General features: G+C 38.8%; 2 protein-coding genes and 1 non-coding gene across 6 annotated transcripts; 2 read left to right on the top strand and 1 right to left on the bottom strand.

The window, feature by feature from the left end:
• Positions 1-30090: 30090 nt before the first annotated feature.
• LOC122087133 lies at positions 30091-30197 on the top strand. The gene has a single exon (XR_006142668.1). It is a non-coding gene; the product is annotated as a small nucleolar RNA R71 (small nucleolar RNA).
• Positions 30198-34071: 3874 nt separating this feature from the next.
• LOC122086217 (eukaryotic translation initiation factor 3 subunit C-like) lies at positions 34072-53253 on the top strand. 2 transcript variants are annotated; one of them, XM_042654960.1, is made up of 4 exons: positions 34072-34136; positions 34777-34843; positions 34937-36739; positions 52029-53253. In XM_042654960.1, the coding sequence occupies exons 2-4, from the start codon at positions 34820-34822 to the stop codon at positions 53022-53024; spliced, it is 2823 nt and encodes a 940-aa protein (XP_042510894.1). In that variant the 5' UTR covers positions 34072-34136; positions 34777-34819; the 3' UTR covers positions 53025-53253. The 2 variants fall into 2 exon arrangements, with proteins under 2 accessions (XP_042510894.1, XP_042510889.1); XM_042654955.1 differs by lacking the exon at positions 34072-34136 and adding an exon at positions 34141-34276.
• Positions 53254-54383: 1130 nt separating this feature from the next.
• On the bottom strand, positions 54384-56593 carry LOC122074016. 3 transcript variants are annotated; one of them, XM_042638790.1, is made up of 2 exons: positions 55574-56593; positions 54384-55510 (listed from the first exon to the last, which is right to left on the bottom strand). In XM_042638790.1, the coding sequence occupies exons 1-2, from the start codon at positions 55887-55889 to the stop codon at positions 54834-54836; spliced, it is 993 nt and encodes a 330-aa protein (XP_042494724.1). In that variant the 5' UTR covers positions 55890-56593; the 3' UTR covers positions 54384-54833. The 3 variants fall into 3 exon arrangements, with proteins under 3 accessions (XP_042494724.1, XP_042494734.1, XP_042494743.1); XM_042638800.1 differs by having other exon boundaries at positions 54384-55514; positions 55578-56593; XM_042638809.1 differs by having other exon boundaries at positions 54384-55535; positions 55599-56593.
• Positions 56594-72089: the final 15496 nt, after the last annotated feature.

The following is a 72089-nucleotide window of genomic DNA, read 5'->3' as shown; positions in this document are numbered from 1 at the left end:
TAAATGTGTAGATTTCAAACAAACGGGACCAAAAATTTATTCATATAAATTAATGAATTATTACATGAATACTTGCATCTAATGTTCAAAACAATTACGATATCCAACATTAATATATATATATATATATATATCTCACGTTTCATTACAAGTTCTAAGAAATATCATTGAATCTCATCCAACACCAATTCTAAATTCATATCCCACATGTCTAGAGTCTTATTGAGTATTGAATCAGGAATTGGGGATTGGTCTCCACTGATATCACTCCAATGTCATTCTTAAAACTATGGTGATCACTAATCAATCCCAAGCCGGCCAAACTAATCTGGGCGATTCATTTCAGTCAGTATATGACCGATTAATGTCGATTTTTTCTGAGTTGGATGGATGCCACCGATTCCGTTACCTTGAACCGCGTTTCCCACAGTTGATATCGTTTTCCCGTTGGCAAGGCAAGTGGTCAAGATGTGAGGTGTGATAATGAGAATTGACGGAGGGAAACATATGTTCTCTCTCTTGTTATTTTTTTTTTCTTATTCCTCTCTCCCTGTTTTCTTTAAACCAAACTCTCAAACTACTTTCTACTGAATAGGAAACTTAGATTCTCCCTCTCTAGTATCTACCTCCCCATAGGAATGTGATTTTAAAAAACGATTTGATTGATCAGGGTCACCCAGATCAGATCCAATCAACTGCTAACACAAATAAGGGTTGAATCATGGGTGAAAGAGGCCCGGGTTTCTTAAAATTTCAACGCAATCCTAGGTCTTCAAAACTCAACCTAGGTCCAATCCAACCTTGCCAAGCTCGTGCCTAGGCCTAACCCTTTTGGGGCTCATGCCAACCCAACCCGACCCTAATTAACCTTGAGTGGGCCAAGTTGGCCTTGATTTTTGTTAGGGTTGGGCCTTGACTGACCTTGTTTTTGCCATGTGTCCAATGCATTAAAAAAAAAAAAAAAAAAAGAAGAAGAAGAAGAAGAAGAAGAAGAAGAAGATGAAGAAGACGAAGAAGAAAAAGATTAAATGATCAATCCACAATTAAAATCATGAAGTGCAACATAATAATAGATGTTCAAGATCCTTCACCATAAGGATCAATTGATCCAAATTTTACTATTTTGAATAAAAATATAGGATGATAACCCTAAATTATATTATATAAATTAAGGGAAAATGTCTTGAAAGCCAGCAAGACACCTTTGTATCAGGTGTGCTAGCTTATATGGACCGTTTGATTAAAACTATGAGATCTATGCCGTTCAACGATATAGTATTTATACAGTAGAATGTATACAAACGTATGGTGAAAAATATTTAAAAAGAAGGGTATGAACAGTTGTGTCAGACATACAACTGGAGAAACAGACAATGGTACATTTATATGATGGAAGAAAGAAGAGGGAAAACATAAAACGCAGGGTGGAGAGTAAGTTCCAAAGCGTGAAACTCGTCAGAGAAGAAGGTTGAAAGTGCGAATCTGGTAGGAAAAGTAAGTTAAAAGAAAAGTAATGTCCGGGAAGGAGTTCCAAAGTTGGAATTAGGTCAGAGGAGAAGGCTGGAAATCACTCCAGTGATGTGAGAAGTATCTCAGCGGAGAAGTGCAAAGGTCACAGAACCCTTAAGTAGAGGGTACTTGTGCACGATAGTGTGTGTGTTGTGGTCGGGATGTAGTACAAGAAGAGATCACGAGACATTGAAGGATTGTCGTTGGCTTGATGTAAAGTTGAAGAATTTGAAGAAGCACCGTTCATTTTGGCTGATAATTGCTACGAAAAATTTAGGCGGATGAATTTTGTGAGGTAATACTAGGGAGAGATTATTTCGTCTGTAAGGTATGCAATTTAAGAAGAAGATGTGTTTGAAACTGTGGTTTTATTTTTAAATTTTTGCTAAGTTTTGTTGGTTTGTTGAAAATGGTTGAAAAAAATTTGTGTGTTGCAGTGGAATTTAATGGTGAATGATTGATTTATGTGGTATGTAATATAATGTACTGTTGAATTTAGTAGTGAAATTTATATGAAGATCGGTCAATAGAGTTAGGGCTTTTTGTGATATAGGGAGATCCGAAATAGGGTATTATTTAGTTTTGCGGAATAGTTGGAAAATTTCCATTGACTGATTGGAGATAAAGAGGGTAAGAAAGAAATTGGAAGTGTAGGTTTAACATAGTATCATATGACGGAGATGATAAGCCGTTGGTAATGAAATGTTTACAGGGTTATGATGGGATAAATTCCTTTGCCGAAGGGTTGTTTAATTTAGTCTCTTTTTTTTTTTTTATCTTTTATCTTTTAGTCTTTTTTTTTAAGTAATGGATTGATATGCTTCCCAGTTTTAATACTAGCCAGAGCACATGTAATGGGGTTGGTTGGGTTACAAATTATTTCAGTGAAGCTGTGCGGTAAACAATTAAATAGGTTTAGGCAGTCAATTTGATGGACGAATGTTGTATATATCGTGGATGTATGCTTGACAATAATATTTTTGCAAATGATTTAGTAAATGAATAAGTTTAGTATAGAGGTTAAAGTTGTTGGGAGAAGTATGATAGTGAAATTGGGGATCTGTAATACTGGGGTGGGGGGGGAGGAGGTGGGGCATTCCGTGGTTGAAGGGATGAATTAACATATGTGAGATTGAGTTGGTTCAAAATAAATGGGAAGTTGAATGCATGTTGTTGGTGTTGTGCTCTATTTATGATTGAATGTCATTGCATAACATAACATTGTGTATGTTAGAATTTAATATGTAATCAATAAGTAAATGTCTATGACATAAGGAAAATTTTTGAATTATTAGTTGTGCAATTGTTATACAAAATCGTCCAACTCCAACCCATATATTATTGTGCAAGACAAATAACCAATGTTGGTGTAAGGTTAGTTATATTAAATAATTTGTCATTAGTTGTCTACTCCTTATGTTGAGGTATACCGGTAATGGAATGTTGTTGTTAACAATGGTATGGGGGCATCTTATATTAGAAAGAGGAACCCACAATTTACCAGCTGCGGGCATTGAGGTTTGTTAGAATTTACAGGTCATGTGTTTTGGGGTAGCAGCATTTGATTCATGTAAAGCAACATGCCTATAAAAGATAATGTAAAATGGTTTTGTGGATGTAATGTACATATTGTCCTCATCTTATATGAGTTTAGTCTGTGGGAGATTGAGTTCAGTATGTAGTTTGTTAGAAATTTGATATCATGTCAGTTATGGTTTGATATAAGATATGACATTTGGGGAGAACTGAATACAAGTTAAATTTCGTTTGAATTTTTTGTAGGTTGGTCTTTGACAATGTCGAGGAAGTTTTATGTTGTTTATGAGGGTTATAACCAAGGAATATACGATAGTTGGGTGCAATGCAGCAGGCAAGTGATTGGGTATCGAGGTGCTGTATTTAAGTCATACAACACTGTAGATGAAGCAGAACATGAGTGGGAAGAATTTCAAGCTCGAAGTAACATTTGGAATGAACGTGGTGCTGCAGATGGGAGAAATTTTTCTGACTGTAGTGACGTTGTATTTGGGATGAGCAGTAGATGTTCGATTGAGGGACGTTCGAACGGTCATAAATCGTCGAAATGGGTATTGTGGTGTGGGATGTCGATGATGCAGGCTTTGATTTCATTTTAGTTGAAGTTGTAATTGGTTATTTCATTCCCCACTAGATGTGTTATGTAATGATTGTTGAAGTTGTATTTAACTTGTTGAATGACTATCCTCCCAACCAAGAAATGCATGTTGGAAATGCTGACATACATTTTAGAATGTATGAACATGTCATGAGCGCAATAGTAGGGATGAAATCCATTAAATGTTTATGGGTCCTTAAGAGTAGGAAAATAACGAGGGAAGACATGAACTTCTTCAAAGTGGTCGGAATGGAAAGTGGAAAATTTGGTAGGTGGTGGCTTTGAGCAAGCAGTGTATAATGAAATGATCAATTAAAGTGGAGCATCCAGCGTTAGGAGATAACTGTAGTGATGGTATGGTCTTCATCCATAGGGATAGAAATGGCTTAATAATTCAATTTGTTGATTTGCTTCATATATGAGTGTGTGGTTGTACTTGCATATTAATAAGGTATGGACCGAACCATCTATGGGTAGGCAAAGGTTTATTGCTCCAAAAATTTGTTTGCGTGATTAAAGCGTTTAAGAGGCATTAACGCCAGATGGTGGTATGTATGAATATCGGAATACCCCAAAAATGTGGTGTCAATGGGGTTACAATGCTAAGACAATGGTGATGAAACGATATACAGGTGCGAATGTGGTAATAATGCGAAGTAAAAGGTCATGAAACGATATACATTTAGCCAATCATACGGAGGGGTGGATTGAGTAGGTGGAATATTTCATGACTACGCGTTGATATCCGGTTAGACAACATGTATTATTTCATGACCACGCTTCATCTGCCATGGAAAAAACCTTGGGTTCGTAGTAGGAAAATTGGAATCCATCATCCGCCCATCAGACTTCCACTCGATCTCCAACTGAAAATGACATAGTGGCTTGATTTACTGTGGGGTAGTGTTCAGGAGGGAAGAGTTTATGGGTATTGCTTGTGAGGAAAATAAATAGATTTGGGAAGTGTTAGAGAGAAACGTATGAGGTGGGATGTCTATGATTTTGACTCGTAAATGGGAATTGGTGTTTGGAAAGATAAAATGTGGTAGGAGTTTGTAGGAGCAAATTTACTTAGAAACCCATAGTTATTAACGCATAAGTGGAGGGTTGCGATTGGCGGATATTTATGAGAACCACTGTGAAGGAGGAACGATCCGTTTAGTATAGTAGACGTGTATGACGAAGGTAGGATATGAAGGAATGGGGTCCTAGCGAGGTATAATTTCATAGAAGTTGGCAGCATGTCATCTATTTCCAACACATTTCGAAGTCCCCCATATCCTGTGGATCATGCTTGTTGCACCCGGGATAAACTAAGGATAGTTCAAATTAAATAAGGCAGTCAATTATATTACTCCTAGTTATATGGGTCGGATTTAATGAAAGTCCATCAATAACTCATGGATATTCTAAATTGTAATGATGGCTTACTGGACGAATAAATGTCCCAAAATTGAGAGGAAACAAGTGAATAGATTAAAAAGCAATATAGTAGGAAGTATCGGGTGTAGCCCCAAATTCTCCAGACACGACTACCACTGGGGCAGTTGTGTCTTACCATATGGGATGATCCTGTAGAGAAAATAAACTTATTAGAAATAGTTTTGCGAGTATGACGAGCTGGACAGTTGGCTGAATTGATGTTGAAGGTAAGAGATGAGGAAAGGGGGTCTATTAATGGAAGTTCTAAAACGACTATGGTTATTGTCAAGTGGTTTGTGGTATCGGCATTACCCAGGAAAAAAAGTTCACGGTTACGGTGATGGGCAATGATGGGCAATATCCCCAACCCTGAATGTGGAATGTCTTCTATTCTAGACTATCCAATTCCCGTCCAATTTACTATAAGATTATGACATCCGTCCTCTGCAAAATCCAATGGATGGTGTACCATAAGGTTTTGGAATCTCAAAAATGCAGTACCAGAATTGGGTATGAGCAAACATTTTTTTTTATTAATATATAAATTTTTCAAAATTCGCATCCCACACCCTCATTTTTCGTCGATGCATTTCTCACTCCATAAGGCGAAAGGAAAAAAAATGGAAAAAAAAGGAAGCAAAAAACAAAAACAGCATCGGAGATTCAGTTAGCCAACGGCCTATATTGAGTTTGTACCGGAGCGGCAGCTAGTTACTATCGCGAAGAACTACCCTAGACGTCTAGTAGAAGTGGTACCATCTCTATATCTGTCTGTGGCGACACAAAGAAGGAAGGAACAGATCTGAAGAAGAAGAACGATAAAGAAAACGATGGATGAGATGATGATCTGAAGAAGATGCAGAAGGAAACGAAACATCTCGTTATCGTCACTTATATATCTCAATCTCTATTTTAAAGATTGAAATATTGATGAATGTTAACAATAGAACACGAAGAAGTCGGAATCATTCCATATTACCTTGGTAAAACCCATATCAGACAACGATTTTTCTCAGTCTAGATTTAATAAGTCAGAAAGGGTGAAAATCACTTTGATAAAATCCTTCTTCTAAAAAATGGAAATTTTCTTTATTTGTTTCCGTCACTGGTTTTGAGTCATACAATAATGGGATAAAGAATGAAATAAGTACTGTTGAAACCCACAACATTCACGTAGGAAGTACACAACCTGGGCGACAGTTTCGGAGCCATGCCTTTCCCGGTGGTAGTGGCGCCGCCGTCGCTATGAGATAGGTTCTCTTGTTGGTGGAGGTCGTTGTATGGGTTGCGCGGATTTGTGGTATTACAACCTGGATGTTTGAGGGCATTGTGACTGAAACCGAGCAACGATCCTCACCCTAGTATCGTGCATCACCCTATACTTTCCCATCTCTATTTTCTTCTCTCTGTCTGCGTATGTTTTTGCTGCTAAATTTTGCTTTTCTTCTGAAAATCTAACAATACTGTGAAGAAAAAAATGAAATGAAGTAAGAGAAGAAAATACAAACAAATAAAATATCGTACGAATAAGATTTGTTAGATCTTAGAACACGTCCATGTTTTAGCTCCCAAGATATATTCCATAGAAATGGTTTGTTTCCTTCGTTCAAACTTGGGAGGGAGGGAGATGAGTCAATTCCAATAACATCCCTAACACGTGTAATCATCATACTCTCCAAGTACGGTAGGGACGATGAAGTAAATGAGTACCAGAGATGCAGCCCTGCTTACATCTCGAGTGTCAATCATACGTACTAAATCCAGATTCTGCGGGATCGACCTACCCGAATAACAAAATTGAGTGTTAAAAGCGGAGTTTGAGCCGTAAACCTATAATAGACCTGCGACAGTCTAATTATGCATAATTATTGGAGGGAAGGAAACTTCCGACGGGGAATACACAATATTTGAAAGGGATTTGAAATGAAGCTGATACTTTCTCCCAACTTCTCTCTCTCTCTCTCTCTCTCTCTCTCTTTGTTTTTCTATCACTCTCCCACTGAAGAAGTGCGTGTACCTATCAGCCGAAAAGGGCCATGATTGTTGTATGCTAATGTCATCCTATTGAATAACACAATCGAGGTTTGCGACCCCAATTTAACAAGTAACTTATTAATTGCATTGTTGACATCAATATTTACATACTATGTTCATATATCCCTTTACATGGAATGTTTTCCCTAGTTCGCCTTGTGCATTGGGATTGAGCAATATGTATGGTTAGGTGTGTCAACTGGTCGGGTCTGGCCGATCTCCGTCGGGCTTAATCGGGCTTGACCACTTGAAAGCCTTGCACCGTGAATGCCTGTTAAAGTAAATGGGCCTAGTTTTGGGGGACATGATATGGTTTATAATCGGGTTGGTCTGTGTCGGGTTTTAATCGGGCTTCCTTAAACGGGCCTTAATCGGGCTTTAACCGGGCTACGAACCTATTTAATTCTAAACGGCCTACATCATCGATGCCCGTTTAATAAACATGTCGGGCTCAAGACCGACACATTTATTCATCGGGCCGGTCTAGGAGGGGCCATAAAAGTTTCGGGCTTAGCGGTACGGGCTCAAAATTGACACCCCTAGGTATGGTGGTTCCTGCGACGAAATAGTTGTTGAATCTGATGAATTTTTTCCTTGGTTCACAATTCCAAAATAAAAAATGAAAAATATATTCATTTCTATTATCCCAATGCGTAGGAAAATGGGGCACGACAAAATAACAGGAACGGAAGGTGCATGTTCTAAACATCGAAATTGTGTAGATGGTATGGTCAAATAAATGGTTAGAGGCGAAATTCGTAGGGGAAAAAACGGACGAGGGTAGATATGGGTTATATACGTGTAGATTATAAATAAAAGGGAACAAAAAAGACGGTGCTATACTAGAATATGTACAAGGTGCAAAAGTAATGGTTATATATCTCATGTCTCAAAAGCAAGTTCTATGACATATAATTGAATATTTCCACAACCAATTACAAAGTCATACACCACGAGTGTCCAAGTTGTATTAACCAATGTGTCTTGGGTATGATGTTGGTCATTGTTATAAACATATTGAGCACAGTATTTCAGTAATGTATGTTCAATTTGATTTATAAGTCACCATGTTTGAATGCATACATTTATATTGAGTTGAAGGTAAGGATGTAAACTGATCGAATTCGGCTCGAATAGTGTATAATTAAGGCTTCTTTCATTGCCCATGTGAAATTTTAAATGAAATCCATCACATATGTTGACTCACGCACAATAAGTATAGAAATCATTACAAGCAATTTAGCTTGAAATCACATAGCCTAGAATCACAACAAATAACTAGGCTTAAGATCCTAATCCAATCTATTATTTATTTGGTTCAAATGTCGATAAGATATGTGAACTCAACACAATTCCATTTTGACTAGCATCACATATGATATTTAAACAATGTTATTATGTACTAAAAATTAATATATTTAGTTAAAATTATAAGGAAAGAGACACATTGAGAGAAACAGATATGGATATTCTTTATGATCGGATAGATAATTGTATCGAATAATGGTCGATCAGAAACTAGGATTATCTTATTCGTTTCTACTTATTTTGCGGACTGATTCAGATAATTTCTGGATATTCATTTTCCAATTATGGATACCCCTAAATGAAAACAAACCCGAATCAAATACGGATTTTCGACTATCCATTTACATCGTTATGTGAAACTACGTTCTTGATAAATATTTGCAATTGAGTTAGCTCCAAGCCGGCGACTGAATCAGGTGGATCAGAGTTTGGAAGGGAGAGAGTTATGGTCAATTAGATAGACATTATAATACATTACTATATTAGTCTAAAAAAAGTAAAATAAGGCAACACAAAGGGATCATGTTTAAACAAGTTTAAAACGTGCATGAAACGGAAATGATTGCAGTTTGCGTTTTTTTTCTAGTGTATGTGAGGAGAATACGTGAAAACGCATTTTAAATGGCAACAAACGAGAATGGGTTTAAGACGAAGTTTTGCACACGTTCTTTTCTAACAGTGAATAGCCAACCTTCTTTTCTTTAAACGTGTTTTTTGCTTAACATTGTTGTAGACAGAAGGGGAAAAAAAACAAATCAAATGGGAAAAAGAAGTATTTGTATCATGTAGATGGACCCTAGTGACATAAGGTTAATATTGGATTCCAACTGTACTATCATAAGTTGGTGATGAGGGAAGCCATGGTTGTACAGTAAGTGGTGATAAGATCGTAACATTTCAATAAGATGGATAAACAATGCTATAAAGCATTAGATGTGAGTCATCAGTATTTAAGTTGTTCGAGGATTTATTAATGGCATGGATAGAGTTTGAGTTATATCAAGCATCGCAGAGTGTTAGATATATTTTAATGTACTTTGTCGAGTCCATTCACTATATGACCTTTTTTAATTGTAAACATATGTGGCTGTCTCTGTTTGTAGACGTTTCTTGGTAATAGCATACACAGTCTTATAATTTTTTCCCTTTTCAATTTTTTGGGAAGATTAAGCACTCATATGTGATGCTGATGTGAGTATACAATGGGACCCTAACGTGGGTAGATGTGAGCGTACAATCTCACATGTTAGATGGTATGAGGCTTGAATGTGGGGTGAATCTACGCATATCTGCACGACCCTGTTTTACTTACACACATCGTATAGTGACGTATGATAACTTGCGAAATAAGCAACCGTCATTCACAAACACCCACTCCCCCACGCACTCCCTCCCCCTTTCTGCCCTTTCTCAAGTAATCTAACAAAGTAGTCGTCACCCTATTATTATAATTGCAGCCGACCTAGGAGGCATTGGATGTCTTTCATGACATGCATGACCCGTACATCCTTCCGCCGATATAACTATCAATGTCGAAAATGACCAAATGGAAGTACAAAAATGTGGAGTGTGAATGGTCTTGGTAATTGGTGAAGGGGCAAACTCGGGATGGAATTTTAGTTTGTATTCGCTTATTTATTGATCTGCCGCGGAGACACCGTATTATAGTGATTCCTTAATTACCAATATTATCTTATGTGTCTTACTTGTCATCTTTGTAGAGTTATTTCCCAGATATAACAATTGTATATCGACTCCTCCTTGTCAGCGGGTTGGATTTGACATACACATTGAGGACTGAATCCCCCTGATGAGTGGAAGGAATCCTGGTGAAAGTTCCCAACCTGCATCTCCAGGACAGGGTTATTTCCTTTCTAAAAAATATGTGAAATCCGGTTTAGTTCGTGTTATCAAATTAGGTGAATGCCCAGATGGGAAGGAAGAATATAATGTAGGTATGGAGAGTTCTGTGGATGAACCGGTCATGTCATGTCATTGGTACAAGCTGGTAAGCACATTGAAAAGGTAGACGAGACTGTATGTGCAGACCCCCCATTTACACCCTCTCCATTTAAGAAAATGAAGGCAATTGGAAGCCCATCTAAACAAACTATACCTGATAATGCTGTGTCAAAACTGCTATCTGAATTACCTAAATTGATTGAGAAGAGTAATATATTCCATGATAGGCCTACTGGTTTGGTCAGGGCATTGGATGACATGTTAGCTGAATTCATTCGCGTTTTGACCGAGATGCATGATGCTGTGTAAGTGTAATCATAGGTAACCCAATGTTATTTGGAGATGATCGTATGTTGGATAGCTGTTGTGTATTGAAATGCAAACTTGATTACAGTGTAGACCAGACAACTATAGTTATTCCTCTCCTCCCCCCCCTTTTTTCCAAATTATTTATCCCAATTTTTGTTTTTAGGGAGAGTGAGCTTTATGCGCATATCACTGTTTTTCTGACAATTTCATCTCTTTTTTATAATTTTTTTGTTGTTGGTCGCATTGTGCAGATCGGCGGACGATGAGTATTCTATAGCCGGAAGTGCTTGGAGTGCATCGTACGTGGGACTTCGATATTATTGTTAGGTTTCTGGGATTTTGGTTGTTGGTATTGCTGCAGTAGTGGACAAGTGAAATGGAATGTGTTGTACTTTTTTTGTGTGTAGGTATTTGTGGTCGTATAGGTTATGTTGTCTTACAGTATGATCCACTACTTAGATTAGCCGTTGTAGTTGTATACTTTACTGTATTGTGCTATTGTATTTAACTAGCTTAGTTCATGATTTTTATAAGAATTATGGTGTTTCATTCTTGATTTGGTCTTTGCCTACGAGAACTTGATGGGGGGTGTGGGGGATATAGATACGACAAAAATTTCAATACAAAACATCCCAGCACGTGGCAAAGCATAATATATAGACTTTTGTATAAAATCTTTAGAATCCAAATTGAGAGGATGATAGAAATATGAGTTCATAGTCTCTCAAGGATGGACTACAGATTTTACCGTTTTTAATAGACTGAGGAAAGGAACATGAATTGTAACTCGGGGGATGGTTAAAAAAAGAAGTTGTGATTTGTTCCTACCATCCCAATTGCCAACCAATAAATTCGGTTACGTATCAATTTAAGTAGCATGTTAGACGCTTTGGTCGATGTGAGGTGCACTACCAGTAGTAAGTAATAATGGCATTCCTAAAATCCTTTACAATTTATTTCGCTTTCATTCCAATCGTATCTTCAATACTATATAAGAAAAAAGTTCCATTCGATGCTACCAGGTATGAGCCTTTCCCTAGTGCAAAACATATGGGTAGGGTTATGGATCACGAAGTATAATTTATTTGTGTTCACAAACAGGCCGAAAAAAAAAAACAAAATAATTCAATGTAGAATTTTCGTGACTCGCCTCTCTTTTTAATTCTGAATTTTATTATTTCTAATTTTTTTAAATATTGTTTCATTATTTAATTTTTTTTTTTCTTTTAGACTGTGTCTACGGGGTGAGCTTTTGTGACACTAGACCAATAATCTTGAAATATTGACTCCACTCGTATCAGTCATCTCGATCGACACCTGGTCTTCCATCGTTGGTTTTGAAAACGAATGGGACAACGTTTGATGACAAAGCACATAGCACAGATGAAACGTTACTGAAGGCTACAAACAAGTATGAATTTGTTGGAAAAAATTTTCAAAATCCATGTACGGGGGATAGTTAAGTGTGTATACTATACTTTGGGGGCACATATGGTAAATACATACCCATCTATTAAAACAACCATTTATTAACGCGAGATTTCATAGATTAAGGTTGGGAGTACAAACAGTTGTGCTCTAGCGTCCATCAACCTCCCGCCGTTGTAAGTTCTATGCCACCTGTCCCTTACTCAAGACTAATTCCCTATTCTCCATCAATGAAAATCAGACTTGTCAGTGTGATCACAAAGCACTTTTAAACCATTGTAGAACGTCTCTCTCTCTCTCTCTCTCTCTCTCTCTCCAATCTGACCATGTTTGAACCCCTTGTAGGAACCTCCCCACTTCCACCTTTAGTAAACAACCCCACCATTTCATCTTCCTACTATGAACTTGACTCTTTCTATTCCTTTGGCTCTTCTACTGGTTCAATGTCCCCACAGAAGATGGCTGTCAGTCCGTCCTCCCCTAGCACACCATCTTTGGCAACATCCTTTGCCTCTTGGACCACTCCACCTCTAGATGTATTCCGTGATGAGTTATCGGTTAGATGGAACCCTTTTTCCACCGCACTGTTTGGTATCGTTGTTGGTCCATACCTTCCAAGTAAAGACACACTACGAGATGTAGTTGTCAATCTTTGGGAGGCAAAGGGCCTTCTTGTGGCCAGTTGCTCGGATTTTGGTTCGTTTTACATTGACTTCACCTTGGAGGTCGAGAGGAAAGCAGTTCTGGATTCATCGCCTTAGTGGTGCGATGATCAAATCATTCATCTTGGGAAACATGCACTGGATACTGATTCGTCGGTGAAAGAGATGGACTCCATTCCTGTGTGGTTACATGTTCTTCCAGTTCTAGCAGAGGCTTTAGCCATACCGAACCTCCAATCTGCTGTATCATGTCTTGGTAAGCTGAAAGCGTTACATCAGGTGAACGCTGAGCTAGGGCTTCCTAAAGATACAGCCCGCGTGAAGGTCAGTATCAAGAAACATAGATCGGTTCCCCTTACCTCAAAAATCCCACTTTCCACAGGTTCTTCTGCCCCCGTACGGTTCTTGTTCAAACTCATGCATATATGCCAACTTTGTGGCCGTATTACTCATACATCCAATAACTGTAACTATGAGGATCAAGTTCCCAATGGCAAGAAGTCTTCCCTGAATTTCCTTGAATCTTTAACCAAGCCCATGCTCGTTAATGTTCTCATCATCCCTACTTTGGTTGTATCGAGTAGTGCTTCCCAACTGATTGAGGTTGACGAGGTCTCCGACCCACTGGATATTCCTGCTGCTCAGGTATGTGGCTCAAAGCCGCTATTGTCGACGTTGCCAGATTCTTGTGGGTTTAGGCCTCTGAATACCTCAGTTGGTGGTGATATTGTCATGCTGAATGTACCATCCAACATAGGGATTGATGATCCTCTACCTCCCCCACCTGGTTTTGTCGATCCAATATGATCTGAGATACCCATCTCCATCGACCCTAAGGGGCCCATTCACTCTTTCTCATTATCTGACTTAGGACCCTTGTACATTCCGTAGCCGACTAGCCGTATATGCTTTCCAGTTTTCTCCATGTCTGATACTATTGCATTTACATCTTCCCCACCGTCTACAATGGGTGTTGCGTCTATCAATCCTATTCCTATTTCTCAACCGGTTCCCATCCGTCGTACTGAACCCCTTCCCATATGTGTATCTAATCTAATTCCATTACATGTTTCTAAACCTCTCCCCCTACCTGCTTCTGATAATCTCTTGCTTGCACTACCTACTATTCGAAGAACCAGCACTACTGTAGCCACGTTTTTTGGAATGATCCGAGAACTTCCACAATTCAGCTTCTGTGCGGATCAGGTGTCGATACAATACAATATTCTGGGATCATCTGATCAAGTGCCATCACCTTTTGGGTCGTCAGACTTAATGCCTTCTAGCTATGCTAGGCAGAGGAAGCAACTTCGCTCAACTTTGCCAAATTGTAATTCATTCAATATTGCGGCTGAACTCATAAGTCAGTCGGAGAATCCGTAGGAGACACTTCAACAGTTGGTTGAGCATTTCCGGGTGAAGGTACATCGCGAGGATGGTGGCAGTCACACTGACGACACTGCTTTTGTGGCCGGAAATGGGAAATGTCGTACATCTGCAACGATGGAACCCGAGGTCACAAATTTGGAAAGGGTAACCTTCTCATCATTCACATTACTATAGTCCCGATGTTTATGCTATTTAACTAGTTTATTTATTTTCTGTTGTGCTGTCTTTCTACATTTGTTCAACTAACTCGTGTTCAGTGTTTATTTCCTTATCGCCATTGTTGGCAAGCCAAGAACAAATTATCTACTATATGATGGTAGTTTTTCTTCAGTGTTTAAGTTTTTCACTGCAATTGGTATTTTAAAATCTCTGTTAATCAAAATGGATATGCATGTTTACATGTCTGCCATCACAATCTAACATATTAACTCAGTATGACTTCCATTCCTCTATATGCTTATGTATTTACTTGCTTTTGTTTCCTCCACAACTGCACATTTAGGTACCCATTGGGATTTCACCCTTGTTACAATATCGGCACTATTAGGAAGTAATATATGTTATGTTATGTTACCCAAATACCCATCCAAATATTTTTACCTTTACTTTCAACTTCAACTTTTCTATGACTTTCAGATTAGGTTTGTATATTCACTTGATTGACAGTGCAGAGAATTCAAATTTGTTGCACTTGTATTGCCTTTGCATAGAACTGAATACTATTTGTGGGTGAGGGCTAATCTTTTACTCTCCTTAAACGGGTAGAATAAATATGTCTGTTTTTAATTTTTCTTTCCCTTATTCCCATAATTGTACATGTAGTAAAGTATGCACTACATAATTTCTACATTGTGTCATCTGCCTGTCATTGTTCAATGTGGCAAATGTATGTTCGGATCAGAGACGACCTCAATTCATTTCTAACCTCGAAGTCTTTTACCTATTTAGTATTCAAAATGTTGTTTCTATTGACCAGGAGAGGCGGCTCATCAACAATTGAACGCAAGGATTTGATAGACCTAAGTTTTAAGATGCAATTTATCAAACAAAATTTACTAACAAATTCCAATTAATGCAATAACAGGTGTGCATGCTTATGTCTTTGTTGTCAATGGTGGCGCGTGTTTCGGAAAACCACCTATCATCTAGAAATAACAATAGGATTCTGGAGAATGGAACTGCAATGGAACCCACCTAAAGCCCCTCTACATTATTGGGTGGATGTAGATCTAGTCAGTGATCTGTCTCTGGAGCAGGATAACATAAAACATGTTTTCCTTGTGACTCTTATTATCATCTATGTGGTGGATTTTGGAATACCTCTACTTTAATAATGCTAGCTGAGCGACTGCTTTAACTTATTTGTTATACTTATGTATTTCACTTTAGTTTCATATGTCAGCTTTCATCGGAATGGAACAAATTACATATGCATTTATGCATTAGTGTGTTTAAATTAAGGTTTCTCTTCTCAATACTCAATACCGGTACACTAAGCAAGTTAAGGTAAATCCAATGGTTTGAGCCCAACACAACCTATAGAAGTGCATTAACAGTATCATTATATTTACCCGCTTCTGAAACATAAGCATGGATAGGTGGGCAACATACCTATTATGCGTTAATGGGTCGTTAAATCTTTTTTCCTACCTATGTGATAACAGGAGAGGATGTTGAAGCGGCCGCAACGGGACTCCTTTTCTGGATGATGTAAGGCGTATAGGCGATGACTGGAAGGATCACTGTGCACGTTCTGGATAACCTAATGAACTTAAACGATTTTTTTGTTAACTTTGGAAGGTCTTACTGCAACATTTTTTGTAACTATGAAATTGTGTTGTGGTAGGACTTTTTTTGTTTGTAAAGCCTGTTAACTTCATTCCTATATATCGAACAATGGGCGTGTCCTAACTAGATAGCAGATAGTTTTAATTGTAATGAAATCATCAAGTTCTATGGAAGATGGTCCAACTCGTATTACCTTATGCTTCAAATAACGCCTACTATGTAGAACTCCATCTGTCTCGCTTGTTATTTGATACCAATATCGTTGCGATTATTTGATGTCGTTAACTATCTTAAATTTGTGAAATTCGTTACTTTTCCCAACTTCCCTCAAATTTTTTTAGCATTCTCTGCCCCATGCCCTGTTCTTTTTTTCTTTGCATAACATATAGTGCTTTATATGTTGGAAAATAAAAATTATCAACCGGACATACCTTATACCACCCATGATCTTAACTAGGTGGTTCAAAATCTTCCTGCCCATAACCAAATTTTTTTGTCTTAATTTGAGTACAAACATAGCTGCCTTGTGTACAGATTGCTATATATACCCCAACTACGAAACGTTACAAACACAATATATAATGCGCTTCATCTTCTAAATATTGGGTTTCAAACATCCGGGTCCCGTCAACACTAAACTAAGTGTCCATAACATCATCTTCAGATTTATAAGGGAATGGTTTTGTGCATGGTTGGAATAAAATATGGCAGGGCTTAATCTCAACTTCCTATACCCAACATATACCGAGATTCATTTTACAGATCATAAAAAGGTGCAAGACAGTTTTGAAATCATTGCAATTCAAACCATTTCTTCCAAAGTGTCTATAACATCGCAATGTGAAAAAAAAAAAAAAAAAAAAAGGTTGCTTCCATCTCATTTGAATCTTATTGCGATCAATAATTCTACATAACTTCTACCCGAAATCATGATCGAATATAACAATCCCCAATGAAGTATCCAAATTACCTGATTACTTTATCGTAATTTGGCTACGAGAAAGTGTGACCTAAACTAGTTGCATAATCGGACGAATCAGTCAAATATTGGACCATCAAAAACTGCCTTGATTTTCTTCAATTTTGAATTAACTGTCATGAACAAATGGCATTTTCAATAGGCCATAACATGTTGAACAGACAAACCTAATAACTAAAAAACAAACCTAACCACCTCCAAAAAAAAAAATCGATACTGTATCCAATAGTACAAAAATTTTCTTTTTCCTAAAACTTTGTAACCAACCAATATATTTGAAAGCTAAAACAAAAATTTAATACATGTGATTGGGCATGAAAATTCACAACTTAGACCAACTACCCGATCAAGGATTAGAACAAATTAAACATGTAAAATCCCTGATTTAGCACGACAAGTCCACAACAGAGTTGTAGACTTACATTACCATCCACACTGTCAAATAATATTCCGATAAACCTACATTAACCCGCACAAATAGAGTCGTACAAATGTAGGAACAATAAACGACATTGACTGATGCTTACTCAAAATACATATGTATCATTGATCTCATTTTGTTTACCATAGATATGCAGTCGAGGGGATCAATTTCTTACTTTCCCAATTAAGATGTGGGACCCCAATTTCTCTATTTCACATATGCAACTGCAATACTTACCGTGTATTAAATGTTAAAATAATAAATAATAATAATAAAAAAAAAACATAACTAACACTGCACTATCAATTAGAATTAGTAACATTAAATCAACCCCACTACCACCTAACAAAGGTGGTAGGAACAAAATAAAGATAAACCAAAAAGGAGGCAACAGGATAATGGAAGGTTCGATTGATGCTGATGAAGGTAAAAAGCTTTTAGCTATGTTAAATTTTAGTTACTCTAATTCATATATCTAAGTGCATATGTGATAGCTATATTAAATCTTCTAAGTATGTAAAGGTTATACTATGTGTTAAGTAATATGATACATATATACTAATGTAAGTAACTAAGTTATGCCAAGAGGTGAAAGCTGATTAAAGTACATTACTTTACACTATCACATATTGAATTAATGAATCTAAACACATTTCATGAAATCAAGCGCCACATTATTTTAATTGTGTCAAAAGAAAACCAATATAAATATACTAAACAAAGTATAAAAAATTTAACCAATATGACTCTGCATGCCAATTACATGCTAATTTAATTAGTTAAGTGTTAGATTAAGCATATGGCAAAATTATAATGTCTTAAATATAAATCGACTTATAATGTCCTAAATATAAATCGACCTAACTAATCGTGAGATAAAAATATCTTAAATTAACTACAAAAACAACAACTTAATCATGTTACTTGATTGGATGTCAATTCTGGCATCATAATTATTCACCAGAACTGATCATGGCAGCACAAGTAGAAACACCACAAAAGAAAATTAAATGGGGGATTATATTACAGACCATAGAAATTAAAACATGAACAGGTTGCAGATCCGAATACAAATTCCAACCATAGGTCCTTAAGGAAGAAGCTCGGTTATCAGTCCCCAAATGAGTTCGCTACATGTTAAAGGATTATGATGGATAAATATTTCTCAGATAAATTCATATGATTGGTTTCGCTCCGATGTCTTAGTATTGTAAAGGTTTCATAATCATAATTTCTTCTTATATTCTAACAACATAACATCGAAGTTAAAGAGGAAAGAAAAAAGAAAAAAACAATGGTGTATAGTGAATACCATGAGATATTATAAGTAAATATCATGCAAACAATGCATGGTGATTTTTCATTTTATTTCATATGTCAATTGGTCATAAAAAATCAATGATGCTTTCTAATAATGGTTTAAAAAGTGTTTGACATGCATTTTATCAAGATTATGAAATTTCTATATTATGTTTTTGTTTTCTATTATAAATTAATTGGACAAAGTTTTCTGTTCGTGAGAGGCCCCTACACCATAGACACAAGGGCTTGCAATGACTATTGTGCCCTTGCCTGGCGTGCATGCTTCTACCTATATATAGGCACGGGGCCAGGCTTCTCACAGACAGAAAACACTTGCCCAATATTTACACTAAGTCACTCATTAATAGAATCTATTTTTGTTTTTATCATACAGAAAGTTTTTCTAAACCTTGGGAGCAAGAAAAATACCTTGGGAGCAAGAAAAACTAAGCCATTAATGGTTGCTAATGTCTGCTCCTATAGTATAGGGCTGATAATACTTCTTGGATACTCTCCTAACACCATTTGAAAGCCTTGGTCAAGGGAAATTGTCCCTGGATTTTATTTATTTTTTAGAATAAAGATCTTTTAGATGGCTATCAGAAGTCAATCATCATCCATTCCAAAAGAGAGATAGACTCATGGGAACATTAGCATAGGTCTCACTCTTGGACATAGTTCTTTTTCCCTATCTTGTGTTAGTTTCAAGCACTCAGAAAAATAAATAAATAAAAATCAAACCATGCCCTCCCATAAGAAACCAAACTCACCCACCTTCAAGATCCCTTATCCATTGTGATATTCCAAATCATTAGCCCACCAACAGATCCAGCAACCACCAACTAGATGTTAGGAAAAAGAATTTTATATTATTTATTTTTCTATTGGTAGGAAAAGAATTTTATATTATTTATTTTTCTAATAAGTTTGATCTTATCTTTTATGATAAGATTGGTTTTGGTTTAGTTGTTCACTCCCAACAAGAGACCCATTACTTAGTTGGATGTTACTAAAATACTAACTAATAAGAGATTCTAATTGGCCAAAAAGATATAAGATTGACTAAACCAAAACAACGTAGAGAAAAGCGAGAGAATAGTTCTCACGGTTCACACCCTCCTCTAGAAAACACCTCTCCCATCTTTCTCTTCCTTTTTGAGTGATCGAGTATGATGATTAGGGTTTTATGAAAACCTGACTATTGTGGAGGAGCTTGGATCTAAGGGAACGCAAAGTTGTACGTGTGGTAAGGACTCACTATGAAAGGGCTAAGATCACATGGAGGCCTTATCACCTGTTATGCAATTAGTGGACAAAGGTATTCCCTTCAATCTGGACAAAGGTATCCTTCAATCTGGACATCTATATGGCATTGCAATGCCTTATTGAAGATAAAAAGTATGCTTTGGAGTGCTTGGGTGGGTGGTCTTGCTTCGGCAATAGCCTTGAACCATTGGCAATATCCTGTAGAGACCAAATGGAAGTGATGTGGTGAAGTTGCAAAGTTAGTAGATCATATTTTCTTACATTGCTCCTACGTCCGAGTATTTTGGTTTGGTTCATCATTGTCCTACCGCCTACCAACTGATGGGAGGTTAGATTTCATTCATGGATTCAAAGGTGACCTAACTTTGCTATAAAAGGGAAGAGTACTTCAAAGGGTATCATTTCATTATGTGCTTTTGTTGTTGGTTTTAATGGTGTGCTCGGAATGATCTTATCTTTAGGAGGAAGCGTTGGACATAAGAAGAGGTAATTATCGCTACACAAAGAGCTAATTTGGCAGGTCCTAGAGAAGCTATTTACCTCCTAAGGAGACTTGTGGAAGTTTTTAGAGCCCACAGAAAGGACCTCCATATGGTCTTTATTGACCTGTAGAAAGCATACGCCAGAGTACTGAGAGAGCTAATTTGGCAGGTCCTAGAGAAGAGAAGGGGTAAGATTAACTATGTAGATATAATTAAAGACATATACGAGGGAGTGGTGATGAATGTCAAAATGATAGAGGGGCAATGTAACGAATTCTCAATCACAATTGGGTTACACCAAGGATTTGCTCTAAGTCCTTATTTGTTTGAACTCATTATGGATGATCTAACCAGACACATCGAAGACTTGATTCTGTGATGTATGTTATCTGGTGATGATATTGCGCTGATAGATGAAACTGTGGATGGGATTAATACTAAACTGGAGCTATGGAGATCAAGCTTGAAATCAAGAGGTTTTAGGTTAAGTAGAATGAAGACAGAATATATGATGTGCCCCTTCACTCAATCTAGAAGAGGGGAGGGAGTGGTGAAGCTAGGGGAACAGGAACTACTCGGAGTGACTATTTTAAATACTTGGGGTCTATCATTGACAAAGAGGGGATATAGAGAATGATGTTGCCCATAGGATTAAAGTGGGGTGGATGAAGTGGCGATGTGCGGTGGGAGTGTTATATGATAAAAGAATACCTATTAAACTTAAGGAAAAATTTTACAAGACAATTATATGACCAACTATGACATATGGAGCGGAATATTAGGCAATCAAGAAGAGTACTTTGAATAAACTGAGTGTAGCGGAGATGAGAATGTTGAGAGGCCTATGCGGCAAGACCAGGAGAGATAGAGTAAGGAATGAACGTATTAGAAATGATTTGGGGGTTGCACCAATCCAAGACAAGCTCCATGAGAGCTGATTAAGGTTGTATGGCCATGTCTAACAGAGACCTATGGAGGCCCTAATAAGGAAGAGTGATCAGATTCACTTGGAGGGAGCTAGAAAAGGTAGGGACAGGCCTAAGATGACTATTAACGAAGTAGTCTGAGAAGATATGCAAAGCATAGGGCTCGACCCTAGTATGACTTTGGATAGAGTTGCGTGGAGGACAAGGACCCGTGTTACTGACCCCTTATAGGGGATGTTTCCATAATGCGTCTTTCTATGCTATTGTACCTTCTTCTATTATCCCCATGTTTATTCTTTTTAACCTATACTTTATGCTTCTTTACTTTCTCTTTCCCATATTGGATCCATATAGCCGAGCCCATTCAGTTGGGATAAGATTATGATTGTTGTTGTTGTTGTTGTTGTTGTTGTTGTTGTTGTTGTTGTTTGTTGTTTGTTGTTGTTGTTGTAATTATGGCTACACAAAGCTTCTGCAACGAGTTCCTAACATCGACAAAGGCTATTGGTAGTGAGACTTTATCTTCTGCTATGACTTCTAGCTCAACATGGTCACCTCCATTAGTTGGCACTCATAAGCCAAACTGTGATGTTGCTTTGATTCAGGATTGTAAGAAAAGTGGATTGGGGTTTCTTTTGTGCGGTCACAATGGCATAAGTAAGATTTTTGTTTCACATTCTCTTCCTTTCAACGATATTTTATTGGGGGAAGTGTTTGAGATTTTAAAATGTAACCGCAAACGTACGGATCAGTGTAGCTACTGGTCGAACACAGGGAGAGTAGTCACTTTATTTATTTTTTAGTTCTTTTAATAATGCGAAAGTGAACCGATTAATGATTGTGATCTAATTCTAATTATCGTCCTCAATATATGTATCTAAGATAACGTCCTAACCATTCGTCATCTAAGAATTTAAAGATTTAAGCCACGCAATTAAAATTAAATAAATAACTAACTAAAAATAAACAATCCACGCAATTAAAAATCAATGAAGGAAAAAAATGTTGAAATAAAAATAAGGTAAAAGAAAGGGGATAAAGGTAGAAAGAGACTCACAAGTAGGTTTCTCTACTTAGCCCAAGGGATGCATCATAATATAAGCTTCCCTACTTGACCAGAGAGTCACTCTGACAAGGGTTATTCTACTTGGCTTTAGGGAAAATGAGATAATTAAAATAAAAATAATAAAATGATGGTTCTATAGCTAGGAGGGGCAAAGCCAACACATACACTAGCCATGAACCTTGGGGGAAAGGGATAGCAATAATTTAATGACTGAAATTAAAATCCTAAATTAAGAAAGAAATAGTAGTCAGAAGAAGGAATGAGAGGGGGGAGAGAAGACTACTAAAGGAGCCTACTTACTTGAACTTCAACCCTTGAACTGAAAACTTGATGGATTTGAGAGACTACCAGTACTAAAGACCAGATCTGGAATAAACCAAATCTGAAATTTCTAGTACTAGAGAAAACAAATCTGAAGAAAAAAATTGAACTTGAAAGACATGCTTCATAGCTTATTCTTGTCATCTAGAACTAAGACTAGAACTAGAACTTGAAAATTACAACTTCAATTGTTTAAACAATAAAAATAAAAGACTGAATCAAAAACAAAAGTGCTTGCATTAATTGAATAAAAAGAACTTATAAAAGTATTTAAAACATAAACCTAGAACTAGAGCTAAAGAAAGAGATAGAGCAACTAAAAAAAAATCCTAGAAGAAGAATGAAGTGCCTCCTCCCCTTGTGTTAATTCTATTATATAGAGAATGGGGAAGGGAAGCTTCTAAAAAAAAAAGATTTTTTTTATCTTCTTGATGAGGTGGAGGAGAGAGAAGAGAGAAAACGTGTGGAGAGAGATCTCACACGATTTTTCTTCCCTTTTTTTTCTATTTTTTCTCCCTTTTCTATTTTTCTCTCTTTTTGCGCAAGAAACCCCCTTTGGCCAATATTTCTTGCTTGGATCTAGATAATATTCTATTTTAATAGGAAATTCCATCCATGCCCTTGTATTTTTTTTCTTCTTTCCTATTTTTCTCTTTATTTTCTCTCTCTCTTCTTCAAACTTGCATACAACCATCTTGGCTGACCTCCTAATAAGTAAGGGATTTTACACACCACAATTCACCAACTATGCTAGGTAGTTGTTGTTACTAAAACGGAATCTTCAATCACTTAAGGATGTGGTCCATCGATCCTTATTGGTATTTAGAATATTCTTTATACTCTTGGGACAATTGCAGATGGGCTGGTTCTGTATCTTGGTTCAGTTCTGATTCATTATTCTTTTTCTGGCCTAAAAAGAATAATCACTTGTGCGGTTGACCAAATGAATGTGTACTTGCAATTGAACATGTCTATCTTGCTCAAAATTTCGTCTTCTTCGCAACCATGAAAAGAAATAGGACCTCTTTATGATTAAAATTAGAGATATAGCGTCCAATAGTCCTTAAGGCCTTGAAAATATAAAACCTACAAAAAGAGAGTAAAACACAAGATAGCTCCATTCTAAATATGTAAAATGTATATTTTACTACACTAGATTTCACACATAAATGTGTTCATCAGAATTCCCCCACACTTAGACTTTGCTAGTCCTCGAGCAAAACAAAAAGAAAAATAATAAAAATAAAAAACCTAACTCACTTTCATAGGAATCACAGTTGCACTTAGCATGTGCAATAAGCCTTTAAACCCCTAGGTCACCCTTAGTAGGCGAGTTGTGTCTCGTGGATGGTTGCAATGAATATACATCCAAAATTCAAAATAAACAAATTCCATCCTTAGCTAAAGGTAAGGGCCATACCGATACGAAGCAAAGATAATTCCTCTTACAAGGGACCCCCCACACTTGAACTTTATTACCCTTTATCAATTCTAGGCTCTAACATATTTCTTAATTTGGAACTCACTTCGTCTCTTCCAAAACATCCTTATCTCAAGGAAAAACCACTTGTGAAGAAATAGGGAACCAATGACTAAGGCGTTGGAGTGTTTTTGACTAAACATGTTACCAAGCTTTAATGACATTTGCACATTTTTTTCTCCTTTTTTCACTTAATAAACTCTATTCTACTCCACTACTTTTGGCCTGAATGACATGATAGAGCAAACACCAGACACCGAAGTTACTATGTAGGTTCGCTTTTTGCATATGCCCACAAATACAGTGATGTTAGATTTTTTTCAGAAGTTTCCTCCCTAGGAATTTCGATCAAGATACCACGCTTCCTGAGGCGCAATACCCTGTCTAGTTCCAAGGGAATCAACTCTTACTCTTTTTTATACCGTATTTCATACTTTATTTAAAATTTTGCATTTGTCAACTCATGCCAAGTTAAAAAGAATGTCTCAACTCCAAATCAAAAGTATAAGAAAACCACATACTTACATCTGGTCCAACACCATAAAACAAGGGTCTCTTATTTTTCAAAAGAAAGTCCCATCTCAAGACACATGCTTGTTTCTTTCTTCTCAACAGGGTTTTTATACTTTCAAAATGGGTACCTTAATCAAAACTTTTATTTTCATACATCATGCAACCGAATGGTATGATCATTAGCCAAAAGCCAAAGCAAGACTTCATCCTTAGAAAGCTCAAAAATAAAAAAGAAAAACTAACAAAACAAAGTGGAAAAAACAAAAACTGGTTTCCCTCCCCCACATTTAAGTCATGCAATGTCCTTAATGCATGGAAAGAGTTAAGAACAAATATAATGTAAGGGGGTCATACCTGATTAAAAGTTAATCATTAGTGTAAAGAGGTTCATGGAGATCTATAACCTCTTCACTACCAGTAGCAGGAAACTCGATGAACGGTTTCAAATGCTGACCATTAACCTTCGAAATTACCCATATTCCAGGATTCAAAATCTCCACATCCCCATGGGGATATACATTTTGGACAATAAATGGGCCATCCCATCGGGATCTTAGCTTACTAAGGAAAAGATACAATCGAGAGTTGTACAATAAGATCTTATCACCAATTGTAAAAGATTTGTGTAGAATGTGCTTATAATGGAAAGCTTTGGTCTTTTCCTTGTAAATCCTAGAACTTTCATAGGCATTATTCCTAAGTTCCTCCAACTCAAATAGTTTGAGCCTACGATGAATTCCCGCATCAGACAAATCAAAGTTGAGCTTCTTGATGACCCAAAAGGCCTTATGCTCCAACTCAATTGGTAAGTGACAAACTTTCTCATACATCAAACGGTAGGGAGACTGGCCAAGGTCAATCTTGAATGTAGTCCGATGGGCCCACAAGGCATCAATGAGTCTAAGGGACCAATCCTTACGGTTAAGATTAATATTTTCTCCAAGATTTGTTTGATCTTCCTATTAAAAACCTCCACTTGGCCACCATTTTGGGGGTGATAATAGGTAGATAACTTATGGGTGATCCCATACTTTTTCATTAAGGCCTCAAAAGGCTGATTACAAAAATGAGTACCCCTATCATTAATTATTGCACGTGCTACACCAAAGCAAAAAAAAAAATGTTCTCTTTGAGAAATTAGACCACCACTTTGTGGTCATTAGATTTACAAGGTATGGCCTCTATCCATTTAGAAACATAATCAATGGCCAAAAGTATGTATAAATTCCCAAAGGAATTAGAAAATGGTCCCATAAAATCGATGCCTATACATCAAAGATCTCAACTACCAAAATAGGGTTGAGGGCATCATGTTCCTCTTATTGATACGGCCAAAAGACTGACAGATGGGACAAGCCTTATAAAAATTAAAAGCATCTATAAAACGAGTGGGCCAATAAAATCCGCATTGGAGAACCTTTGCGGTAGTCTTCTTAGGTCTAAAGTGTCCACCACATGCATAATCATAACAAAAAGAGAGAATGAAATGTTTCTCATGATCAGGAATACATTGTCGGATAATCTGATCTGGATATATCTTAAATAAATAAGGATCATCCTAGAAAAAGTGTTTAACTTGGGAATGAAACCTATACTTATCTTGGGTGGACTAGTGATCTGGAGTCACACCTGAAACTAAGAAGTTGAAAATGTCAGCAAACCATGGTTCACTGGATATTGTAAATAATTGTTCATCTGAAAAGTTCTTTTTGACTAGAGAATCGGCATCAAGGAATTGGGAAACTGGGATAAATCGTCTGCAATTAGGTTTTCAACTCCTTTTTTATCCCTAATTTCTAAATCAAACCCTTATAAGGTAAAACCCACCTAATGAGAAAGGCTTTGGCATCTTTCTTCTGAACTAGGTATCTGAGAGCTGAGTGATCAGTATATACCACCACATATGAACCAACTAAGTAACATCGAAACTTTTCTAATGCAAACACAACGACTAAAAATTCTTTTTCAGCGGTTGTATAATTGAGTTGTGCATCATTTAAGGTCCTACTAGCATAGTAAATGACAGTGGGTAACTTATTAATCCGTTGACCCAAAATCGCTCCTATGGAAAAATCCGAAACATCACACATCAGTTCAAAAGGTTCAGTTCAAATAAGTGGTTGAACAATAGATGCATTGGTCAACCCCTTCTTAATTTGTTTGAAAGATTGTAGGCACTCTTTAGAAAACTCAAGAGTTTGATCTTTGGTAAGTAATGAAGTGAGAGGTCGGGCTAACTAACTAAAGTTCTTGATAAACCTTCTGTAGAAGCCCGCATACTCTAGAAAAGACCGGACATCCTTAACAAATTGAGGCACTCTTTAGAAAACTCAAGAGTTTGATCTTTGGTAAGTAATGAAGTGAGAGGTCGGGCTAACTAACTAAAGTTCTTGATAAACCTTCTGTAGAAGCCCGCATACTCTAGAAAAGACCGGACATCCTTAACAAATTGAGGAGGTGGTAAATTATCAATTAAATCCACTTTGGCTCTATCTACTCTAATTCCCTCCTTGGATATTACATGGCCTAAAACAATACTTGATTTAACCATAAAATAACATTTCTCCCAATTCAAAACCAAATTCTTAGATATACATCTTTTCAAAACTAGGGAAAGATGATGAAGACATTCAGAATAGAAATTCCCATGAATTGAAAAGTCAATCATAAATACTTCTAAGAATTTTTTGACCATGTCAGAAAAGATGCTCATCATGCATCGTTAGAACGTAGCAGGGGCATTGCAAAGCCTAAAGGGCATACGCCTGCAAGCAAATGTTCTATATGGGCATGTAAAAGTGGTCTTATATTGGTCCTCTAAAGTAATTGGGATCTGGTTATAGCTGGAATATCCATCAAGAAAACAATAATATTTATGTCCAGCTCACCTCTCTAACATCTGGTCAATGAATGACAATGGGAAGTGGTCCTTCCAAGTTACCACATTAAGTTTTCTACAGTCTATGGACACTCTCCACCCTGATTGGTCATGGGTTGAAATTAGTTCATTATTGGCATTGGGAACTACAGTCACCCCAGACTTTTTAGGCACTACGTGAACTGGGCTTACCCATTGGCTGTCAGAAATAGGATAAATTATTTCATGATCTAAGCACTTTAGGATCTCTTTCTTAATGGCTTTCATCATCACTGGGCTAGCTCTTCTTTGGGGTTCCATGGATGGTTTGAAATCGTCCATAATATGTATATGATGTTGCACAATAGAATGGCTTATACCTTTGATATCAGTCATGATCTAACCTAGGGCTTCCTTATTATCTTTTAACACTTTAAGTAACTCCTCTTCCTGGTTAGAAGTCAAATTTGAAGAAATTATTACAGGAAGAGTATGGTCAGGCCCTAGGAAAGCATACTTCAAATTAGATGGTAACCCCTTAAGATCTAGCTGAAGGGGCTAAACTATGGAAGGTTTGGGAATGGAATTGGTAAGGGGTCCTAAGGGCTCCACAGGTGTGTGAAGACTTAAGACTTTAGAAAAGAAATTTTCACTATCATCATCCAACTCATCCATACACTCTTGGAATTTTGAATCAAAATCAATATCAATGTTGGTAATTAAATCATCAAAAAAATCCAGAAAATCCTTAAGCATATTGATCTCTTCTTCCATATGTGGTTGCTTGCCTATCCTAAATATGTTAAACTCAACAGTTTGGTTACCAAAAGATAACCTTAGGAAACCGTTCCAACAGTTGATTAATGCATTACTGGTAGCCAGGAATGGTCTTCTTAGAATTATTAGAATCCCATCCTTGGTTGAGTAGGGTTTGGTATCTAACACAATGAAATCAACAGGGTAAATAAATTTCCCCACCTTTAGCAAGACATCCTCAACCATCCCTTTGGGAATCTTAACAGACCTATCTACCAACTGAAGAGTAGTTCCAGTGGCTTTCAATTCTCCTAATCCTAGTTGCTTGTACACATGGTAAGGTAAAAGATTCACACTTACACCAAGGTCAAGTAAGGCATGCTCAATATAGGTGTTGCTTATGACACAAGATATGGTAGAGCTCCCTGAATCCTTATACTTGGCTACTATAGGCTCAGTAATTATGGAACTAATGTTACCTGTAAAAACGCTTTATTGGGCACACTAGTGATACGTTTGTGAGTACACAAATCTTTTAGTACCTTTGCATAGACGGGGATCTAGGATATGGCATCCCAAAAAGGGATGTTTCTACTTTTTTGAAGACTTCTAAAATTTTATCCATGGAAGCAATCTTCTTTTTGTTTACCAAGCGATTAGGAAATGGGACAAGAGAAACATAGGGACTGTTAGGGATTTGCCTTTTTTCAGAAGAATCATTTTTAGTTTTCTCAACCAAATCATCTTTAATTTCAAAAGAATCTTTAAGTTTATCAGACGAACCTGGAACAAGAGGCACACTTGTGTCCTCAACTGAAGGAGAGTTAACAGGAGTAATAGATGGAGAAGATTTAGGAACGCTCTGTTGGTACTCTCTACCACTCCTAAGGGCATAAATAACATTACATTGGTCAGAGGGCCCTTGTTAGGTTTGACCTTGTACTATATTCAGTGGTGCGCTAGTTGGTGCCTGTGAACTAACAGGCTGATGATGCCTAGGGTTAGGCTCTGGTTGACTGGGTAAAGTTCCTTTTTCCCTCTCACACATAATTGAGATAACTTGGGTGAGTTCTCTCTTAAGATTTTGATGGCTTGTCATAAGGAGGGCCATATTTTTTTTCCTAATCACTTATTCTACTTGCCTCTCCAGTGTTGGTAAACCCAGGGGATTGCTGATAAGATGATAGGAGAGGGGCCCTAGGAAAACTATCCTGAGGTCCTACATTTGACCTAGGAAAAGTATTTTGGGAAAAAGATTATTGTGCAAAGGGAGGCCTTTGGGGTCCAGATTGACCTGCTTGGTTGCCCTGATTCTAGGAGAGATTTAGGTGATTTCTCCATCCTGGATTGTAGGTATTTCTATATGGATTATTCTGATATAAGGCATTAACACTATCATTAGAAGTGCCCCCAGAGGTGTTGGGGTATTCTTCTATGACATGTCTAGGGGACTGGCACCAAGCACAAATCTTAACCAAATTGACTGATGATGGCTCTCTAGGAACAATAGCCTCTATACTCTTGATTAGGTTATCCAAATGGGCTTCCTTGGCTACTATCCCATCCACAAAATATCCTTTTTCTCCTATGATTCTTTCACTCTCTTGGGTTGATTCCCACTCACGGGTTTTGTCAGCTCAGTCAAGTAAGAATTCCCATGCCTTTCCTTCATCTGTAAAGGATGTGAATCCCTCAGAGCACATAGACTCTATCATTTGTTTAGTTGGGCAATCAATACCCTCATAAATTATTTGACATAAATGCCATAAGTCTAGGCCATGGTGAGGGCATTCTTGGAGTAGATCCTTGAATCTCTCCAAAAGTTTAGAAAATGACTCACTAGGATTTTGCCTAAACTGAAGGATATCACTTCTAAGCTTATTGGTCTTATGAGTTAGAAAAAACTTCTTAAGGAAGACAACTGTGAACTGTTCCCATAAGGTTTTGGAATTTGTGGATAACCCATACAACCACTTCTTAGCTTGATCTTTTAATGCAAAAGTGATAAACCTAAGCTTAATAGCATCATCAGAAAGCTGTTGGATCTTAATTAGAACACATACCTCTTCAAATTCCCTTGGAAATAGGTATGCATCTTCAAAGGTCAACCCATAGAAGTGGGGCAACATAGTGATGTATTGAGATTTGAGTTCAAAATTATTGCCCTGGGCTTGTGGTAGAACTATGCAGGAAGGTTGGGTCGTTCTAGCAGGGAAGAACCAATCTTTTAGAGATTTAGGTGAAGGGTTTTAATGTTGGTCTCCCATATTAAAAGATTTTAAAGAGAGCAAACGTATAAGGTCACTACTTGTTGGATCTCTTCTTTCTAACCGATTTTTAGTATTACGTACCCACCTAACACTCATGCAATAAAGAATTACCCACAACTAGAGTAAGACAAGCACAAAAGAATGGATAGCAAAATTTTTTTTAATAAGTTTTTTGATTTTTTTTTTTTGGTTTTTGGAATTTTACTAGCAGGGATCCGAGGTTGCTCAGGTCAATTCCTGAGGTACTACAACAGGGCGAAACCTGTCTTTATCATATTGTGAGGCATAACGACCTTCACCGATACAACTATTATTGCAAGTTGTTCTTCTCAGGAATTCAATAAAAGAAAAGGAAAAACAAAACAAAGCAAACAAAGCACTCCGATTTACCAAAAAAAGTGAAAAATAACATGGAACTGTCTTCTCGACAACAGTGCCAAAAACTTGTTTGAGATTTTAAAATGTAACTGCAAGCGTACGGATCAGTGTAGCTACGGGTTGAACACAGGGAGAGCAGCCACTTTATTTATTTTTCTTTTTTTCTTTTAATAATGCAAAAGTGAACCAATTAATGGTTGTGATCTAATTCTAATTACCGACCTAAACATATGTATCTAAGATAACGTCCTAACCATTCGTCATCTAAGAATTTAATGACGCAAGCCACACAATTAAAATTACATAGATAAATAACTGAAAATAAACAACACATGCAATTAAAAGTAATGAAGGAAAAAAATGCTGAAATAAAAACAAAGTAAAAAAAATGGGATAAAGCTAGAGAGAGACTCACAAGTAGGTTTTTCTACCTAGCCCGAGGGATGCATCATAATATGAGCTTCCCTACTTGACCAGAGAGTCACTCTTACAAGGGTTACTCTACATGGCTTTAGGGAAAATGAGACAATTAAAATAAAAACAATAAAATGATGGTTCTATGGCTAGGAGGGGCAAAGCCAACACATACACTAGCCATGAACCTTAGGGGAAAGGGATAACAATAATGTAACGACTAAAATTAAAATCCTAAATTAAGAAAGAAATGGTCGTCAAAAAGAGGGAATGAGAGGGGGGGGAGAGAAGACTACTGAAGGAGCCTATTTACTTGAACTTCAACCCTTGAACTGAAAACTTGATCGATTTGAGATATCACCAGTACTAAAAACCAGATCTAGAATAAACCAAATCTAAAATTTCTAGTACTAGAGAAAACAAATCTGAAGAAAAAAATTGAACTTGAAAGACATGCTTTATAGCTTATTCTTATCACCTAGAACTAAGCCTAGAACTAGAACTTGAAAATTATAACTTCAATTATTTAAACAATAAAAATAAAAGACTGAATCAAAAATAAAAGTGCTTGCATTAATTGAATAAAAAGAACTTACAAAAGTATTTAAAGCATAAACCTAGAATTAGAGCTAGAGAAAGAGAAAACTAGAGAAAGAGATAGAGCAACTAAGAAAAAACCTTAGAAGAAGAATGAAGTGCCTCCTCCCTTTGTGTTAATTCTATTATATATAGAATGGGGGAGGGAAGCTAACGATTTTAGCTTCTAAAACAAAAAAATATTTTTTTTATCTTGTTGATGAGGTGGAGCAGAGAGGAGTAAAAACGTGTGGAGAGAGATCTCCCATAATTTTTTTGTCTTTTTTTTCCTATTTTTTCTCCCTTTTTCTATTTTTCTCTCTCTCCCTTCGGCCGATATTTCTTGCTTGGATTTGGACAATATTCTATTTTAATGGAAAATTCCATCCATGCCATAGTCTTTTTTTTTTTCTTCTTCTTTCCTATTTTTTCTCTTTATTTTCTCTCTCTCTTCTTCAAACTTGCGTACAACCATCTTCGCTGACCTCCTTTAAGTGATGAGTAGGAGAGAGAAAATCTTCTAAAAAAACTCAACAAAATGGCATGTAAGAGGTTCGAACTTGAGACTTCCTAATAAGGAAGGGATTTTGCACACCACAACTCACTAACTATGGTAGATAGTTGTTGTTACCAAAAATGAATCTTCAATCGCTTAAGGATATGGTCTATCGATTCTTGTTGGTATTTGAAATATTCCTTATACCCTTGGAACAACTGCAGATGGGCTGGTTCTACATCTCGGTTTAGTTTTGATCCATTATTCTTTTTCTGTTCCAAAAAGAATAATCATTTTTACGGTTGACCAAACAAATGTGTACTTGCAATTGAACACATCCATCTTGCTCAGAATTTCGTCCTCTTCGTAACCATGAAAAGAAATATGACATCTTTACGTGTAAAATTAGAGATATCGCACCCGATAGTCCTTAAGGCCTTGAAAATATTAAACCTATAAAAAGAGAGTAAAACCCATGGTAGCTCCATTCTAAATATGTAAAATGCATGTTTTACTACATTAGATTTCACACATAAATGTGCTCATCAGAAAGCATTTGCGATCTGTAAAGGACTCTTGGAGTCACTCTTTGAAGGGGCTCCTGAGGTGTTGGTGGAAAGCGATAATCAAGAAATTATCTCTTATTTGGAACCTACTTCAACAAATTCAGCTTTGTCTGTTAGACCGATAGTAGAAGATATAAGACATTTAACTACTTATATTTGATGATGAACCTTTTTCTATGTTCCAAGGGCTACTAACTCTATTGTAGATTCCCTTGCTAGGAGGGCATTGTCCATTGCGAATAGGACAATTTGGCCTAATTTCGATTGTTGTCTATCTAAAGCTGTTTTGGATCACAAGAGTAATCCATGCAGATTAATAGGCTATCTTTCTACCAAAAAAAGAAAAAAAAAATGGAGAAAGAATACTATCTGGTCGCATGGCCACTACGCCAGCGCTTGGGCCAGTGAGAGTACATGCACATGAATCCAACCAGAGGGACATGAGTGTCTTTTCATGGCACTTGATGTCAAGAGGTAGATGGCTCAAACAGGTAGCATTCTTTTCCCCCTATTAAAAATAAAAAGTAGTGTGGGCACAGAAAAAACCCCTTTATTGATATCTAAGATATCTAAATCCTTTTGATACCTATATATCATTGAGTAGAGGGTTCTCTAAGCAAACATGGTATTCTACACCCTCTCACATCAATTATTTTAGGAATTATTTATTTTTATTTAAAAAAAAAAGGGAGATGGTTACCTAAAAGGCCGCATGGTCCTTACACTAGTGGGGTGACCAATGTGAATACGCACACAAAAACATGGTATTCTTTTTTATTTTTTTTTGCGGAAACCCTTTTTGTTCCCTTGGCAAATTTGATGGATCAAATCATCTTGTCCATGTGGGGCATGGAGGAAGTACAAACCCTCTTCTAAATTTTTTCCCATGTGTCCCGGACTCCCGGCCCAATCCTAGTTTCACCAGGCTTTAAACAGGCTCGAGTTGGGCGTCTATACATCCCAGGCCCGGCCTAGCCCAGCCCAGCCCAGCCCAAACACTAGCCTTGCCCCACTATATAAAGCGGCATATCATTTTCACTCGACCCCAGACACTCTTTCGCGTCTCTTTCTCTGAGAAACGGTCGAGAAATCCCCTGAAAGTTGGAACTATCGGAGGCGGTAAGTCTCTCTCTCTCTCTCTTTCCGTCCCCTCATTTTGGTCCTTTTTCCTGGAGGGTTTTCTCTTGTTTCTGCAATGGGTTCGTTGACTTTCTTGATTTAATGTGGCTTAGGAGAGAGGAAATCAGCAGTTTTTTCCGGTATGGTTTGTTTACTGTAGATTCACAGAATTTCCATGTACTACTCCCCATATATTTGTTGTTCTCTTCTCAAAACTAATTTACAATACTGTGTAATTCAGATTTGGCGTCGAATTAGTCTTTGAAGGCTTACATTTTCTGCGGTTTTGTATGAATTTGATTTTTAAATTAATTCTGTTGGCTGTCGTCCTCTCGTAATGTGAGCTTCCATGTTTGGCACTTGATAAGTTCCTTTTTCTTGTTCCACCATTGATAGGATTTGTTTGTCTGTATGAGCTAGTAGTTGATGACTTGATGTTACATTTCCCTATGGAGTGTGGATGTTAAAGTTGTTGCTTTGTTTTGGGATGGAAGTGTTTTCCTATATGTGTATTTGATAGTTGGCTGTTTATGTCTTATTTGATGTATTCATCAGTGGGGAGTTAAGTTTTTACCCCATTGGAAGGATATGATTTGCTGGTTATTGTGTCAATGAAGTTATTTTTTCCTTCACTGGACAGATTTTTAGGCTTGTGATTTGGCGAGCTTTGCGCATAGAAGAAAATGTCTTCTCGTTTCTGGGTTCAGGTATGTCAGACTCGTCTTTAATTGTATGCGTGCAACTTTTGGCAGGAGTATAGGAACACCAACATAGAATTTTATATATTTTATTTTCTACAGAGTGGAAACGACACGGAGGCAGAGGAAGAGAGTGATATTGAAGATGATGTAGAGATCGGTGGTGGAGCTGTTGACATTGCTGGGGCAGCTGATGGAAGCAAATACTTGCCAGGGAATGCTAGTGATAGTGATGATTCTGATGGTCAGAGGCGTGTTGTCCGATCTGCCAAGGACAAACGTTTTGAGGAGATGTCAGCTACTGTTGACCAGATGAAGAATGCCATGAAGATCAATGACTGGGTAAGCCTCCAAGAGAGCTTTGAGAAGATGAACAAGCAGCTTGAAAAGGTTATCAGGGTCACGGAATCTGAGAAAGTTCCAACTCTTTATATCAAAGCACTTGTAATGTTAGAAGACTTCTTAAGTGAGGCTTTGACCAACAAGGATGCGAAGAAGAAGATGAGTGCTAGCAATGCAAAGGCGTTGAACTCCATGAAGCAGAGACTTAAGAAGAACAACAAGCAATTTGAGGACCTGATTAGTAAGTACAGAGAAAAACCTGAGAGTGAAGAGGAAGGGGAGCCTGATGATCAGTCAGCCGATGAAGATTATTCCGAAACAGAGTTTGAGGAGGACCCATCAAAAATTGCAATCGTGTCAGATTCTAGTGATGAAGATGAGGGTGAAGATGAAGAGGGTGGTGGAGTTTGGGAGAAGAAGATGAGTAAGAAAGATAAACTTATGGACAAGCAATTCATGAAGGACCCCAGTGAGATCACTTGGGATACGGTTAATAAGAAGCTTAAAGAGATTGTGGCTGCAAGGGGTCGAAAGGGAACTGGAAGGGTTGAGCAGGTTGAGCAGCTTACATTTTTGACAAAGGTTGCCAAGACACCTGCACAGAAGCTTGAGATACTTTTCAGTGTTGTTTCTGCACAGTTTGATGTGAACCCAAGCCTTAGTGGGCACATGCCCATTAATGTCTGGAAGAAGTGTGTGCAGAACATGCTTGTCATACTTGATGTCCTTGAGCAGTATCCTAACATTGTGGTGGATGATTCAGTGGATCCTGATGAGAATGAGACTCAGAAGGGGGATGACCATAAAGGCACAATTCGGGTTTGGGGAACCTTGGTTGCTTTCTTTGAACGAATGGATGCAGATTTCTTCAAGAGCTTGCAATGCATTGATCCACACACTAGAGAGTATGTTGAAAGGCTTAGGGATGAGCCTGTGTTTTCAGTTCTTGCTCAAAATGTTCAAAACTATTTGGAAAGGATTGGGGATTTCAAGGCTGCTGCAAAGGTTGCATTAAAGCGGGTGGAGCTTATCTATTATAAGCCCCAAGAGGTTTATGATGCAATGAGAAAACTGGCTGAACAGACAGAAGGTGGAGAGAATGGGGAAGTGGATGCTGAAGAGAATCAAGTGGTCGAAGAAAGCAGGGGCCCCACTGTATTCATTGTTACTCCTGAGCTTGTACCTCGAAGACCCTCATTTCCAGAGAGTAGCAGGACATTGATGGATATACTTGTTTCGCTCATATACATGTATGGGGATGAGAGGACCAAAGCTCGTGCAATGCTCTGTGACATATACCAGCATGCTATCTTGGATGAGTTTGCAACTTCACGTGACCTACTGTTAATGAGTCACTTGCAGGATGGTGTCCAGCATATGGACATTTCATCTCAGATTCTTTTCAATAGGGCTATGGCACAACTTGGTCTGTGTGCATTCAGAGTTGGACTAATCTCTGAAGCACACAGTTGCCTTTCTGAACTCTATACTGGTGGAAGGGTAAAGGAGTTGCTTGCACAGGGAGTCTCACAAAGTCGTTATCATGAGAAGACTCCAGAACAGGTAATCTTATCTTTGTCAATTATTTATTATTTACTTTTGTGCCTCCGCTTGCGTGCTTATTTGTTGTGAAAGTCCCATCCTCGATGTTTCAAATGTCACCTTCTAAAGAAGTCGGGATTTGTGTTTTCGATCAATGATACTTTTCTGGAGGTTTTTTACTGGTTCCTAAAATTTTGGTATTTTAGTCTTGGAAGTCCAGGGAAAATTTTTGTTTTATAACAGTTGATTTTTATTCTGGGACTTGGGTTCAGGGAGTGGATAGATGTAATCTCTGGGGCTTGATCCCTTGAATGTGAGCAAAACATGTTCCTCTTTTTTTTTCCAATAGTATATGCATCATGCTGGCCCCGACAAATCATTGTCGCCATGGCATCTAGGTGAGTTGGTGACCCATGGTTTTTCCCTTCTATATTTCTTTCACTTTGTAGATTAAAATAATTTTCTGGGGCTGATAAAATTTCATTCGTAGGATACAAATTAAAGAAAATAAAAGGAAGCAATGCACTTTGTGCAAAAAGCTTTTATCCTTATTTTGGCAGTGGGGAAATGTCAGTCCTGTAACTGGGACCAATTTGTTTGGTTTTGGTGTCAGTTTTGGGGGGTAGGTTAATGGTAGGATGTTACTGGCAGAATTAATCATTTTGGCTCTGAGGTTTAGGCTATGTTTGATATGCATTCCCATTCTCAGAATGTGGATTCCCATTCTCAAAATGTAGAATGCATTCTTAACTAAGAACACCGTTTGGATAGGTATTTGATAAAATGCTTTCTTAATTATAAAATGCTCACATCTATTAAACATTTCATCGAACAACTCATGGGAAAACTCTTCACTACCCAGTGTTGAGATCGGAAAAATGTTGCAGAGTAGATTGGAAAAACAAAGGGTGGTTAGGCGGTAGACCTGAACTCATGTTATTGGAGAGAACTCTCTCCTATGAAGATGATAATCGAACTGAAATTCTGGGATTACGTTCCAACAGAAAATTTCTGAAACTGAACCCAACGCAGTTGCTGGTTTGCATCTTATAGCAGAGGGGGCTTTTAGGTGTAAGAGTCGATGGTTCAGGACCTTAGGTCGCATATGGGAGTACGCCCTTCAACCAAAACCTCTGATCAAACTGAGTTACAGAGAGTTCCAACTAATTCTTCTCAACCACTTTTTCTGCCAATAAAAAACAGGGAAATGAAAAAGATAATAAGGAACATATTGGAAGAGTTACAGACTGACCTGAGGAAAAAGATTGAGAGGAAATAACTTACCTGAGAGAGGAAAATCGGATCCTTTACCTCCTCTGAGAGTGGAAGCTGTGAGCCCTAACCTAGCGTCCCCTATAGCAGACGGATCAACGGCGTCGGCTTCATCGTTCTTCATACTTCTAAATGTATCGAAGAAATCCTCGATAGAGGCCTCATCTCATGGTGTTGGAAAATGGGAGTATCGACGGTAGGGGATAATGAAGGAAGAAGGAAGCACAATCCAGGCTCAGGAGAGGTGACTTGAGAGTTGAGACACAAGTCACAGAATGAGAACGTGGAATGGGAAAAAATCGCAATCCAGAATGGGCTACATTCTTGCCCACATTCCAAGGATTTGAGAATGGAATGCTTACTGATGAAGGTATTTCTCCCTAACCACGGCACGGGCAAGGAGCGTCCTGACCAATGCTATACTGGTACCTTATCTGGCGGTGCTGCCACCTCGGCCCTCCATCAGTCCAAGATGCCACCTCGGCCCTCATTGGGCCGCGCTGCCACCTCAGCCCCCATTAGGCTATGCTTCCACCTCAGCCCCCTATCGGGCTGTGCTGCTACCTCAGTACTCCATCAGCCCGAGATGCCACCTCGGCCTCTCATCTGGCCGTGCTGCCACCTCGGACATTCAAGTAACGTAATCCCTATTCACAAAGACATGACTATCCACTATGGCACTACACGTCACTAGAGACATCTATCCCTCACACGGTTGGCATCTCCGAGATTAGAGGGGAATATTCCCCTGGAATACCCTAGGACCCGGAATATTCCCAGAATCACAGAGCCACTACCCTCAAGGACTCTACGCCTAAACAGGACTCTTCACAAACGTCTCCCATTCTCCCTCTATCAGCAGCCTATAAATATCACGGTAAGCCTCCATCATGGGGATCGATCACTTCTTTTACTGAAAAAGCTCTCTTGAGCATCTGCTGTGGAAAGATCTGGCTTAGGCATCGGAGAGTCTTCTGTCGGGTCAGCCCGGATCTCCCCTGCCCTCTCTTCTGTGCAGGTCGGCTGGAGCACCAGGAACTGCAGGGAAGATCATCCAGTCAATTTTTGCCGCATCACTTACCAAACAACATTTCTTACAATCCAGAACAGATTCTCAATCCGGAATGCATTCCATACCAAACACAGCCTAAGTTTATACTTTTCTTTTTATTTTCCTGGGGTTGCTTTTTTGATTGGTTAAATTATTATTTGTTGAGTCTATGTCTCAAGGAAGTTTAGATTTAGTTGAATGTTAACTAAAATTATGTCTATGAATTGGGAGCATCTCAAGCTTCAGAATTTCAGATTTTAAATATGTGATCAACATTTGTTCTGATTTCTATTGCTAAGTGATGTCGACCATTGATCTGATTTTTGTTGCTGGTGGCCATTTTTTTGAAATGGAGGCCAAGTTTTCCAAGTTATTCCAACTGCGCTTATAGTTTGATCCCATTGCTGATGGGTCTGTCAAGTTACTTTGTCAATGATACCAGGACGGAATGTTCAATATATGGTGGCCCATGTGATATGAGTTTGGCTTTATGGCCATCCACTACATAGCAGGCGGGCCATATGGTTGAAAGTATAATGGGAGTGTCTCCACTAGATGGTGAGCCGAATGGGTGAGATGGACCATACTTTGACATGTAGAAAATTCAAGTTGTTGTCTAATGGTATGATTGGCCAAATCAAGTCATACATGTAGAAATTATCCCCCACCTAGAAATTCCTCTCTACAGGTCTCACCTTAGGAATCTTTAGCAAGTGATGAACATGATTTATCTATTTTTGTGGAGAGTCCTAAGTTATGAATTTGAGGCTGTACAGTTGTAGCACATGCAACTTAATTGGCAGTTCAATCTTACCCATGGAAGACAACTGGCAGAAGTTTGGATAGGGGTTTTTTTCTTTGGAGAGAGATTTGGATGTTTGAACTATAAGCCCATTTTTTTTTAACTTCACTGAAGATGGGGACCTGTTATGTGCATCTCTGGTTTGTACTATAATTTTTAGGGAAATTTTCTTGTACCACCCCTAAAATGTTCTTTATTTCCTGTAACCCCACGATTTGAAAATTATATCCACTACACCCCTAATGAGTAACAACGTTAACTTAAAACGTGAAAAAACTTTTTTGACCATGTTACTAACCTCTATATAACAACCCATTCCCATCTGTTGAAAACCCACAAAATTAAGTGGGACCCACCACCACTTCTTCTTCTTCTTCTTCTTCTTCTTCTTCTTCTTACATGACAACACCCGGCCCTTCCATCTTGGTTGAACTGGGGCTTGATTCTCAGAAAATTGTACAATCAGCAGATTAAGTAGTGGTCCTCTAGGGGGAAATGGGTTAAGCCTGTCACTGTCATCGCTACCGGAGCAGAACACGCTCTGTTCAGCTTGTGTTTCGCGGAGATAACAGAACCCACGTCTGGTTCTTCTCAGCTCTCTCTCTCTCTCTCTCTCTGTCTCTCTCTCTCTCTCACACACACACACACACACACAATCTCAATCTACTGACTTTTGTCTAGTTCGAAGTTCCCCTCAAAATTGTTTCATTTGGGTCTCTCTTCTAACGAAAGATCTTCAGCTTGGCATATCTTTTTTCCTCCGATATCAGCAAAATCAAATCCTTCCATAGAAAACAAAGTTCTGGGAACATTTGCTGTTGATATTCTTTTTGTTTCAATTTTTTTTTTTTTAAATGATCTTAGCATGAGGACATCTATATATTGATGATTATTATTCAATCTCGCAGATCTGCTACCTGCATTGTTCAATCTTGTTGTAATTTAGGGTTTATTTTATTAAAATCCCTTCTTTGTTGCAGTATTTATTCTGGTTTTGTTTTATTATCTCCTGAAGAACAAGAAAAGTACAATCTTTGTTGGAAAGGTCTGGGCTTGATGATGGAAATGGGGGGAGCTATTTTTGTGGTTCTTTTACTGGTTTCTGGTTTGAAAGTCGAAGCAGATGGGACAGATCACAGATACAAGGAGAGAGAGCTCATCCCTCTGTAAGCAAACAAAGTGGGTCCTTTTCACAATCCCATGGATGGGCTCGAATGGATTGAAAGCCTTGGAGATCGGATATTGGTTGTGGAATGCAGTTCTGATTTTGCGGATTGTGTCTTGATAATTTCTTCTAATTTGCATAACCGACTCAAGCTTTAAACCTGCAACTCACGATTAAATTTGGGGGTTTTACATGGAAAGCTAAAACAGTAAGTTTACCTATTGGTAATGACCAATATTTCAAATCTGATCAATTCATTCACTAAAATTCTTGTAATATTTACCCAGAAAAAAATAAAAAAACCAAACCAACAACAACTCAGCCTTATCCCAACTAAATGGGGTCGGCTACATGGACCCAAGCAAAAACAAACAAGGCTTAGAAAATGTAAAAGGAAAGTACAAGGAGAGGGACACGACAAAACACCTCCGAAAAGTCCCCCTTAAATGGGGTCGGCTACGTCGGCTACATGGACCCAAGCAAAGACAAACAAGGATTAGAAAATGTAAAAAGAAAGTACAAGGAGAGGGACATGACAAAACACCTCCGAAAAGTCCCCCTTAAATGGGGTCGGCTACGTCGGCTACATGGACCCAAGCAAAGACAAACAAGGATTAGAAAATGTAAAAAGAAAGTACAAGGAGAGGGACATGACAAAACACCTCCGAAAAGTCCCCCTTAAATGGGGTCGGCTACGTCGGCTACATGGACCCAAGCAAAGACAAACAAGGATTAGAAAATGTAAAAAGAAAGTACAAGGAGAGGGACACGACAAAACACCTCCGAAAAGTCCCCCTTAAATGGGGTCGGCTACATGGATCATTGTCCTCCAATAAGCTCATTTGAGGTAATACTTGGGACAAGACCTAAACTATGTATGTCTTCCCTCGTTACTTTTCCTATGATCATTTTAGGCTTGACCTTAGCTCTTTTAGTTCCTTCAATCTTAAATCAAATCACTTCTCCTTACTGGAGCATCCCAAAGCCTCTGTTGATCATGCCTATGCCACCTCAAATGATTTTCTCGGAGCTTATTGTGGATGGGGCCAACTATCAAATCAACTCTAATATGGTCATTCTTTAATTTATCCTTCCTAATTTTGCTACATATCCATCTCAATATCCTCATCTCTGTTACACGTGACTTATCTATATGACACTTCTTAACTGTCTAACATTCCGCCCCATACTTCATAGCCGTTCATACAATAATCCTATAGAATTTTCCTTCAAGCTTTAAAGGAATACGTCGGTCAACACAACACTCTAGACGCATGATGCAGTACCGACAAGGGTTTACACAAGGAGAACTAAGACCAAGGTCGACCCAAGTCGCTGATTGGGTAGACCCAGATCTGGTCCAAGTCAGCCCACGATTTGGGCTGCTGATGGGGTTACTAATTAGTTATTTAGTTTCTATTTTGAAGTCCTAAATTAATTTCTAATTTCAAGTCATTGTTAGTTTCTAATTTCTATCGAGACTAGTTTCTATTTTCATTAGATTCTAATTTTCAGTTTTTAGTAACTTCTTACTCAGATTTAGTAACTCTGAGTTACTATTATTTGTAAACCCTCCCCATCATTATAAATAAAGTAGATGGCTCTTTTAATGAGCCACGATTTTGAAAAAATATATGGCTGTTGCTGCTGCTTTCTCTGTAAGAGAACTTCTGTGTGTCTGATCACAGTGATGGGTTGGTGTTCGATTCAACGACTCCTTGCATTGTGAAGCTCGGGAGGATCTTTTTCTTCAAGTATTCTTTTCTTTCCAAGCTTCCTCAAGTATTCATCGATCCAGGTATTTATATCTTCAAATTCTGCTGCCCAGAAAATTCTGCAAAACAGAGCATCCGCCCCTACTAGAATACCCAGATCTGAGTTTCGGTTTGAGCTCAGATTTTGGTCGATTGGTTGTCCATATACTACTAAGGATCGACCCTAGTATGGACTGTTTCTGATGAGTCTATATAGAGATATTAAAAATCCCCCAATTTTTATCTTTTAGTGACTGTTGTGTCCTAACTTGAGATCGATTACTGTGACTGGTCTTATGTTGTTTCCTTAGTATTTTGGATCCATATTGCTGTTGATTTGAACCTCCAAAAGGTCTTTGGAGTTTCTGGTTGTGTTTATTTATTCTACTGCTGCCCTGTCCTAATCTGTATTGGTAATCTGAAATCTATCAACTACTGAAATTGCTACTGTTCTGTTATGGTTGTGGATTGCTGATCATAGTTGTCATAGCGCCAAGGCGAACCAAGACAGTGGAGGGTTGTCTAAGCGCTTAGGCGAGAAGGCGCCCGTCTTAAGGCGAACAAGGCGAACAAGTGTTATTTTTTATTTTTCCTATTTTCTAACATTATTTAGTAAGTTATATATACCTTGTATCATAAAAATCAAGATTAGGCCACATCAAGTCATTAAAAATCAACATTTAGCCACATCAAATGATAAAAAATTAAAATTAAGTCATATTAAATTATAAAAAATCAACATTTAGAGAAATGCTCTTATTTTATAATAAGTTTGACTGGTCAAATGATTTTATTTTTATATGAGACTTCTTGTATTAGTTATAACATAAAACCAGCTTTCTAACAAGTCTAAGATTACTTAAATCTGAGTTGCAATGATAAAGTTATGCTTCAGTCAAACTTATTTTTAAGTGCACGAATACTGTTAAAATCGCCTGAATGAAAATAATTTTATGAATATCAAAACAAAATATTATTTTACCGGACTTTTGGTTTTTAGCAATGTTTTAACATGATAGAATTTATAAAATTTTCATGATTGAGAAAAACCGCAGCATTTAAAAGTTGAAAATTGTCCCTATAACCAAAATCCAATTTTTGTTCTTGGACTGGGGGTTGACTTTTTATCCTTTTAGAATTTGATTTTTAAACTATTTTTATTGGATTCAAATAAGGGGCATTTGCTTATTTATGAATAATTTTTTAAGTAAATATCATTTATTTGAATGATATTTGGCATAAATAAGTGCTGAAACACAAGGCAACATGCAATGCAACAAGGCGGCTGTTGCCTAGGCCCCAGACAAACCGCCTGGACGCCTAGTCGTCGCCTAGGCGACGCCTTGACAACTATGCTGCTGATACTATAGTTTGGTTGCTGATTAGTCCTTTTGTTTGGTTCTGATATCTGATCCTAGAGCCCCAATTTCTAGTTTGACATATCTGATTGTTAAGGACTGTTGACTAGTTAATATTGTTGGACTGTTATTGCTATTCATTGTTGGGTGATTATTGGTTGTTCTCTGGTTTATAATTTCCTGCAGTCTTGGGTCTAGTTTGATGGTCCAATCCATTCCTACATAAGTAGTATCAGAACATGGCTGGGAACAACACCCCGACCCTAGCTTCTCTTATGGAGATGCTACAGACTATGAGGACTGAGATGAAGGCTGAACAGCAAGCATTACGGACTGAATTGAAGGCTAAATTGGATGCCAGGTTATTGAATGAAGAGACCCTGCCACAACAGCCTGCTGGCAATTCACATACAACACCCGAAGAGGACACTCCATTGAATGTAGTTGCTCAATTGACCAACAGGAGAGTAAACTCTAATCTTAGAGCACCACAGAGGGTTCTAGTAGCACAACCTACTTTTAAAGAGTATGTAAGAGGATATTTTAAGACTGAGCGTTCCGTGCAACGGAGGTATTCTGGAGATTCATAGAAGGTCAAGCTCGATCTGAAGGAGTTTGATGGAAGACATGACCCCCAATTGTTCTATGATTGGGTAGTGGCATTGGATGACTATTTCGACTATTATGAGTTACCTGAGGAACGGAAGATGAAACTAACTCGTGCAAAGCTAGTTGGGGCTGCTCGTGAGTGGTGGAGGACCTATGAGTTAGAGTTAGAAGATCGTGGTAGAGAACCTACTAGTTGGGAGGAGATGAAGCTTGAGCTATCAGATAAATACTCGCCACGCAACTTCAGAGCTCGCATACAAGACCAGCTAAACTCTTTTTGTCAAGGGTCTATGACTATTGTCGAGTACATGAACAAGTTTGACGCACTTTATTCTTTTACAGGCATAAGGGAGAATGAAAGGTAACTGTTATCTCGGTTTCGACTGGGATTGCGACCTGAAATCAACAAGGGTATCGGAGTTGTTGAAGTGCACTCAGTGAGGGATTGTTTTGACAAGGCCCTACGAGCAGAGGAGCTTCTAGCACAACCCGTTAGAAGGTTTAGTTTCCAAGCTGGGGAGGTAAAGAAGAATTTTTCAGCCACTAAACCTAGTAGCTTAGCACCTCCAAAGTCCACTTTTCCTCCACGAGTTGATCATAATGGAAAGGCACCCATGACAAGTGGTAATAAGGTACAGTGTTTCTATTGCCAAGAGGTAGGACATTTTGCCAAGTCTTGTCCGCATAAGCAGAGGGTTAATGCAGTAGCTGAGGTTGAAGACTCCAATGAGGAGGATGAGTCAGCTCTTTACCCCTATCCTTTAGATGATGATGATGATGGTGGATATGACTATGATATGGAAAACACTAATGAGGATGAAACTCAGGGAATAAATATTGTTACTTGCATATTGGTGGCCGAAACCAAAGGAATGATTGGCGACGTAACTGCATATTCTACAGCCGTATGAAGTCAGGTGAGCATACTGGTCAGATTATCATTGATAGTGGCAGCTGTGTCAATGTTGTTTCTGAAGTCTTTGTGAAGAAAGCAACCTTGAAAGTTGACCCACATCCTTAGCCTTATAAGGTATCCTTGTTGAACGGTAATACTTTAGAGGTGAATAAGAGGTGCTCAGTTCCTTTGAAACTTTACCGATATGAAGAGAAAGTTTGGTGTGATGTGATCCCAATGAAACTCACAGATGTATTGCTTGGTCGCCCCTGGATGTATGACAATGATGCTATAGTTGGAGGGAAGAAGAATCTGTGTACTTTCATGTGAAAGGGTGTCCCTACAACTTTCTATCCGGTAAATGTGCTAGTTGAAATATAGCGAAAGAAATCCATAAGGTCAAATCAGAAGGACATTGACAATGAGAAGAAGGTAATAGCTATGCTACAAAGGAGTTGCTAGCTATTCCCCGCAAACAATTCTTACGCACAAGTCATGAGACTGGAATGGTTATGGCACTTGTTACTAGAGAAGTCACTCCCCAACCTGAGGTAACGCATAGTGCCCCTATCAAAGAGTTCCTATCTGATTTTTTTGACTTAGTCCTTGATGATCTCCCGGATGAGTTGCTTCCCATGCGAGATATACAGCATGCTATTGATTTGGTTCCTGGTTCGGTTTTACCCAACCTTCCTGCTTACAGACTTAGTCCTACTAAGCATGCCGAGCTGAAACAGCAAGTGGATGGGTTACTACAGAAGGGCTTCATTGAGGAGAGCTTAAGTCCTTGTGCAGTACCAGCTTTACTCATGCCAAAGAAGGATGGTTCTTGGCGTATGTGTGTAGACAGCCATGCTATCAACAAGATAATAGTCAAGTATAGGTTTCCTATACCACGACTAGATGATATGTTGGATATGCTGTTTGGGGCAAAGGTCTTTTCCAAGTTAGATCTGAGGAGTGGCTATCATCAGATTTGCATCAGTCCTGGGGATGAGTGGAAGACCGCCTTTAAGACCAAGGATGGCTTATATGAGTGGAAAGTCATGCCTTTTGTCTGACGAATGCACCTAGTACTTTCATGAGGGTGATGACACAGGTCTTTCATCCTTTCATTGGTCACTTTTTGGTTGTTTATTTTGATGACATTCTGGTATACAGTAAGAACCAAGAAGAGCATATGGATCACTTGAGGCAAGTCTTGAGAGTACTCCGTGCTGAGAATTTGTACATTAATCTCAAAAAGTGTTCCTTCATGCTGCCCAAGGTTGTATTCCTTGGATTTATAGTGTCATCAAAGGGGGTTGAAGCTGATCCGAAGAAGATCAAGAGCATCACTGATTGGCCTACACCTAAGACACTAACAGAAGTCCGTAGCTTCCATGGGTTAGCTTTCTTCTACAGGAGATTTATTGGAACTTCAGTGCAATTATGGCACCCATCATTGAATGTATGAAGTCGAGTAAAGGGAAGTTTGAATGGACAGCTGCAGCGACCAAAGCCTTCGCTCTTGTGAAGAGGAAGATGACAGAGGCACCTATCCTACGCCTACCAGATTTTGACAAAGTATTTGAGGTAGCTACAGATGCTTCACATGTTGGGCTAGGAGGAGTGATAATGCAAGGAGGACACCCCATCGCTTTTTATAGCGAAAAATTGAATGAGGCCAAGAAGCGCTATTCGACTTATGATCTGGAGTTGTATGCAGTCGTCCAAGTGCTATGCCATTGGAGGCACTACCTCATTGGTAAGGAGTTCATTTTGTACACTGATCATGAGGCCTTGAAGCACCTTCACTCACAGAAGTCGATTAGCCACAGACATGCCAAATGGGTAGCCTACTTGCAGCAATTTGTATTTACTATGAAGTACAAGGCGGGAAAAGAGAATACAGTGGCTGATGCACTTAGCCGGAAAGTGCTCACACTTAACACATTTTCAGCACATGTCATTAACATAAATCAGATACGAGGTGAGTACGCACCTGATTCTAATTTCAGCACTATCTTTATGGAGTTACAACAAGGTGGGCAGCACTTAAAGTACTCTATTCATGATGGGTACTTGTTCTTTGGCACACGGCTTTGTATCCCAAACTCTTCCCTATGTCATCACATCATAAGGGAGTTACATGGAAGAGGATTAGGAGGACATTTTGGGAAAGATAAGACTCTTGCACAGGTGACTGATCGATATTATTGGCCATGCATTGCAAAGGATGTCGATCATGTGATCAAGAGATGCCGTGTATGTCAGTTGGCAAAGGGAGGAAAACAGAACACAGGTTTATACTCTCCACTACCTGTTCCTCATGTACTGTGGCTTGATGTTAGCATGGATTTTGTTCTTGGACTACCCCCTACTAGAGACCGATATGATTCCATTATGGTGGTTGTGGATCGTTTCTCTAAGGTGGCTCATTTTATACCTTGTCGTAAGACTTTTGATGCTTATCAGGTTACAAAGCTCTTCTTCAAGGAAGTAGTAAGACTACATGGGCTGTCAACTAGTATTGTGTCTGATCTTGATGTTAAGTTCATGAGTTATTTTTTGAAGACATTGTGGTTGAAGACAAATACAAAGCTGAACTTTTCAACTGCATTTCATCCACAGACAGACGGACAGACAGAGGTGGTGGACCGTAGCTTGGGAAACTTGTTGAGGTATTTGGTTCGAGACTATGAGAAGACATGGCCTTCTATTCTTGACATTGCAGAATTTGTCTACAACAGCTCAGTGAATAGGACAACCGGTCGTACTCCTTTTGAGATCTTGCTTGGAGTTCAACCTAAGCAGCCTATTGACCTTATGACGCTTCCACCCCAGCCTCGAGTTAGTATTGAAGCTGATAAGTTCTTGCTTCATATCACTTAGGTGCATGCCAACATCCGATGACGTATTGCCTTGAACAATGAGGTGTATAAGGCTTCTGTTGATCGTCATCGGCGTTATGTGGAGTTCAAACCCGGGGACATGGTGATGATTCGAGTAAATCCTGAACGGTTTCAGACAGGTGTCAATACCAAGCTACATCCACGAAAGTTGGGTCCCTACAAGGTGTTGAAACGTATAGGACCTAATGCTTATATGCTTGAGTTGCCTGATGACATGACCATAAGCAACGTGTTTAATGTGGCTGATCTTCACCTTTATGTTGGGCATCATTCGGATGATGGAGACACGGAGCAAATGCTGAGGTTGCCCAACTGAAGCCACCCACTTCTGAAGTTATTGAAGACGTCTTGGATGATAATTACAAGACCTTCCGCCGTGGCACCGGTTATCACACTTTTATTGTCAAGTGAAAAGGCCGTCCCCGTAGTGACTGTACTTGGATTCATGCTGATGATTTCAAGAGGCTTGATCACGACTTGTATGAGCACTACATGTACCTTATCCATTCATCGGAGTCGAATGTTTTCAAGCTGGGGAGAGCTGATGCAGTACCGACAAGGATTTACACAAGGAGAACCAAGACCAAGGTCTACCCAAGTGGCTGATTGGGTCAACCCAGATCTGGTCCAAGTCAGCCCACGATTTGGGCTGCTGATGGGGTTACTAATTAGTTATTTAGTTTCTATTTTGAAGTCTTAAATTAGTTTCTAATTTCAAGTCATTGTTAGTTTCTAATTTCTATCGAGACTAGTTTCTATTTTCATTAGATTCTAATTTTCAGTTTTTAGTAACTTCTTGTAATCAGTTTTTAGTAACTCAGATTTAGTAACTCTAAGTTACTATTATTTGTAAACCCTCCCCATCATTATAAATAAAGTAGATGGCTCTTTTAATGAGCCATGATTTTGAAAAAATATATGGTTGTTGCTGCTGCTTTCTCTGCAAGAGAACTTCTTTGTGTCTGATCACAGTGATGGGTTGGTGTTCGATCCAACGACTCCTTGCGGTGTGAAGCCCGGGAGGATCTTTTTCTTCAAGTATTCTTTTCTTTCCAAGCTTCCTCAAGTATTCATCGATCCAGGTATTTATATCTTCAATTTCTGCTGCCTAGAAAATTCTGCAAAACAAAGCATCCAAAAGGTCTCTGGATTTTCTGGTTGTGTTTATTTAGTCTACTGCTGCCCTGTCCTAATCTGTATTGGTAATCTGAAATCTGTCGACTGCTGAAATTGCTACTGTTCTGTTATGGTTGTGGACTGCTGATACCATTGTTTGGTTGCTGATTAGTCCTTTTGTTTGGTGCTGTTTTCTGATCCTAGAGCCCCAATTTCTGGTTTGACAGATTTGATTGATAAGGACTGTTGACTAGTTAATATTGGACTGTTATTGCTGTTCACTGTTGGGTGATTATTGGTTGTTCTCTAGTTTATAATTTCCTGCAGTTTTGGGTCTGGTTTGGTGGTCCAATCCATTCCTACATTAATGCATCTCTCCACTTCATCCATCCCACCTTAATTCTCTGAGACATAATTCTCTATGTCACCTGCTTTATTTATGATTGACCCCAGAGATCTAAAATAATCACTTTGTGGTATCTGTCTCTCCTCAATTTTCAGTATTTCGTTATCCATCATAGTGTGACTAAAGTTACTCATCATATGCTCCATCTTCGTTCGACTTATATTAAAACTCTTGATTCCAGATCTTTAGAACTCCAACTTTGCGTTACCACACTCTTATACATGTCTTTGACTAATCTACATATTTACTTGACACCCTTTTCTTCTCTAATACATGTTAGATTAACTCCCAAGGACTTAGTATTTGTCCTACTTATCTTAAAACCTCTTGATTCCAAGGTTGATCTCCGTAACTCCAACCTTTGTTTCATCCACCAAAACAATATCATCAGCCAAGAGCATGTACCACGGAACCTCGTCTTGAATGTTCTTGGTTAAATCAACCATAATAAGCACAAACATATAAAGGCTTAAAACTGATCCTTGATATAGCCCAAATATAATTGGGAATTCATTGCCTTAACCTCCCACGGTTCTCACACTAGTCACCACGTCCTCATTCATGTCTTTAATTACATTCACATATGTACTCGACACCCTTCATGCAGTTGTGGGGTCATTATGGGCCCACAAGATTAGACAAGCCGTCATCAGCACAAAAAAAAAAAAAAAATATATATATATATATATATATACCCTTCTCTTCTCTAATAGATGCCATATTAATTCTCTAGGGACTCTGTCATAGGCTTTTTCTAAGTTAATAAATATCATATTGAGATCCTTCTTGCAAGCTCTAAATCTTTCTATGAGCCTCCTAAGTAAGTAAATAACTTATGTTGTGGATCTACCTGACAGAAAACTAAATTGGTTCTCCGAGATAGTAGTCTCTCTTCTTAGGTGGCTTCAATAAGCTTACAATCGTATTTATAAAAACCAAATAAACTTACTTTAGGACTCATTAACCAAATATACAATCATCCCTTCAAGTTACCGAAATGAAAACCAAGTTAAACTGACCAAATACTTGCTATTGAAGACTCCCAAATGATAGAAACTACTGCTGACAATAAGACATAAAAGGCTAACTAAAAAGGATTCTTTCTATATTAAACTAACCTACTTAACAGGACACATGGGCCCCACACAATCTTGTCCATATATTTAATCCCATATATAGAATTAAGACCCCAAATATGGGCTTATAAAAGAGGTCTATTACATGTTTGCATCCATAAAAATAAAATCCCAAAGCCCATAGAAGTCATCCTTGGGCAAAATAAAGCTTTCTAAGGTCCAATTGGACAATCTTAACCACGTCAAGGGATCGACTGCTTTAATACTCATTTGCATATTCTCTATCTAGGCTCATGTATATATATATGTACTTATGTTACATGTGTGTCAATGGTGGGAATCTTTTTTCTTGTGGATGTGTCTATGTTGGATTGTTGCCAGAAATTTTAGCTTCATATGTTAGTTTTAGATTGTTATTGATATTTATATACTTTTATATGCTCCTTAGCTACTATGTGCATTACTTCAATTGGCCAAAGCTCTGTTTGATCTCTGTAATTTGTGTGAAAACAAATTCTGTGGAACCAATTATCCTATAGGTTTTCAGATTAGCTTAGCTAGAGGGTATTTGGCAATCTTCAACATGGGTAGCTAGCTATCCAATTGAGTATTTCTCTTCAGAGGTGCTGCCCTTGGGCCTTGTTATTGTTGACTATACTGTGGTCTCCCTTTCATTTGATTTTGCAATAAAATTTAGTTATCTATAAAAAAAACTAAGGGTTCATATTCCTGTTGTTTTTTAATATCAGAAAGATGTTCAAATAATTAATGACTGCTTTCCCTTTTTTTTCTATGGTCATGGTATATAAATTTCAGGATTTTTTTTTAGTTGAAGTTCTCAACTGACTATTTGAGTATTTCATTCCATGTGTTTGGAATAGTGATCTTACTCCATTATTTGTTTCCTATCAGGAAAAGCTTGAGAGCAGGCGGCAGATGCCGTACCACATGCATATAAATCTAGAGCTTCTAGAGGCTGTCCATCTGGTATGTGCCATGCTTATTGAGGTACCTAATATGGCAGCCAACTCCCATGATGCCAAGCGCAAGGTCACAAGCAAGACATTCCGAAGGCTGCTTGAGGTGAGTGAGAGGCAGACTTTCACAGGTCCCCCTGAAACTGTCAGGGATCATGTCATGGCTGCTACCAGAGCCCTGGGCAAGGGAGACTTCCAGAAGGCCTTCGATGTCATCAAGTCCCTTGATGTCTGGAAGCTTCTTAAGAACCAGGAGAATGTTCTTGAGATGCTCAAGACCAAGATTAAAGAAGAGGCTCTCAGGACCTACTTGCTCACCTATTCCTCGTACGATTCTTTGAGCTTGGATCAGCTCACCACATTGTTTGATCTCTCGGAAAGCCATGTGCAGAGTCTCGTAAGCAAGATGATGTTAATGGAAGAGCTCCATGCAAGTTGGGACCAGCCAACCCATTGCATTGTCTTCCACAATGTTGAGCACACGAGGTTGCAGGCTCTTGCAATCCAGCTGACGGAGAAGCTCTCAATCCTTGCTGAAAGCAATGAAAGGGCTCTAGAGGCAAGGACAGGTGGTGGACTGGATGGACTGCCCCCAAGGCGTAGAGAGAGCCAGGATTATGCTGGTGCTGCCACGGGTAAGTGGCAGGAGAACTTTACCCAGGGAAGGCAAGGAAGCTTGCGCACGGGATATGGTGGTGGTCGTAGACTGCCAACTTCCAGTCGTGCTGCCGCAAGTGGTTTTACAAGGGATCGTGCAAGTCAGTTGAGGAGAGGAGGTGGTTATTCCTCAGGGTACCAGAGCACACGGCATCAAGATGCATATGGAGCGGTTGGGCGGTCTCCTTATGAGATGGGTTCTGCAGTACGAGGAATGCAGATGGAGAATTCTGCACACATGGTGAGTCTCAGCAAGGTTGGTCGTGTACATTGAGAAACAGTAGAGGCGAAGAAGTGGAAAAATCTAGTCGGAGGTTTGCTTGTGGGATTACTGCAAGGCTTTTTGTTTTGGTATTCAATTTTGGTAGTAGAGCTTGGAGGAGGCAATTAGGTCACAGATCAATCTTTGTTGTTTCTTTTGAATTCCTGTCATTTTTTTTTTATCTTTAAATTTTGATTTAAATTGAAACTTAGCTAAAGTTGCCAGAAGGCAGTTTTCCCCATTGAATTGAGCCTAGATCTTATGGTTCAGAACTTGGTCTTTGCTATTTCAAGTCGTTCCCCCAACCCCAGCCCTTTTTTTGTGCATTACGATTCTTTGTGTCGTGCACTAGATGGCTTCTATGCCTGTAAAACACACCTGTGGAAACGTAGTCATTCTCGAAGGGGTTTTGGCACAAACTTGGGCTAAAGTACTTCACATAGGCTCAAATTTTAAATAATTTCATCTATATCACCAATTAACAGTGGATTAATTTCTATTTTAATCTGACATCTTGAAATGATAATAAATTGGTCCAAAAATTGTCTACACAGTGCAGATTCCTTCTTACACTGCCTTTGTTGGTAACACAAAGGGGATTGTTACATTTTTTTTTGAACTTTTTAGTATAACAAATTTTTTTCTTAATGAGGATAATACTGTCATTTAACATGCATGTTCAAAATTTATGTAAAACAATAATAGATTTTGATAATAATGGCACAATAATAAATCACTTTCAAAATTATTTTATGATAACTCTTATATACCTTTTAACTTAAACAACTTTTGAGAATAAAACAAAGGACAGCTAAAGAAAGATGTAAAATTCTAAATTCACATATAAAGGTGTTATTTAGACATACATTTGTTTAAATGAGGATTGGGATATGACTATATGAGTGACCTTGTGGGGATATATACATTTCAGACCATTTCAAACCGTCAATGGCCTAACCAATTTTTATATCAAGTTGGAAAACTCGAACCATATGAAGTCACCTATATAATAGTTGCAGTGGTCATATCTCTCGATCTCCCCCTTCCCCTCCTATATTACCAGTCAACTTTACTACTGATCAATGAGTAAACCAAGCGGTTAATTAGTGATCTAACACCCCCCCCCCCCAAAACAAAAGAAAAAGGTTGTCTAAAATCTTTTGTTTTTGGGTGTAAGTTTAAGGGTCCACACAAGGCCATACAAAAGATTGGAAAAATTTTTGCTGCTACCGGGGTTGCAGCTACCAGTGGTAGGTTTGGGTGAATTTTTCCACCCCTACGCTTGGGATTTTATTCCCTTGGCTGGCATCAAGGGTTCCAGCTACTTGGTTGCAGCTAAGTTTCATTCAAGAACCACTGAGAGGCTAAATAGAAATCCACGATGGGATCAACAGAGACCCAAAAATATCTATAACTCAAATGCCATCAAGGGGACTTCATCCACTGATCAAATCCCTTTGCACTCTCCAAAGGGAGCGATGCCAAGTACAAGAGGTAACCATATAAGTTACATTAACTCCAACATATTATGAGGAACCATTAGTATTATTTCCAACATTCCATTTTTAGGTTTTATACCACTCTAATCTAGAAAACTCACTCCATACACGTGTCGACCATCTTCACATACTTTCAGCCACAGATATCACAGGGACCTGCCATTTAAGAATAGAAATTTAACGATAAAGTAGGGGAAAAACACAGCAAAGTCAGGAATCCCATCAATCCAGACTGTCCAGTGATTCCGTTATTCCAATCAGACGGTCTAAAATTGATGAGCACACGTACGCATTACCCATTTATCGAGTGTAACCATGTCTCTCATGTATAGACTCCACGATTGACCATCTCCAAGTAACGATTCTGCGATTCCTGCCTCTGTAACCTCATATCATCGTTAAACTTCTTAATGAACGCTTCCACTCGGTGATTCAACTCCTCCTGGCTCAGCGATATCTCCCTTATCAGTCTACCACCACCCCTCAAGGATGCCGTTGATGAAGCATCATTAAAGGTCTCCAACTTCCTCAACTCCCTTCGATTCGTCACTCCTGATGACGAGTCCACATCCGAGTCAGGATCGTTCACACGAGGTGGAACGTCCCATGTCTCGCTCTTCTTCAGGTGTCGCATCAATGGCTTTCCTCCTTCGGTGATCATCTTCCACGTAGCGTCCAACGTATCATTCTGCTTCTTCGCCTTCGCAACCCCGACTGACTTCGCTGTTTGCTGTGGCGGTGCCGCGGCCGATTTATCGATTCTCCGACTTGTCTCCAACGGTTTCGTGGCGGCGAAGCGGGAGGAAACAGAGAGATCCGTCGTTGTTTTCTCATCGGAATCCGTCAAGCATGAGACACCAGACGGAACCTCCGGCGATTTTTCAACATAAACCAAGGCCTTCTCAACGTACTCCTGCGGAATCTCTTCCATATCGGGCCATATCTCCGTCGAGGTTTTGAGATAATCAGAAGCCAAATCACTTCGTTCTTGCTTCTGTAAGCGATTCTCATTCTCTGCTTCGATCACAGCTTCTTCTCTGTTCTTCCCCCAGTGCCTCTGCGAGCGATTCTCATTCTCTGCTTCGATGACAACTTCTTCGCCGTTCTTCCCCCAGTGCTTCTGCTGAAATCTCGATGAAGCTGCAATAATGATGATGATGAAATTAACGATGATGTAGAGATACGGAGGAGCTAACCAGATACGAAACGAGAACCAGAGTCGTGGAATGGCGGATAGGAGAGCATTCACAGAGTAAGGTACTGTGAGTTTGAGCAGCAGAACAGTGGATACGATTCCGATGAAGAGAAAACCCAGCTTCACGATCCACACAGCCATCTGAAACCTATTTCTAGTTGAGCTCTGCAACAAATCGACCATCTTCTTTCTCCAAACTTCCAGAAATCGATTAGCAGAAGAGTTTCAGGGATTTTTTAGCAAAAAAATGCTCACCCTTCTCACCCAAATCGAGCTTAAAACTCTACTACTTCTAACTACGAAAACCCACACAAAGCGACAGGATTAAAATACTCCTCCTCGCTCTGTGACAGGAAAAAAAACAGATATAATGGCAAACTGAGATGGCCTAAGTACTTCAGAGATCCAAAACGGCATTCAAAAGCGCCATTTCAGGATCAAAACTCTAGCATTTAAAATAAAAACAGATTAAATGCTAGCAAAAGAGGAAGCTGCCAAAGCTGAAAGAAAAAAAAAGTTCCAATTCTAAAAACATAAAAATTTCTGACAAGTTTCATCAATCTGCAGAGAGCTTGAAATTAAAATCACAGAGGATATCGCAGGCATCTCAAATGAAACTCAACAAATTGAGAACTCGAGGGAGAGAGAGAGAGTCTGACTATTGAAGCTGCCTAAGGAACTTAGAAAGCAAGCGATTAATAATGGCATTTGTTTTCTTTTTGTTGCGGGGTGGGTTAGAGCAGAGATCGCTTTCAGGTACAGCAAAGCTTGAGGGACCGAGAATCAGAGTTTTCTGCAACACTGACGTGAGAAATGGTATTTTTGTAGAGACACACCATTGTCGGAGCCCCCTGAAGCTTTGCTTGTCACAGAACCGGCATTCCAAGAACTGGACTGCTTTATGTAGAGCCATGCTTAAAGACCGAGCAGGTTTTCAATACCTTGCAGGATCTTGACCATCAGATTCTTCGGAGTTGTTAACTTGCTATAATAAGGCTCGTGACTTAAAATCACTCCCCCTATACTTGCTTTCTATTGACTAAGCTCCTCTCACGCAGAATTATTGCATGATTCCCTCATATACAAACGTTTACATCTCTTTCACACCTGATAATTCAAAATTCCTGAATTACCCTTCCTCCCTTCCCCTTCACCTCTCCTCCCATTAGCAGTCTACCTCCGTGCTTACGATAACCCCGTGCCGCCACCTCACGCCATCCCCTTCACAACTCCCCACTCTCCCCCCTCCCCCAATTCCCTTTCTGGTCCATAAGACTACTTGGATCGAAAGGCACTCATCTATACTTTGGGAGATGACATCTAAAAAATTGAGACAACTCGAACAATCGATGACTCTGTTGTTGCTCTAAAAGAACAAAAATGCCACACCTAGTGCACGAGGTACTTATCATTGTGGGGTTTGGCGAGGGTCATAATATACTAACTCTATGAAGCTAGTAATTCGAACATGGCTTTCTTCTCCATATCTCGCTCTCTCATACAAACCAATAGCAACACCACCACTTGAAATATCTTTTGAAATGGTTTTTAGGCATCATGCATTAGCTTTGTGTTCATGGTGGGGATGCAATAGCCATGACATCTCACACACCACTTGCAATTACTCCTCTATGAAAATCGAAGCAAGCGGATACCATTTGATCAAGACCTTTTATATGTGGAATAGTCTTTTGGGAACTCAACAAAGAGGGATTCCAGTCCTATGGGGAGGGGGGGAGGGTGTTGTACCCCGGCAGTCACTGAGAGGGGGGTGAATCAGTGAGTCTAATTTTGATCCCCAAAAAACTGTTTGATGTCTGGCCAAGAAAAACCTGATATACCTGTCCCTGTTTGCACACAGTCATATGCATACTCAGCCACTCATAGCCAATTCCAAGTGTGTACACCCATTTCACATTCCACGCACTTTAATATAAAATGCAAACAACAAGCACCCACAACACAGGGTTTTTACGAAGTTTGGTAATTTGCCTACATCCCCGGAGTAGTGCCTGTAAAGGCTTCGTACCTACTCAATATACTACTTTTAACTACGCCCATAGTCGGGAGCACCCACACCCAATTTTCTCAAGCCGAAGCTGAGATGGCACTCGTAGTGTCGGTACAATGTATAGCACCCACTACACGGGAACACCCACTCCAGGTGCTTAGTACCCACTAAGCACTCAATAAAGAATACAAAAAATTTGGGTTTATATCAATGCCCTACAATCAAGTTCTGCCTAGCATATGTTGTAACCCAGCAGTCACTGAGAGGGGGGGTGAATCAATGAGTCTAATTCTGATCCCCAAAAAACTATCTGATGTCTGGCTAAGAAAAACCTGATATACATGTCTCTCTTTGCACATAGTTGTATGCACACTCAGCCTCTCATAGGCACTTTCAAGTGTGCACACCCATTCCACATTCCACGTACTTCAATATAAAATGCAAACAACAAGCACCCACAACACAAAGTTTTACGAGTTTTGGTAATTTGCCTACATCCCCGGAGTAGTGCCTGTAAAGCCTTCGTACCTACTCAATATATTACTTTTGACAGCACCCAAAGTTGGGAGCACCCACATCCAATTTTTTCAAGCCGAGGCTAAGATGGCACTGATAGTGCCGGTACAATGTGTAGCACCCACTACACGGGAGCACCTACTCCCAGTGCTTAGCACCCACTAAGCACTCAATAAAAAATACAGTAAATTTGGACTTATATCAATGCCCTACAGTTGAGCTCTGCCTAGCATATACATCCACAACTAGCTAGCATGCTTACAGTTCATCCACAACTAACCTAGCATGTATACATTCATCCACAACTAACCCAAACATGCATACATGCATATAATGTAACATCAAAGGTTAGAGGATCTCATAACCGATTGTTTGGGATGACTAGAAACTTGTACTGACAAGTTTGATGCTCACACATTCTCTCTCCTTGGCTTCTTAATCTTCAAAGCGAACACATCCTTGCTATCTTTTCTTCTCACTTGGCTTTGAATTAATGTATCATTAACACACTTCAACCACCTCTTTTACCTCCTTTAATGGCCTAAGAACATTTATCATCAAGTATTCATGTTCATTCAAGGACCAACAAAGAGGGAAAAGATTCTCTTGCCAAAATCATAGCCTTCCTTCACTCAAAACTCTATTTTCTTGCTTCTATAGTGTAGGGCTTGAAAAAACGAAGAAGTAGCAACTTGGTTCACCCAAATCCGAGTTAAAATGAGGGAGATATAACCATTTGAACTTTGAGCAATGAAATAGCCTGAAATAGAATCTTCGTAGGAGTGGCGTAGGCTACGCTGGTGGCGTGCTAAACAGGGGCGCAAATCTAGCTGTAGATCTCATCAAAGAGTATCTAATAATATGAGCTGTCCGATTAAACCAACGGACAATAGATCTAAACCATAGGTTTTTAATCTCTATGACGTCATCATGACGTATGCGCTGACATTGTCAGACACGTTGTCGATCACCGATTGGTTGGTGTAGCGAGTTTCACGGTACGCTGTCGACTAACTTTAATAAGCTCAATCAATCTTGACCGCTAGATCGGAACTGATCTGATATGATTGGCTCAGATCAAGATATGGAGAATCTCTTTATAGATTCTATGCACATGTGCTACACACAATCAAGACTCAATACGGTGAGGCGCCACACCATCATATCTAATACACCTCACCAATGAGAAGCCTCGGACAAGCATCTTCAATGCAAGCTCTTGCACGAACCGTCAGATCTGAATCTAACCGACGTGGCTCAATCTGAGCCGTGTATTAAGGATCCCTTTGATTCTCTTATATACACATAAGCCCCTGCCTTCATATTTCCAATGCTAAACACCCCTTATCAACTAAGACCTTCAAAATCTCAAAATTACATAAAATCCCTTCAAATTTCAAAAATAAATTCCAAAAAATCCACCCAACACCGAGAGCATACTGATAAATTTTCGGTTTGGATTTTCGAATCGACTTTACGGAAACACTTATAACTTTTTCACAGGATATCTAATCGAGATGAAATGAAATACGTTGGAACCGTAACTGAACGCTTTAAGACTTTCCAAAAGACTCAATCATCTGACTCAACCATGTAAAAAGATCAAAATGCCCCTAGACCTTTCCAATGACTCATCTTTCTCATACAAAATCAGAATCGTTGGAAAGATTGGATTTTTGTCGTATTGTTACATGGAGAACACTTCCTTTAAAAAATTCATCTTTAATGTTGAAAATACCATTGAATACCACAAAAGCCGTAACTTCTTCATACGATATTGGAATGTGACGAAATCAAATGTACTGGACTAGGTAAATTACAATCTATCTTTTTCATGAAGAACCGATCTTTCAAAAATGTCATTTTCATCACCAAAAATACCCCCGAGCATTAATATGCCAATTTTACCAGTTTTGACCCAGAAACCCACATCACCTACTAAGGATAATATGCCAATTTTACCAGTTTTGACCCAGAAACCCACATCACCTACTAAGGATGTATTAAACCACTCCATACATGCCAAACAGCTTTGTTATCTCATCGGTAATACTGGACACTATCATGTCATCATTTTCATCTACGTCACCCAAAATGGCCATGTCATCACCACCACAGGGTCGGGTTACCAATAAGGACAACCATAAAACATCTCCCCCTTTGGAGTTGTTGGCAACCTCCTCATCACTGATACACTCCAAAGCTCTAAAGAGTAATTCTCTCCCCCTTTGACAACAAGTACAAAGGGTGGAACCAATGGACTCCCCCTGAGTCCAATATTAGGGTAGCAACATCAAGCAACTTGCTCTCCCTCTCCCAATGCCACTAGTGCTTTGGAAGAACCACCACTCTCAGCTTTTGTCTGAGGAACTTAAACTAATCTTTGGAAAACGGTTTAGTGCAGATATCAGCCACCTGCTCTGCTATGGGAACAAACTCCATCCTTACTTCACCTTCCATCATCTTGTCTCTTAGGAAATGATACCGGATAGCAATGTGTTTCGTTCTAGAATGCATCACCGGGTTCTTGGAGATATTGATAGCACTAGTATTGTCACAATATAGTGGCACTGCCTGCTCAACCTTCACACTCAGATCCTTCAATAATTGTTTCATCCACAACACTTGTGTACAATAAGATGTAGTTGCAATGTATTCTGCCTCTGTAGTTAAAAGAGATACTGACTTTTGCTTCTTACTGTGTCATGCCACCAAGTTGCTCCCTAAATAGAATGCACCACCACTGGTGTTCTTCCTGTCATCTACACATTCGGCCCAATCTGCATCTGAAAAAGCTGACAAACTAAAGCTCTTGACTTTTGGATACCATAACCCAAACTCACTAGTCCCTTTCAGATATCTAAAAATTCTCTTCACTACTGCCACGTGTGTCTTTTTTGGTCCTACTTGGAATCTGGCTACCATGCACATAGCTTGTAAGATGTCAGGCCTACTAGCTGTCAGATATAATAGGCTACCAATCATTGACTTATACGAGGTGTGGTCAACTGATGGAGAGTCATTTTCCTTGCTCAACTTACACCCAGTCATCATAGGTGTACTAACTGGCTTGCAATCCTCCATAGTGAATCTCTTCAACATCTCCCTCACTTACTTAGATTGAGATATGAAGATACTTTCCTTCTTCTGACTGATCTGCAAGCCCATGAAGAATGACAGTTCACCCAACATGGACATCTCAAACTCATCTTGCATCCTTATTGTAAAATCTCTGCACAACTCATCTTTGTGACCCCCAAAGATGATATCATCTACATATACAACCACCACAAACTGACTGCTTTTTTTCAGTTCTGATGTAGAGATTACTATCCACTAAGCCCTTTTTGGAACCCAACTTGCACAAGTAAGAGTCTAATCTGAAGTACCATGCCCTTGGAGCTTCTTTCAAACACAAGAGTGGGGTCCTCACTCAGCTGAAACCCATCAGGCTACTTTATGTAAACCTCCTCTTCCAAGTTTCTATTTAGAAAAGCTAATTTGACATCCATCTGATAGACCTTGAACCCCTTGCACACTGACAAAGCCAAGAACATTCTGATAGCCTCAAGTCTTGCCACTGGAGTAAAAGTTTTCTCAAAATCAATGCCTTCCACTTGAGCATACCCTTGCATACAAGTCTTGCTTTGTTTCTCACCACTTGACCATCTTCATTGAGTTTGTTTCTAAAAACCCATTTAGTACCAATCACATTCTTGTCAACTAGCGGAGGGACTAGATCCCAAGTGTGATTCCTCTCTATCTGATCAAGTTCTTCATTCATGGCCTTCATCCAACTCTCATCATTGCTTGCCTCATCAATAGTTTTTGGTTCAATCTTCGAAAGAAGAGAGTAGGTGTTGGTTTTCATTCTTCTAATCTGAACACTTACAGTGGGATCACCAATGATTAACTCATCTGTTTCTTGTTAATCAACTCTGTTGTGTCTCCTCTGCACATCTGAATCTACCTCATCCTGTTCAACATCAATCTCATCTTTGCTTTTGGGTCTACTATCAACCAAGTCATTCTCATCATCAAGATTTTCAAATTCTGGAAGTTCAATTCCTGAGCCTGAAGGAATATCCATTTTTTCATCAACTGTGACATCAACACTCTCTAAAATTTTTCTAATTCTGTTGTTGTAGCATCTATAGGCCTTACTTGAAGTAGAATAGCCTAAATATATACCATCATCAGCCCTAACATCAAACATACCCAAATCTTGGGTTGTGTTCTTTATGTAACACTTGCTACCAAAGACCTTGAAGTGTCTTGCTGTAGCGCTTCTTCCAAACCAGATTTCATATGGAGTCTTGCTTTCATAAGGTCTCAACATACATTTATTATGGATGTACACTGTAGTTAGAACTGCCTCCTTTCAGAACTTTTTACCCATGTTCTACCAATATTGTTCTAGCCATATCCTGCATTATTCTATTCTCTCTCTACAACACTTTTCTGTTGGGGTGTTCTTGGAGCTGAAGTTTGTTTCCTGATACCATGCTCATAGTGGTATTCTTCAAAATCATCCCAACTATACTCACCTCCTCTATCAGATCTCAGACACTTTATCTTCTTCCCTATCTGATTCTCAACTTGCTTCTTAAAGATCTTAAATCTTTCTAAAGTCTCTGACTTATGTTTCAAGAACATCACCCACACCATTCTTGAATGATCATCAATAAACAACATGATGTTTCTCTCTCCTGAGGTGCTAGGTGTCCTCATAGGATCACATAGGTCTGTGTGAATCAACTACAATAGAGAACTGAAATAGTACTCCTTAGACTTGTAGGAGATTCTGGTTTGCTTTCCCTTCTGACAAGATGCATAGATAGGATTAGAGAACTTCTTCAACTTAATAACATCTCTTACTGCCTTCTTCGAAGAAATCTTGGCAAGGTTCTTGAAACTAATATGCCCAAGTCTTCTATGTCACAACCATGTCTCCTCATCTATGCTGACCATACAAGAATCTTTCTCTAACTCTGTCAAAGTGTACAAGTTCCTTGAAGTCCTATGTCCAGTAGCTACAACCTTTCCACTGCTTGATCTTCTTATCTCACACCCTTTACTAGTGAAAGGCACTTCATTCCCTTTGTCACAAATTTTACTGATGTTGAGAAGATTGTATTTGAGCCCTTCAACATACAAGACATCAAGGGATTTCACTTTCCCATGGTCTAGACTTATGGACCCCTTCCCTGTAATTCTGGCACCATTGTTATTGCCAAACTTCACAGATCCACCTTCAAAGTCATATAATTGTTCAAACCTTTCCTTATCTCCTGTCATGTGGCTTGAGCAACCATTATCAAGAATCCATGGAATAGAGTCTCCTTGAGCCTTAAAATCTCTCTGAATAACAAATGTTGCTGCATCTTCTTCATCTTCTACTCTCTCTCTCTTGGAACCTAAACTTTCTTGACAGATTGAGATTTCTTTGCTTTCTTCTATCTTGAGAACTGTCTCTCCATCTTATCATCTTTTATGTTTCTGAAAACTCTCTGCTTACCTCTATTCTCCTGCCTTTGTGGGGGAAACACAGTTCTACAATTCCTTGCAACATGTCCAAGGTTGTTGCATCTGTAATATTCAACTATTTTCTCCATAAGGGGTGCAAAAGGATTTCTGTCCACATAACTCCTTGGACCAATGTTAAGCTTGTAATCTGAGATCTTGTGTCCAAAAGTGTTGCATTTGTAACAATAATCTTGAAAGGTGTGTCTCTACATCACAGGTTCCATCTGCCATCTGTAAAGAGCTCTCAAGTTGTCAAATGCTCTAGGTCTTTGTTGAGGACCTTGACTGTATCTATAGCTCTTTGCTCTTCTGCTTGGCCTTGCTAACTGTGGTTATCTAGCATGGTTAGTCTTATGGAATATAGATGAATTTTCTCTTCTGATTGGACCAGTCTACACTTTATCTTTTTGTACTGCTCTCTTGACATTGCTAGTAGTAGTAACATGTGCCTTTCCACTTTAAACATTCTTATCATTGACTTTGATAGGATTATGTACTGTTCCCTTACCCGGTATTTTTGAAAGATTCCCTAACAAATCCAAGCCAAAATTTGATGTGAGTCGGTCTTTGAGCATTGATTATGTCATTAAGCTTCTTACTGCTAGGATACTCTTTTGGAGTAGAGTCATCTTCAACATCTTCATTTTCTAAGTCTTTTCTCTCAATCTCAGTTCTCCCATAGTCTTCAATCTTAGCCTTTAATAAGGCTAGCTTATCTGCATAACCATCAAATTGTGCAAGAATCTCATAACTCCTCTAATTGTGTTTTCAAAGCCACTTTCTCTAACTCAAGAGTGTTGCAGTCAATGGTCTTCTGTGAGAATTGATACTCAAGATCATCTAAGGTCTTCCTTAACTTATTGGCTTGATCTCTCAACTCAAGAACTAATTGTTCTTGCCCCATAAGGTCTTGAGTAACCTTTTTCACTTTCTTTCTTTTTCTTTTAAGCTCTCTAAGGGCAATTGTGAGTTCAGCCTTTAGATGTGATTTTTCATCTTTTTCTTCTTCTTGTGTAGAATCTTCCTTGCTAAAAGAATCTTCTTTGTTTTCTTCCACATCTATTGAGACCATGAACATAGCCTCATCATCTTCATCATTAAATGTTTCTTCAGACTCTTCATCAATGCTCTTCAATCTTCCCTAGATATCCTTGGTTGAGTCACAATCCATTACCTTAGCCATCACACTCTTATCCAATGTTGAGAATATTGCATTTGTAATCTTCTGATTATAACAATAAGCCTTCTTAGCTTCATTATCAATCAGACCTTCTCCAGGTTTCGTGTACCCAATCAGAACTAATGCCCAAACATCATAACCTAATGAACCTAGATACGACTGCATTCTCCTCTTTCATAAGATAAAATCAGATCCATCAAACTTTGGTGCATGTCCTAAATAACCTTCACCTGCCATACTATCACTGCCACTGCCTCTGGATCACTCAGTTGTTGATCAAACTGTCACTGAGCATCGGCTTTGATACCAATTGTTGTAATCCGACAGTCACTGAGAGGGGGGATGAATCAGTGAGTCTAATTCTGATCCCCAAAAAATTGTCTAATGTCTGGCTAAGAAAAACCTAATATACTTGTCCCTGTTTGTACACAGTCGTACGCACACTCAACCTCTCATAGGCACTTCCAAGTGTGCACACCCATTTCACATTTCACGTACTTCAACATAAAATACAAACAATAAGCACCCACAACACAGAGTTTTACGAGATTCATAATTTATCTACATCCCCAAAGTAGTTCTTATAAATGCTTCGTACCAACTCAATACGCTACTTTTGACTGCACCTAAAGTCGGGAGCACCCACGCATAATTTTCTCAAGTCGAAGTTGAGATGGCACTTGCAGTGCCGGTACAATGTGTAGCACCCATTACATGGGAGCACCCACTCCTGGTGCTTAGCACCCACCAAGCACTCAATAAAGAATACAGTAAATTTGGGCTTATATCAATACCCTACAGTCAAGCTCTGCCTAGCATATACATCCACAACTAGCTAGCATGCTTACAGTTCATCCACAACTAACCTAGCATGTATACATTCATTTACAACTAACCTTAACATACATACATGCATATAATGAAAAATCAAATGTTAGAGAATCTCACAATCGATTGGTTGGGATGACTGAAAACTTGTACTGACAAGTTTGGTGCTCACACATTCTCTCTCCTTAGCTTCTTGCTCTTCAAAGCAAACACATCCTTGTTTTCTTCTCTTCCTCCTTGGCTTTGAGTTAATGTATCATTAACACACTTCAACCACCTCTTTTACCTCCTTTAATGGCCTAAAAACATTTATCATCAAATATTCATGTTCATTCAAGGACCAACAAAGAGGGGAAAGCTTCTCTTATAAAAATCGTAGCCTTCCTTCACTCAAAACTCTATTTTCTTCCTTCTATAGTGTAGGGCTTGAAAAAACAAAGAATTAGCAACTTGGTTCACCCAAATCTGAGTTAAAATGAGAGAAATATGACCATTTGAAGTTAGAGCAATGAAATAGCCTGAAATAGAATCTTCGTAGGAGTGGCGTAGGCTACGCCGGCGACGTACACAATAGGGGTACAAATCTGGCCGTAGATCTCATCAAAGAGTATCTAATAATATGAGCCGTCCGATTAAACCAACGGACAATAGATCTAAACCATAGGTTTTGAATCTCTATGACGTCATCATGACGTATACGCTGATATTGTCAGACACGTTGTCGATCACCGATTGGTTAGTGTAGCGAGTTTCACGGTACGCTGTCGGTTAACTTTAATAAACTCCATCGATCTTGACCGTTAGATCAGAACCGATCTGATATGATTGGTTCATATCAAGATATGGAGAATCTCTTTATAGATTCTATGCACATGCGCTACACACAATCAAGACTCAATATGGTGATGAGCCACACCATCATATCTAATACACCTCACCAATGAGAAACCTCGGATAAGCATCTTCAATGCAAGCTCTTGCACGAACCGTCAGATCTGAATCTGACCGACGTGACTCAATCTAAGCCATGTAGTAAGGATCCCTCTGATTCTCTTATATACACATAAGCCCCTGCCTTCATATTTCCAATGCTAAACACCCCTTATCAACTAAGACCTTCAAAATCTCAAAATTACATAAAATCCCTTCAAATTTCAAAAATGAATTCCAAAAAATCCACCCAACACTGAGAGCATATTGATGAATTTTCGGTTTGGATTTTCAAACCGGCTTTACGGAAACACTTATAACTTTTTCATATGATATCCGATCGAGATGAAACCAAGTGCGTTGGAACCATAACTGGACGTTCTATGACTTTCCTGAAGACTCAATCATTTGACTCAATCATGTAAAAAGATTAAAATACCCCTAGACCTTTCCAATGATGCATCTTTCTCATACGGAATCAGAACACGATGAAATCAGAACTGTTGAAAATATTGGATTTTTGTCGTATTTTTATATGAGAATACTTCCTTTAAAAAATTCATCTTCAATACCGAAACTACCCTCGACTACCACAAAAGCTTTAACTTCTTCATATGGTATCAGAATGTGACGAAATCAAATGCACTGGACTAGGTAAATTACAATATATCTTTTTTATAGAGAATCGATCTTCCAAAAATGTTATTTTTATTATCGAAAATACCTCTAAGCATTAATAGGCCAATTTTATCAATTTTGACTCAGAAATCCGCACCACCTACTAAGGATATATTAAACCACTCCGTTCATACCAAGCGGCTCTATTATCTCATCGGTGACACTGGACACTGCCATGTCATCATTTTCATCTACTTCACCCAAACTGGCCACGTTATCACCACTACATGGTCAGGTTGCCAATAAGGACAACTATAAAATAACAGCATATACATACACAACTAACTAGTATACTTATAGTTTATCTACAAATAACTTAGCATGTATACATTCATCTACAACTAACCCTAACATACATACATACATATAATGTAAATCAAAGGTTAGAGAATCTCACAACCGATTGCCTGGGGTGACTGGAAACTTGTACTGACAAGTTTGGTGCTCACACCTTCTCTCTCCTTGGCTTCTTGCTTTTCAAAGCAAACACATCAACTTGGTCCACTCAAATCTAAGTTAAAATGAGGGAGATATGACCATTTGAAGTTGGAGCAATGAGATAGCCTGAAATGGAATCTTCATAGGGGTGGTGTAGGCTACATCGGTGGTGCACACAACAGAGGCGCAGATCTGGCCGTAGTTCTCATCAAAAGGTATCTCTTAATCTGAGCTATCCGATTAAACCAACGGATAATAGATATAAATCATAGGTTTGAATCTCTATGACGTCATGATGTACGCACTGACATTATCAGACGAGTTATCGATCACCGATTGGTTAGTGTAGCGAGTTTCACGGTACATTGTCGACTAACTTTAATAAAGCTCCATCGATCTTGACCGTTAGATCGGAACCGATCTGATATGATTGGCTTAGATCAAGATATGAAGAATCTCTTTATAGATTCTATGCACATGCACTACACACAATCATGACTCACTATGGTGAGGCGCCACACCATCATATCTAATACACTGCACCAATGACAAGCCTCAGGTAAGCAACTTCAACGTAAGCTTTTACACGAATCGTCAGATCTGAATCTGACTAATGTGGCTCAATCTGAGCCGTGTATTAAGGATCCCTTTGATTCTCTTATATACACATAAGCCCCTACCTTCATATTTCTAGTGCTAAACACCCTTTATCAACTAAGACCTTCAAAATCTCAAAATTAAATAAAAGCCCTTCAAATTTTAAAAATTAATTCTGAAAAATCCACCCAACACCGAGAGTATACTGATGAATTTTTGGTTTGGATTTTCGAACCATCTTTACGAAAACACTTATAACTTTTTCACACGATATCCGATCGAGATAAAATGAAGTGCGTTGGAATTGTAATTAGACGCTCTACAACTTTTCAGAAGACCCAATCATCTGACTCAGCCATGTAAAAAGACCAAAATGTCCCTAGACTTTTCTAATGATACGTCTTTCTCATACAGAATTGGAACGCAATGAAATAAGAACCGTTGAAAAGATTGGATTTTTGTCGTATTGTTACATGGATAACACTTCCTTTAAAAAATTCATCTTTAATACTGAAACTGCCCTCGACTGCCACAAATACCGTAAATTCTTCATATGGTATCGGAATACGATAAAATCAGATGCAATGGACTATAAATTATAATCTATATTTTTCATGAGAAACGATCTTCCAAAAATGTCATTTTCACTACAAAAAATGCCCTTGAGCGTAAATAAGCTAATTTTACTAGTTTGGACCCAGAAACCCACACCACATACTAAGGATGTATCAAACCATTTTATGCATACCAAGCGACTCTGTTATTTCATCGGTGACACTGGACACTATCATGTCATCATTTTCATCTATGTCACCCAAGCTAGCCACGTCATCACCATCACGTGGTCGGGTTGCGAACAAGGATAACCATAAAACAACAGAGGGGAGGTGTGAACCAGGAAGACTTGAACCCCAAGACCTTTTAGTAGCAATGGGCTTCCACAGACCACAAACTACCAAGTGTCTAGCGCATTAATGCAAATTTTATGTGTGTTGCTTGTTATGGGAAATATATATAGTTGTCCGAGAGCATGCCAAAACAGGGCCGAATGGATGGCAAACTAAAAGAGTGGGCCAGTCAACCAATCCTATCAAAGGAGTTTTAACAGACAAGCGACTAGATAAGCACTAACGGGCGAAGGACACTACATGAGCATCCTACCACTCTGCTATCCAAGCCACATGCCCCAAACTGCGTCAGTTCGTTGATCGAATAGTAGGCTCCAAGTATTCACTAATCGAATGGTGGACGCATAATCCACCACCCTAGGCAAGTAGCTTGGTGGTCAGGCCACTCCACTTAGGTCGCTCGGTCTAAGAATCCAACAGGCTACCCTTATCAAGAAACTCCCAAAGAAGTTTTTCTAGCCCAACACATGGGTCGTAAGATATAGAATAGTACTAGTCCGCAAAGGATTATCAATAGAATACCAAATCTTTTCCTTGAAGGAAGGATATCTTGCCATATCCCCCAGGATATGGTCAATATGCAAAGCAGCCATAGCTGAGATGACCACCATATTCACTTTCCTACTACAAATCTTGCTATATTTAAACTCCCACCAATATTAGGAAGCTACCAAAGTGGGACTCTCACTCGATGGCCGCCATTATCAATTATAAATACCCAGGTAATCATATTACTATGGGACCAATCTTTTTCTATTCTTACTGGAACTATCTGTTTGTGGAGAAATCAGACTTAGACATCGAACAGTCCCCCACTGGATTAGCTCAACGCTCACTCTCTCATGTCCGTTTTTCTATGCATAACATGAAGACAGGCTAGAATTAATTTCTTGATGCAACATTGCTTCTTTTCATCCATTCTTAATTTCTATATTTTGAACCATACACGCTTTAATCCAAAGAAGGAAAAAGCTCACTGCTTTGAAACAATAAGTTTCACGATCTTGCAAAAATTCTGCTTGGTTTTTTCTTTAAAAACTCGGAAGGTTCCACCAGAAAGAGTTTGGGATTGAATCGTTTGGTCTTTTCCAGCCCCTGATTGGTTTGAGAACCTAATTGAAGAAGACCAGAATTTAGGAATACAAGTTTGGTAGTCTACTAGGTGATATACGACCACCTTGTAGTTTCGATTCAAGCTTTCCTTTCTTATTGTATGTAGCAGGGAATGTTTTGTTATGTCTATTCCTTTGAATTCCAATGGCTACCCTGCTGGACATCGTCCCATGTTAAGGCATCTTCACCTTGTGTCCCAACCATGGCCTTTGCTTAACCCCCTGGGTTAAGGAATGTAAGGGGAGCCAAAACATTCTATCACATGTACCAATTGTTCCCTCAGGCCATTTTCCACATATTGGTTGAAAGAGAGCTCTGCTTTTGACCCCAATCTCTAAGCAAGAAGAACTTGATCAAAGTGTCCCACGAGCATCTCAAACTTCACTTTCAAAGATATGCCTATGAGAACTAGGGATGAGTCTCAACAAGCTTTGGTGTGAAATTGCCTATACCTAAATAGCCCATTAGATTGGATAGAGGAATAGAGTATCTCGAAAAGCTCTAGGAGATTCTCTAAGATCTTGAGGTGCACAACTATAACGCCTATTGGGATGTGGAACTCCAAAAAAAAGGGGGTTGATTTATCGAACTAATACCTCGCCTTAAAGGCGCCTTCAGTCAGGTAGTTCTACTTCCGATGACAAAGGAACAGGGTGGGATAGAAGGGTAGTTTCAAAGTTTGAGATGTATGAGCTTTGGGGTTCCGCTTCTCTAATGCTCTCATTATGAAATGGATAAAATAGTGATTTACCATTTTACCTAGAGCAGCATGATTTCATATTCGATTTTAAGACATTGGGGAGGAGGCCATTGCTAACTGCTATTGACCAGTATTGAAGATCAACGCTCTAGCTCACAGATACTTGGGTGATAAGATTTCCACATCAGCATCACAATCTCACATGTGATATCAAGCTCCATAAGATCTCAGATTTCTTATTATCCTATCTTCTGTAGTTGGAAACTTAGAAATTGTGTACTGTTACTCTTGGAAGAATCTAATTGTAATCCGATCTTCCATAGGTAACTAAATCAATCTATTATCTCATGTACTCATTACCTAGTAAATGCAATACAAGAAATATTCTCACAATCAATATAGTATCAAGAGCCTAATAGGCCATCACCCCTCCTCTCTCTTTTTTTTTTTTTTTTCTCTTCTCTTCCTCTATCTCATCACCATGTCGCAGGAACTTCCTACCATTGAAGCTTCTTCCCTTCTTCTACTCCCAAGTCCTCCCAACCTACGATCATGGGTGCACGTCACTTTGTCTCAATAAAACTCACATCCAATAATTTTCTCTTTTGGCGTGCTCAGATACGGCCCTTTCTCAAGGGACAAAAATTGTTTGGCCATCTAGATGGCACTAAACCCAGACCCACAGATCTCCCTGCTGCCTTTGAATGGGATGACCAAGACTCTTTGATAATGAGTCTTCTTATCTCTTCTTTATCGGATGAAGCCCTCCCCCTCATCATAGACAAAGATACAAGCAAAGAAATCTGGGACTCTCTCTGCACTGCTATGGCTCTGCGTCGAACACCCGGATCATGTCACTCATTCTTGCTTTCTAGGATCTCTCTCAGAAGTCTGACGAATCTGTCACCAGTCTTATGCAACGAGCCAAATCTCTCTCTGATGAGCTCACTACTACTGG

The sequence above is a fragment of the Macadamia integrifolia genome, chromosome 1 (genome assembly GCF_013358625.1).
Source record: "Macadamia integrifolia cultivar HAES 741 chromosome 1, SCU_Mint_v3, whole genome shotgun sequence".
Classification (NCBI taxonomy): domain Eukaryota; kingdom Viridiplantae; phylum Streptophyta; class Magnoliopsida; order Proteales; family Proteaceae; genus Macadamia; species Macadamia integrifolia.
The sequence above is the reverse complement of the archived record's forward strand: the minus strand, read 5'-3'. Positions and strand labels throughout refer to the sequence as shown.

Excerpts from the sequence above, each read along its gene's own strand:
- LOC122074016 (XM_042638790.1), bottom strand. The coding sequence starts at position 55,889 with ATGGTCGATTTGTTGCAGAGCTCAACTAGAAATAGGTTTCAGATGGCT. Across the intron at positions 55,511-55,573 it reads AGCAGAGAATGAGAATCGCT|TACAGAAGCAAGAACGAAGT; the intron begins CGCAGAGGCACT and ends ATGAGAATCGCT.
- LOC122086217 (XM_042654960.1), top strand. The coding sequence starts at position 34,820 with ATGTCTTCTCGTTTCTGGGTTCAG. Across the intron at positions 34,844-34,936 it reads CTTCTCGTTTCTGGGTTCAG|AGTGGAAACGACACGGAGGC; the intron begins GTATGTCAGACT and ends TATTTTCTACAG. Across the intron at positions 36,740-52,028 it reads ATGAGAAGACTCCAGAACAG|GAAAAGCTTGAGAGCAGGCG; the intron begins GTAATCTTATCT and ends GTTTCCTATCAG.